At 36.8% G+C, this 72089-nt stretch overlaps 1 protein-coding gene across 1 annotated transcript; it reads left to right on the forward strand.

Moving 5' to 3' along the window:
- The first annotated feature begins 17101 nt into the window (after window positions 1-17101).
- Window positions 17102-41256, forward strand: LOC113775056 (4-alpha-glucanotransferase DPE2). Its single transcript, XM_027319781.1, has 24 exons — window positions 17102-17206; window positions 17422-17489; window positions 18489-18874; window positions 20707-20824; window positions 20918-20985; window positions 21103-21234; window positions 21311-21433; window positions 21527-21723; window positions 22117-22195; window positions 22317-22355; window positions 24620-24739; window positions 24953-25054; window positions 25238-25321; window positions 25403-25645; window positions 25748-25873; window positions 25988-26062; window positions 26153-26224; window positions 28924-29043; window positions 29200-29297; window positions 29512-29671; window positions 29795-29893; window positions 31279-31476; window positions 37295-37388; window positions 40385-41256. The coding sequence occupies exons 3-24, from the start codon at window positions 18515-18517 to the stop codon at window positions 40609-40611; spliced, it is 2934 nt and encodes a 977-aa protein (XP_027175582.1). The 5' UTR covers window positions 17102-17206; window positions 17422-17489; window positions 18489-18514; the 3' UTR covers window positions 40612-41256.
- The last annotated feature ends 30833 nt before the right edge of the window (window positions 41257-72089 follow it).

Below are 72089 nucleotides of genomic sequence, written 5' to 3' on the forward strand. Positions count from 1 at the left end.
TCGGTCTCATTTGAATGAACCATGAATGACTTAATTGAATTGAAATGAATGAATCGTGAATAACTTGATTGAAATGAAATGAATGATTGAATGTATTGAATGATTGAATGAAATGATTAATTATACTATGGATGCATAAGTCGATTGGAGCGGTGTCTCATTGACCACTGAACGGTTGTAAGTACCACACCGATTTGGTGGGAGGTACCCCTCGAGTCGTCTCAGTACCCTAAACCTCTGAATGATAGCAAGTACCACACCGATTCAGGTGGGAGGTACCTCTCGAATCGTCTCAGACCTATAAATTGAGCGATAGTAAGTACCACATCGATTTGGGTGGGAGGTGCCTCTCGAGTCGTCTCAGAAACATAAATGGAATATGTAAAGTGTTATGAATTTAATTATCTACCCGGGTGACGGGATGTTGTCACGAGAAGATATTGAATTGAACTTGGGGCAAAGTAAACAAAGATTTAGCTCCTGAGAGTTCCTACATCCTACTCAAGGGGGTTTATTATAAATTGTGAATTTCTTGAATGTTATAGTTTTCACTATTGTGTAAATGCTATTGCTATTGAATTACTTGTCTTGCACATTTTCTTGGCCTCACGAGCATCCGCTCACCCCGTTAGATTTGTTTTTCCTTAACAGGAGCTGAAATGGGAGGAATTCTGGAGAAACTTACTTGATGCTTCACTTGATTAGAACTGTGAATGTATTTGTTTAAAAATTGATTTTGGAAGCTGTATATTTTGGGAATGTAAAGTAATTGGGCAGATTATGATGTAAGACTTGAACGTTTATTGAGGAATTGACCTTCCTTTATCTTTTCGATTTTTTTTAGTATCGATTGGTTATTATGGAGTGAAAATTGAATTAGTACCGAGTCCTGGCGAGAGTTGCGCAGATGTTCCGCAGATACCCTTGGATTCGCCCTTGGGAGAAGTGGGGGCGTCACACCCTGTACAAGAGTATAACTTGAACTTAAATCCAACCCTTGTATACCATCTCTCATCTCCCAAGAACCCTCTCTCACCACGTCATGTATAAGGCTACATGTTGCCTCTTGTATGCCCTTGTATATCTCTGGTGTAGTATGCCAACTCACCTATTTATAGGGAGTATTATTTAGCCAAAAATCAAATAACAATAAGAAACCAATTCTAATTTCTAGACTTGCATAGAATAGGAAATAATTTCTAATTCTAAACTAAATAGAATATTTCTTGACTACTACTTCAAGTAACTAAAACCAATTAAAAAACTAGTTACTTCCACACAAAGCAAGAATTCTACCTAAAAGAAATTAACCCAATTTCCTAACAAATCTCCACCTTGGCAAAAATTTCTTTTAACAACCATTTGCCTTCAACTATCAAATAATATGGTACCGAATTACACACCCGAATCAATACAGTTCTGACACCAAATTGATTCAATCGACAAATGAACATGTGTAGTTATCCTGAGTCCAACTTCCAGTTGATTCATGAGAATGTGTCTCAATTCATCATCTCCCTTTGCAGGATTTCTTCTCACAACCACTTGCAATCCGAGATCCCCTTCTGTGAGCTCTAACCCTAATCATTGACGTAACTAAGTGGTAAAATCACCATACTTCTTCCTATCCTTAGCACTATCTCGTCACGTGTGATTTTCAAGACTCCACCTAAAATGAAAAACTCGTAATTGTCAGAGTCTTCTAACGCATAGAAATTAAATCTCTTTTTTTTCTTTGGGGCACGTGCTACACTACCAAAGAACATAACCAAAATCTAATATCCACCAGAATGAAGTATCAACCGTTGGAGGTGTGAGAAAGTTTCCACCGATTCACATCCAAAATCAACATTAGATTCCACTTTTTCCTTGACGCTTGAATCACCTGCATAGATTCACCGTCAAGTTTCTTCATGTTTTTTGGTTTCCATCCTTCACCATCAATGCTTTTTGTCAAGCTATTGAAATAAGGATACCACTCATTAAATTGTTCAATGAGTAACAGCCACCAACCCACTTGATCTCAATAGTTAACCAGAATCCCACCATAAATAACCAAGCTCTTGATCCAACTATTCAATTTGTTAGGATCCAAGTGCTTGTGAGTAACCCAGTCTCGCAACCAAGCTCTGATACCACTTGTTAGGATCCAAGTACAGAACAAACAACTATTGAGATATCAAATACACAACAATTTAATGACAAACAAGCCACAAGCATGAAAGATAAATAATACACAATATTTAACGTGGTTCGACTCTACTATTGAGCCTACGTTCATAGAGAGAAAATTCATTCTTTATTATGAGAGGTAAACCCTATACAAAAATATAACTTGAACCTAAATCCAACTCTTATATACCATCTCTCATCTCCCAAAAACCCTCTCTCACCACCCCATGTATAAGGCTACATGTTGCCTCTTGTATGTCCTTGTGTGTCTCTTGTGTAGTATGTCAACTCACCTATTCATAGGGAGCATTATTTAGCCAAAACCCAAATAGCAATAAGAAACCAATTCTAATTTCTAGACTTGCATAGAATAGGAAATAACTTCTAATCCTAAACTAAATAGAATATTCCTTGACTACTACTTCAAGTAATTAAAACCAATTAGAAAACTAGTTATTTTCACACAAAACAAGAATTCTATCTAAAAGAAATTAAACCAATTTCCTAACAGTCACCAATAGGGTGAAGACTCAAGCCACTCTCTTTATTTGTTTCTTTTTTTCTAACTTTCAATTCACAAAGATGAAGGATATCCATGTAGTCAAGAGGCGAATATTAATTCATAAAATTAGTGAACAATAAGCAATTCCCAAAGACAAATCTGCCAAAACCTACACCAGTTTTAATTTTTACTTTTTATTATACCTTTGATAGTAGAGAAGAGACAAAATTTTGTGACTATTAGTTCAAGAATTCATACTTTTGACCGGAAAAAGTTGTTGAAAAAATAGTGCATGTGAAATATAGGTATACATTAATGACTTGAATCCATCAAAAGAGAGGGTGAGAGTTTTTTTTTTTTTTTGAAGGAAGAGACGGTGAGAGTTTGCAGCGATTTTGGGCATGCACATGTAATAAGGAAGGTCATTGGAACTGATCACAACTTATATCAAATACTTGACCACCAAAATCTTAAATAAATTCACAAAACCAAGTTGATTGATTAATTTGAGATTTGAGAACTTTTTTCGAGTATTTTATGAAGTTTAATGTTACGTATTTTGGTTACATTTTTCAATTCTAAATGTATATCTTGTACAAACAGTAAATATGTGATTGCTCAAACCTTTAAATATGGTTGGTAAATTAGACTCAACAATTACGTTTTCAAATGTGAGGATATTTCATCTTAAGATGCATCTTGATTTCTTAAAAATGCTTCTGTATGTATATATGCATAAGAAAATGTTATATGCTTTTTAAATTATTGAAGATATATATCTTAATTGGGAAATGGTGAAAAAAAATTGGAAAATGGCGAGTTTAGGAAAGGGAAAATTGTTCAAAATATCTTTCACATTTTTTCAAATGAATTTTTTTGACTCTCATTTTTTAAAATGTTGACTTTACATTCCTTACAAAATCAAGTCGACCAAATTTGGTCTAACCTAGATTTTAGTTCACTCCTTTATGTGATCCATATTTAGTCATTTTTTTAGACACAAAAAATGCACAATCCTCTTTTTTAAGGGCAAAAATGGATTGGAGAATTTATTTACTAAGTACAAATATGATCTCATCTTTTGGTCCATTAAAAAATTACCATGTGTGGATTGTGCAGTAGATTCATGATAAAAACTAATTGGAAATCTAAATTGGGACTAAATTTAACCAATTTGATTTTGTAGACGACATAAAATTGGCATTTTAAAAGTGAGAGATGAAAACGTTTATTTGGTGAAATATAAGGGACATTTTGAATAATTTCCTCTTCAAGAAATCATACAAAAAATAAAAAATGAAAGTTCCTAACAAGAATCCAAAGCAAATAGAGACGAACAGACTACATCAAATTCGAGAAGGGCTCAACAGGAAGCAGAAAAGAAATAGCTACATCATGAAATTGTCGTCATCTCTATGCAAGATGTACCACAAAATACAATAGAGATGTAATGTTCTTTTTGTGGAAAGATGATGACGGCATGAAGGCAATTGGTAGAAAGGATACAAAAAAGTGTGCCGGAAAGTTGGATATAGGACTAGTGGTTTAATTATAATCCATACAAATATCTAGAATGGTTCCAAAATAGATAAATATCTAGTAAGCTTAAGCATGTTTTTTAATCCATTAATTTGTCCCTCCAAATGAATAGTGTACTAAGAAGTATTATACATTATTCCGTTACTAATTCAAAGTAATGGAGAAATTAATAACTACAAAATTATCGACTCTTGAGAAAAGTTTGACAAAATTTCATTAACTTATTGTTGTCAGCAAAATTAGTCGCAACTGATTAAAATAGATAAAATTATTCCAACTTTTTTTGCGGACCTAAAGAATCATGTGTTACGACCCCACGTCCCCCTAGGGCATACCCCATGATTTAGCGGACCGCCTGCCCAACTCTCGCCAAGACTCACTCACTCACTTCAACTAAAATAGGGTACAACCTCAAGAATAAAGGAAATAACAGTTACCAAGTTTGGCAAGCACAATCACATTCATTGCTGTCTCAAACATCCATACAACCCCAAATACATCAAAAGATTAGAGTTCTAAATACATTCAACCCTAATCGAGCGACTAATGCGAGTACAATTACAAAATTCAAAAAATTAGACTACGCTAGTCTGTATAAGTCTCACGCTTCGAATGGCGTGGAATGAGTTAAAAGCCTAGTGAGATTCCAAATAGCAAGTTGACCATTATTTAAAAGTGAAAGTATCAGAATAGGAAAATAGCGAGTATAACAAGTCAAGAAAATGAGCAATAACACTTCAAATAGCAAATCTCAAAATGAGAGAGTGCAAAATTCTTTTCTAAAAGAAACAATAACACTATGAATAACAATCAAAGTATAAGAATACATGTGGTTTTCAAGACCCATGTTCCCATTGCTTTACCAGAGTTTGATCAAGTAGTAGTTGACACTCCGTCAACTTTCAAGTAAAGTAATCAGTTCAGCAGAACACCACTTAACTACAATCTCCGTCTACCATCCAAACCCCCTATTGGACCCAAAATCCTCAATAAACACTGGCGGTAATATTCGAGCATAGCGATTAGTCGAGGAGGTATCACTCCACTCGACAAAACAAGATACCCCAAGTTCGTTACTTAATCGACCAAACCCTTGCCGACTCGACTCGAATAACTAGCCACAGGGTTTCTGGAATTTCAGACAAGGTATGAATCATATGCATGTATATCGATTCAATTGCAATCACTGAACAAGAATATATCACATTAGGGCAAGTGCGATAAAGTACACTCTTGCCCGATCAAACCAATCATATATCATTTAATCACATTGGTCAAGTATGAAAAACAAGTGTCAAGTTCAATCAGGTATTTGGAAGCATTCACCAAAGATGTAATGCTTCTACGGATCATGTTCAGGTATTACTCCTTGTTGGGAGTCCAAATCTGCGATAAAACATCGTTTAAGAGTTTTGAAAATCAACTGAGGTTCGACACTTAAACGTTTAGTTTAACGAAAATCAAGTAATTGAAACTCATTTGGGGAATATTTGTATTACTTATCATGTCCTAGAAAACTCATGCTCGCCCTTAAAACTTTGAAACTTTGAAACGATTAAACTTTGAAATCCCCATTTGAGTCGAAGAGACGAGGAAAACGTATTTTTATTAGTCGTTACTTTCATTTTTCCAAGGGTACAAGTTTCAGACGAATTCTAACTTATATACCTCTACGAAAGAGGACTCGAATAATCTATGCAATTCAAGTTCAATTCAATCTCAACTCTTTGCTCAAATCACAAGTACACACGCCTAGTTCTCGATTGAAAATTTGGGCGGCATGCCCTTTGTCTATAGCCATTTTCCAGCCATTTATGATTTCATTATTTTCATCGATTCAGCCCCAAAGTCACACACAAGCAATGTTACCACAATAGCCCTTCAACTAGGCTAAATGTCATTCGATTACAAAATAATACTAGTAATGTGACCGGAAACCAAGTTTAAGGACAAACAACAAAATAGCAGGTTTGATGTCTCTTGGCGTTTCGGTCACAATTGAAGCTACGCCTATCGCTTTGGAGTACACTTTATACCGTTTCGAAACTAAGACAGAGAACTACAAGTCTTATGAAGACATTGACAGCCAATTCGTTCATTTTCAAGGTCAAAATGTGCAATCTCAGAGAAAACAGAAAACTGTCCGTGAAACAGTGCATTTTGACAGTCAGGAGTAATTTTGTCATTTTACATGTTACAGTACTCCGATTGAGCTGAAATTTTACAGACAGCTATACAACTTCATTCCCTAAAACTTTCATGTTTTGACCTAGGCCTGATTCGGCCTTTAACATGGACAAATTAAACAGGTCAGAAACAGGACAGGTTTTTCTCTAAAGCTGGAAATTTAATGATTCAATGGAAACCAAGTTTAAGGACAAACAACAAAACAACTGGTTTGACGTCTCTTGACGTTTGGGGTACACTTTATACCGTTTCAAAACTAAAATAGAGAACTACAAGTCTTATGAAGACATCAATAGCCAATTCGCTCATTTTCAAGGTCAAAATGTGTAATCTCAGAGAAAACAGAAAACTGTCCGCAAAACAGTGCATTTTGACAGTTAGGGGTAATTTTGTCATTTCACATGTTACAGTACTCCGATTGAGCTAAAATTTTACAGGCAGCTATATAACTCCATTCCATACAACTTTTATGTTTTGACCTAGGCCTGATTCAGCCTCTAACATGGACGAATTAAACAGGTCAGAAACAGGACAGGTTCCTCTCTAAAGTTGGAAATTTAATGATTCAATGCTTACTAATCACATTTATGTCTTGAATCACTACTCAAGTCCCTATCCAAGCTCCTCCACATCATATACTATGTAAACAACAATAAACACACTGAAAATCTCAAACCCTAGCTCAACAATCCAACATATCATGCCAAACTAATAAGTTAACCATCTCAAGCCAAGAACATAAGATTCTATCCAAACTTAAACAAGATTAAGGAAGAGAAAAAGGAAAGGCAGCCATGACACCTTCCAAAAGTCCCTTGGAAGTGAGAAACAAACCACTTTCTTCCCAAATTTTTAGCACCCCAAGTCTTCCAAACACAAAAGGAAAGGTTAATTGGTTGAGTTCGGTTGCTTGCACTCAAACAAGGATGGATTCAAGGTGAAAATTGCTAGTTTCTCTCTCTTGAAGCTCAGCCAGAATGTGCAGAAATGAAGAGGAAATGAAGTGAATTTGGTGATAAAAATGAAGGAAATTGATTGGTTAAAATTAGGTAGATGGCCACCAAGTGTCGCCGTAGGATTAACTCTCAATTTTTTCCTTTTTTTCCTCTTTTCTTTGGTCAAAGATTGTGGCTGGTTTAAGAGATTTTTTTAGGGTTAATTAGCTGAAATAAAAACAAAGATATTAAGGTAATAAAGTAGTGTTCAAGTGGTGTATTCAATCGGTAGCGAACGGTACAAGTCGATTCATACCGTTTTTCCTTAACTCGCACGTACTAGGGTTTTCACTTATAATTCACTAACTTATTATTATTACTTCTAATCATACACTTTTTCTTATCTAAAACTCACTCTTAACCACCAAATTCTGTACACACTCCGTACTGAGTAATCACACTACCGAAAGACGTAAAAATCCTAGTTTATCCGAACTATAAAACTAAGGGTAAAACTCTTAAATCTCTTATTCATTACAACTATTGAGGGAGTAAATGACTAGTAAAGATGTTATAAAGTGAGTTAATCAAAATAAGAGGAAATTTTAAGAAGATATAAGTAAATTTTCCAGTCGTCACACTCTCTCCACCTTAAAAGAATTTCGACCTCGAAATTCATACATGTAGTCATAAATAACTCTGGGTATTTTCCTTGCATGTCCGTTTCTAGCTCCCAAGTCTCACCATGGCCAAAATTTAGCTAAACAATAGAAAACGCGTATCGTACCTTCTACTACCTCCGATGGTTCAGGTACTGCCTGTTGGTCCAAGGCGTACACTCTAGCTGGCACCCTTGGCTTAGTCCCTTCTACATTTGCTTGTTCAAGGTTTAGGTGTGACCTGCGGGGGCAAGTTACAAGCTGGTGCTCAACACTACCACACCATAAACATTTTTGTGCCTTTCGCCAACAATTATCCTCAGTATGATTGGTCTTCCAACAATATCCACAAGATAAGTGAGGGATTGGGGTTTGATCTACTTGTAAGGCATTTCTCGGAGTAACTTTCTTAAGTGTCTTCGAAATCCGTACACCACCAGCTCCTCAACTCACCTTATAGGGTGGCCTACCTAGATTACCATGTAATTGCTCCTGACCTCCAGCAGGTGCACCCCTCCTTTTTGCATGAAAAACCCTTACTTGTGCCCTAACAATTTCTATCCTCTGGGTTTTCTCAAGAATCTCGGGGAAAGTATTAATTTATGTCACTGCCAAGGCCTCCTGTATTTCCAAATTGAGTCCTTGTACAAACTCCCTAACCCTCCTTTGCTCCGTAGCTATCAATTCGGAAGCAAATTTCGATAGCTTAGTAAACTGAGTCTCGTACTCAGATACACTTAGGGTTCCCTGATGAAACTTAATAAAATCATCTTCCCTTTTCTCCTGGACTATCGATGGGAGATATTTCTCGTTAAACTCTCGCACGAAGTTCATCCAAGTCCATGCAGTTCCCTCTCTCTCCCACTTAACTCTAACTACATTCCACAAGGTTCTGGCCGGTCCCTCAAACTGAAAAATAGCAAAATGCACCTGTCTCTTCTTCGCGTAATTTAAAGCAGGGAATAAATTAATCATGATTTCTAACCATTTCTCAACTATCTCAGGGTCCTGCCCTCCTAGGAACTTAGGAGAGGAAAACTTTTGGAATCTCTCTATGGCTCTATCTTGTCCCATTTCAGGATCCCTAGATTGATTCACAGGGGTTTGACCCTGTTGCTTTACCAAATGAGCAAGGATATTTGTCATCTGTTGAATCGCCGTTGCCACCTGATCTCCCCCTTCCTCTCGGGGTCCAGGTTGCGGTTCCACTGTTTCACCTCTTTCCTCTCTTGGTTCTTACATCGATTCCTGTGCCTGTCTACCCCCACGGCCACGGCTAGAATCGCGCCCTCGAGTTGTTCCACGTCTTTGACTCCATCTACCCTCCATACCTCTTTTGAACAATAGCCTATATAAGTATAAGCAAAATAAAGTAGTTATAAAGTTCGATAAAAGCATTTTTAAATCATAAAATGAAAAATAATAGAACACATTGAAAATAACATACTTTCTTTATATACATATCATAACAATTCACATGTCCTGTGGGACATTAACCCTAGGTATTGCTCAAGCACTACACTTAATCAAAACTAACGTACACGTGAATAATAAGGGTCCCACATCTCACTAATATCTTCAATATATCCCAAGTTCAGATTATTCGTATTCCCCGTGCCTTGGATTTCGCCATCCAGACTTATCCTCATATTACTCGAGATATCGACTTATCATAAAGGTATCACTCTTTGGTACTCGGGTACAGGAATCCGAAAATATGATAATTCACCACTCGAATTAGATAGGCTCAAGAGGAAATCAACCACTTTTGAGATTTCTACCCAATATAAATATCTAAGGTCCCCAACAATAGACATTTGTTCCACCCTTAACAAGCCAATCCCCACAGGCCGAGAACCCTCTCCCGGCACGGGCTCGATAAGAGTTCTGATACCATCTATGATGACCCCACCTCCCCCTAGGGCGTACCCCAGGGTTTAGCGGACCGCCTGCCAACTCTCGCTAGGACTCACTCACTCATTTCAACTAAAATAGGGTACAACCTCAAGAATAAAGGAAATAACAGTGACCAAGTTTGACAAGTACAATTACATTCATTTCTGTCTCAAACATCTATACAACCCCAAATACATCAAAAGATTGGAGTTCTAAATACATTCAACCCTAATCAAGCGACTAGTGCGAGTACAATTATAAAATTCAAAAAAACTAGACTACGCTAGTCTGTACAAGTCTCACGCCACGCTCATATCCCCTGTAAGGAAAACAAATGGCGTGGAATGAGTTAAAAGGCCAGTGAGGTTCCAAATAGCAAGTTGACCATTATTTAAAAGTAAAAGCATCAAAATAGGAAAATAGCGAGCATAATAAGTCAAGAAAATGAGCAATAACACTTCAAGTAGCAAATCTCAAAATGAGCGAGTGCAAAATTCTTTTCTAAAAGAAACAATAACACTACGAATGACAATCAAAGTATAAGGATACAAGTGGCTCTCAAGAACCATGTTCCCATTACTTTACCAGAGTTTGATCAAGTAGTAGTTGACACTCCGTCAACTTTCAAGTAAAGTAATCAGTTCAGTAGAACACCACTTAGCTACAATCTCCGTCCACCATCCAAACCCCCTATTGGGCCCAAAATCCTCAATAAATACTAGTGATAATACTCGAGTATACTGATTAGTCGAGGAGGTATCACTCCACTCGACAAAACAAGAGACCTCAAGTTCGTTACTCAATCGACCAAGCCCTTGCCGGCTCAACTCGAATAACTAGCCACAGGGTTTCTAGAATTCCAGACAAGGTACGAATCATATGCATATATATCGATTCAATTGCAATCACTGAACAAGAATATATCACATTAGAGCAAATGCGATAAAGTACACTCTTACCCGATCAAACCAATCATATATCATTTAATCACATTGGTCAAGTATGAAAAACAAGTGTTAAGTTCAATTAGGTATTTGGAAGCACTCACCAAAGATATAGTGCTTCTACGGATCACGTTCAGGTATTACTCCTTGTTGGGAGTCCAAATCTGCGATAAAACATCGTTTAAGAGCTTTGAAAATCAACTGAGGTTCGACACTTAAACGTTTCGTTTAATGAAAATCAAGTAATTGAAACTCATTTGGAGAATATTGGTATTACTTATCATGTCCTAAAAAACTCATGTTCGCTCTTAAAATTTTGAAACTTTGAAACGATTAAACTTTGAAATCCCCATTTGAGTCGAAGAGACGAGGAAAACGTATTTCTATTAGTCGTTACTTTCATTTTTCCAAGGGTACAAGTTTCAGCCAAATTCTAGCTTATATACCTCTATGAAAGAGGACTCGAATAATCTAGGCAATTCAAGTTCAATTCAACCTCAACTCTTTGCTCGAATCACAAGTACACACGCCTAGTTCTCGATTGAAAATTTGGGCGGCATGCCCTTTGTTTATAGCTATTTTCCAGCCATTTGTGGTTTCATTATTTTCATCGATTCAGCCCCAAAGTCACACACAAGCAATGTTACCACAATAGCCCTTCAATTAGGCTAAATGTCATTCGATTACATAATAATACTAGTAATGTGACCGGAAACCAAGTTTAAGGACAAACAACAAAATAGCAGGTTTGACGTCTCTTGGCGTTTCGGTCACAATTGAAGCTACGCCTATTGGTTTGGGGTACACTTTATACCGTTTCGAAACTAAGATAGAGAACTACAAGTCTTATGAAGACATCTACAGCCAATTCGTTCATTTTCAAGGTCAAAATGTGCAATCTCAGAGAAAACAGAAAACTGTCCGCGAAACAGTGCATTTTGACAGTCAGGAGTAATTTTATCATTTTACATGTTACAGTGCTCCGATTGAGATGAAATTTTACAGACAGCCATACAACTCCATTCCCTACAACTTTTATGTTTTGACCTAGGCCTGATTCAGCCTTTAACATGGACGAATTAAACAGGTCAGAAATAGGACAGGTTTTTCTCTAAAGCTGGAAATTTAATGATTCAATGGAAACCAAGTTTAAGGACAAACAACAAAATAGCAGGTTTGACGTCTCTTGGCGTTTCGGTTACAACTGAAGTTATGCCTATCAGTTTGGGGTACACTTTATACCGTTTCGAAGCTAAGACAGAGAACTACAAGTCTTTTGAAGACATCGACAGCCAATTTATTTATTTTCATGGTGAAAATGTGTAATCTCAGAGAAAACAGAAAACTGTCAGCGAAATAGTGCATTTTGGTAGTCAGGGGTAATTTTATCATTTCATATGCTACAGTACTCCGATTGAGCTGAAATTTTATAGACAGCTATATAACTCCATTCCCTACAACTTTCATGTTTTGACTTAGGCCTGATTCGGCCTCTAACATGGACAGGTTCCTCTCTAAAGCTGGAAATTTAATGATTCAATGCTTACTAATCACATTCATGTCTTGAATCACTACCCAAGTCCCTATCCAAGCTCCTCCACATCATATACTATGTAAACAACAATAAACACACTAAAAATCTCAAACCCTAGCTCAACAATCCAACATATCATGCCAAACTAACAAGTTAACCATCTCAAGCCAAGAATATAAGATTCTATCCAAACTTAAACAAGATTAAGGAAGAGAAAAAGGAAAGGCAGCCATGACACCTTCCAAAAGTCCCTTGGAAGTGAGAAACACATCACTTTCTTCCCAAATTTTTAGCACTCCAAGTCTTCCAAACACAAAAGGAAAGGTTAATCAGTTGAGTTCGGTTGCTTGCACTCAAACAAGGATGGATTCAAGGTGAAAGTTGCTAGTTTCTCTCTTGTGTTTCTCTCTCTTGAAGCTCGGCCAGAATGTACAGAAATGAAGAGGAAATGAAGTGAATTTGGTGATAAAAATGAAGGAAATTGGTTGGTCAAAGTTAGGTAGATGGCCGCCAAGTGTCGCCGTAGGATTAACTCTCAATTTTTTCCTTTTTTTCCTCTTTTCTTTGGTCAAAGATTGTGGCTGGTTTAAGAGATATTTTAGGGTTAATTAGCTGAAATAAAAGCAAGAATATTAAGGTAATAAAGTAGTGTTCAAGTGGTGTATTCAATCGGTAGCGAACGGTACAAGTCGGTTCACACCGTTTTTCCTTAACTCGCACGTACTAGGGTTTTCACTTATAATTCACTAACTTATTATTATTACTTCTAATCATACACTTTTTCTTATCTAAAACTCACTCTTAACCACCAAATTCAGTACACACTCCGTACCGAGTAATCACACTACCGAAAGACGTAAAAACCCTAGTTTACCCGAACTATAAAACTAAGGGTAAAACTCTTAAATTTCTTATTCATTACAACTATTGAGGGAGTAAATGCGTAGTAAAGATGTTATAAAGTAAGTTAATCAAAATAAGAGGGAATTTTAAGAAAATATAAGCGAATTTTCCAGTCGTCACATTGTGGATATCAGCATCATTGACAAGCTTGGATCGGGGTTCACTAATGTTGAAAGTGCAACCGTAGACAATAGTTGATGCTTAGATTCATCATAGGGGTCCAGACTAAAATTCGAGTTGCACGGACGGTCCAAATTTTCTTCGAAAGCTTGTGGCAAATTAGGGAGTCAATTGTAGGTGCAACCGTACAAGACACGAACCAAGCAAATTCGGTACTTAGTTTGAACTTGATTCGAATCAGACTCGTTCAAACTTATTTGTTAGGTGTCAATCGAAACCTGAATATGATTTCAAACTTGAAAATATTATTGAATCAAATACGATTTTCATGTTGTCCAACTCGATATGTTCAAGAACGTATAAGGCACTTCGTAAAAATATACCTATAGTTTTCATTCTTAACTCCACTTCTTTCCTCTTATCGTATATTACTTATCTTCCAAAATAGCACTCATATAATACTCTTGTTTCTTGAATATGCATAATTGATTTTAATTATATTTCTAATTCATTGTAATAGATTTCTTGAATATCAAAGAGCAAAAACTTAAGAAAAAAAAGCAACAATTCGGGTGAAAATTTCTATATAATACATTATAAATTTCAAACCGATCCAAGTTTTGATGGTATGTGCTTGAACTCTATATTTTGACAAACCAAGCCAAGCTCGTGAACATATCATCTGAAATTTCAAACCAAACTCGATCTGTTTCTTTCAAAAAAATTTTAAAAACAAATCAAGTTCAAACATTTCTTTTTATTTTCAAACCAATTCTGAACATATCTTTCTCCGACTCATTGAGACTTGTTTTCAGTTCTACCTGACTGACATATTTTTGCGTACCATGTTCGAGTTTTTGTAACTTATATGTTAATAGGAATTTTTTTTTTGGTTCTTTCTTTTCTAATTTTAACTTCTGTGAAAATAGTAAGACCAAAGAAGATGACTAATTTTAATTGCATTACATAACTTCAGTTTTGTCGAATTTAGTTACGAATATTGAAGCCCAAACTAGTTTCTCTATTTGCAGCAACTTTTTAACAACTAAATAAATACAAACGGATACTGCTTTTGAGTAAAGAATGGGTTGGAATAGTCTACTGATTCATTTAACTAATTGGCCAATTCATTGTGGTATTGGAGTTCCTTATAGGTTTTGGTATTCTGTTGAGTTTATGTCCATAATTGAGAAGACAAATGAGAAAATTTATGTCATAAAAGTTATGCACTAGATTAGATTACTATATGTGTAGGCTTTCTATCATCCGTGATTACATCCATCTGCTTGTAACAAAATAACCCAGAAAAAAGGGAAATTTTGGCAGAAGGGAATAGGAAGATCGAGAATTCTTAAGAAGGATGAAGTAGCTGTCAATCCACTAGTTTCAGCATTTTAAATCCTCCAACTATCAATTTTTGCTATATACTTTAATCATCTAATTTCAGGTCAAGAAAGGGATGAATTCAATGGTCTAGGTGAAGAAAGTGTATAAGTGAAAAGTTTCGAATTCGATACCTCCCATTTATATTTAAAAAAACTTTTATATCAAGCTGATTATAAATTTGAAAGTCAAAGTTGCCCTGCTTATTTATTTGGACTTTGCAATACACCCAAACCAAGGCAGGGCTTCTGGAAGACTCTTCAAACTTCCCGTCCATTACTTTGACGAGCACTATGAATAGAGAAGAAACTCATCTCTTCCATTTCTTAATTTTTGAACTTATAGAGATGATAACATTAATGTTTCACTTATAATACCACTTTTTTTTTTTTAAAGATAACATGGGTTAAGAGTGAAACTGAATGCATCATAGAGTTCATTTGTATAGCATCTCGAGGCATTGCAAGAATTCTTGAAAGGATCTCAGCTGTTTTAAACAAAGCTTGTGAAGTAATGTACCATTTTAAACTCAACAGATCTTGGGTTGAAAACAAGCTTCATCAAACAGAGGTATCTTCATGATTGGTTTGAAGATTAAATGAAATGTTTGAACTTGGTTTGTGTTTGATTGGGTTTGGTTTGAAATTTTAGATGTATGTTTACGAAAAGTTTGGTTTGACTCGTCAAAGTATCGAATTCAAACACATACAATCAAAACTTGACTTAATTTGAAATTTCATATTGTATTGTATAGAGATATTCACCCTAATATGTTGTTTTTTCCCTTAATTTTTGTTTTATGATATTCAAGAAATCTATTACGGTGAAACCAGTTATGCTTTTTCAAGAGACGAGAGTAGTATATGCTTGCTATCTCTTAAAATAAGTAATATATGGAAAGGAAAGAAGTGAAGTTAAGTAGGGAAACTATATGTATATTTTTATCGAATTTACTTGTCTTATATGTTTCTGAACATATCAAGTCGGACAACAAAAAAATTATGATTGGTTCATTAATATTTTCGAGTTTGAAATCATGTTTGGGTTTGGATTGATACCTAAACAAACAAACTTGAACGAGTTTAGTTCGAATCTAGTTCAAGTTGAGTACCAAATTGTTTTGTTTGATTTACAACCCTAAACAGATCCAAAACATTACATTGTGATTTTAATGTTTTAAGCAATTTGGAGTAAAGTTTCTTTATTCAAAGATAAAACGTACACATCAAATTAGGGGTAGGCGTGGGTTGAGTACCTGCCCCGTCCACTATTTGGCTGACTTGACATGTAACTTGCGGGTCAGCCATTTTTTAATCCTTATCTACCCTGCATATCAGCGGGTACTTGGTTATAGAGTACCTGCTGAGATAGGGTCAGGTCATATAAAACATAAGATCATGATCTCTACAGATGAATCTTGTAAATAAACTATAGTCTCTCATATTTATAGAAATTACTTATTTAGTTCTAAAAAATATTATTTTATAGTATGCATATAAAAATAAAAAATATATATATATGTGGGGTGGGTCGGATACTCGCGGATTTTTAATTATGTAACCCTAACCTGCCCCGCATTTTAGCCGGTACCCAACCCTCTTTTGACTCGATTAAATAATATAGATCGAGTATCTTAATTTTCAGATCTGATTGGATCAGATATGGTGGATTTTCGGGTTAGCGGATAATTTTGTCCACTCCTACATCAAATGGCAAACATTTTGTTGGAATATTGCAAAGATAATAGTTCTTTAAAAAACATTCACTTTTGATGAATTTATAACATTATCATCACTTGGAGTAAACATTAATATAGTCTAAATGACTGCTTCAAAATCATAGAAATTATTTATATTACTTTTTGAAACATAATTAATCCTCTAGGGGTTTAATTAACCGTTCTACCTTAATGATTATATCAAATTAATATGTACTTAAAACTTAATATTTCATTTAGAAATAATTTTTCCCTTCTTGATATTTCATTTAGAAAGTTAATTTTTTTTCCTTCCTAACAAATTTAGTTTTTATGTCTTCATCCCCTTCCTTTCGGCTTTGGATCATCACCATTCCCTCCAAACAAATCACAATATCCAAAAAAAAAAGGTAAAAAAAGGATATAAAGTTTCTTGCAGTGATTGATCCAAAAAAAAAAATTTAAAGAAAAGGGTACAAAGTTTCCGAAATTTTTGTTTGGGGTACAAAGTCCAAGATAACAAAAGTTATAGGGGTGCAAAGTGGATTACTCCCAACTGCATTATTTCACTGACTACGAGGAGCCTAAAACTCTGTCTCCCAACTGTCACACGCTCGTGATTGCAGAGCTAAGCAATCAATGCAATTTCCCGTTTCCTATTTGCAATTCTCTGCTGCTTCCTTTCTTCCCACTAAAAGACGCCTTTCACCACTTGAAAAAATATCTCATAGAGAAGGTATCTCACAGCTTCCTCTTCTGATTTCTCACTTTTTCTCGCATAATAAAAATCTACTGATTCTTGAATGTGACACGCGCACAAACATGTAGCATGACATAAACCAAACTTGTTTCTTTCTCCCTTTTTTGGCATGTATTTAGAAGGAAAGAACAAGCACAGCCCACGTTCTATATTCTACTTGGCACTTATATGTGTTCTTCTCCTCTTTGCAGAACAACATTATCGGTCATTTTCTTTGAAGGTTTGAAGCTCATTGAACCGGACTTCAATTGACACGAAGGTCTGCCAATTTGATTGTATAGTGAAATGGGTTTTGATTGTTTTTCACTGATGGTTGATGTATTGATAGATTCTGGTCAGTTCTTGAGTTCATAGTCTTGGAATTCCATCTTTTGTTGCGCCAAAAATCCAGTCTTTTTCCGTACTTTCCGTACTTTGTGGGCTTATTGGAGATTACTTATGTTTATTAGTCTAGTTTTGTGTAAAAAGATCAATTTTTGAGTACCTTGTGAATCAATTCTATGAATATTTTAAATTTGATTGTCTACTTGTTGCAGTTTTATTATAAAATGGTCAATCTATTATGATTACTGCAGGGTTGTGCATTTCCACTGTATGATGTGTTAACTTGATGCTTCACTGAACTGGGTTCGGATTGATTTTCGGTAATGTTGATGTATTAAGGGAGTGTAATCAGTGCTTAAATCAATCCTCATAGAAATGGAATCTTGGATGTGCTATAAAATGGTCAATCTATTATGATTACTGCAGGGTTGTGCATTTCCACTGTATGATGTGTTAACTTGATGCTTCACTGAACTGGGTTCGGATTGGTTTTCGGTAATGTTGATGTATTAAGGGAGTGTAATCAGTGCTTAAATCAATCCTCATAGAAATGGAATCTTGGATGTGCTAAAAATCGCTCTTACCTTTTTCCCGCTGTTCTTGCAGTTTTTTTTTTCTGAGATTTTGTATTAGAAAGGTTAACTTTTTGATACTTTGTGCATCAAATGAACGAAATTTCTATGGTGGGTTTATTTTGGTTCGGTGTAAAATTATCTATCTTTGAGTAATTTAGTGTAATACATTTCGGAGCTGCGGCATTGGGAAAAAAAATCCATCTGTCATTATTAGTTTGTAAGCTAAACTACGTGAATTAGAAGTCATCAAGTGAGGGTCATGATTTAGAGGGTTCCACAAATTATATTGATTCTCTTTTAATCTGAAGGGTTGAGAATTGTAAGATTGGTTTTATTAGTTTCTTGATAAATTTGACCAGGGTGCAACTGAAGTTCTAGAGAAACTATGGTGAATTTGAATTTGGGTTTGCTTACCCAGACCAAGAATCTGAAGTCTGTCACAGTGAGCTTCAGAATACCTTACTATACTAAGTGGGGACAGCATCTTTTGGTGTGTGGTTCTGAGCCAATTCTTGGTGCATGGAATGTGAAGAAAGGTCTGTTATTGAGTCCATATAACCAAGATGGGGAACTCATATGGTCTGGGGGTATACCTGTTCCTGCTGACTTCAGATGTGAGTACAACTATTATGTGGTGGATGATGAGAGAAATGTCTTGAGATGGGAGGTTGGGAACAAAAGGAAGCTTTTGCTACCTGAAGGTGTTCAAAGTGGACATTTGGTTGAGCTTCATGATCTATGGCAGGTCTGTATATGTGAAAACTGGGAAATTTATTCCTTTTGTTATTTTTGGATATGTTTCCCATTACATTAATTGGATATGTCCCTCTTAAAAGTAGACTATATCTTATGGTGTATGTGCAACAAAATGATATTTACTTATTAAATTCTAAACATTCTTCCCATTTGTAATGGGAGTAAATTTCTCTGGTATCAAAAGTGAACAACATATATGCTGAACATGGACCTTACTGGTAACATGTTGCAGGGAGACTTTTGTAAACTCTTTTGCAAGTCATTGTGTATGATGCCAATTCGTTCAAAGTCTGAGCCGTCTAAATGTCATTTGACAACTCCTGTGCCATACAAGTGTTCCAATGTGGAGTGTATTACTGCCAGTTCAGTTTCACTGTTATAGAGAATATTTATTTGAGGTGGAAGTTACAATGTGTACAGGGATTATATTCTTTGATTTGTCAATAAAATGACAGAGATTACACCATTTTCTCCCAACTCTTTATATATATGAATAGATCCTTCTCTTTTCATTCTAAATATGTTTCAAAGGGCCTCTACATATTTATGAATGATGTATAAGACTATACAAATATTCAAGTAAAATTAATTTGGTTTAGCAAAAGAATTACTAGTAAATGCTTGAATTGCTGATATGTTTACTTGTTGATAGAAACCTAAGCCGTAATATGTGGTGGCGTTATAGATTAACTGTTAACATCATGGGACATCTCTGGTTTTGCATGGTCATATGAAAATAATAGACAGGTCTATATCAGAAATAATTGCTAAAATGACAGATAAATAGGCAACCTTCTGTTTATTATGAGAAATAGCTTGTTAAAGATATGAGGACAGACAGGAGGGAATTAATTTTACAACTTTATGTCTTTACCTTTGAAAATCATTATATAGTTTCTGGTGCTTGGGATTTCAGCTTTGTTAACACTTTTCTGGACTTTCTGTTAAAGTTACCACGTTTTCATTCCTATTTTCCTTATCATCTTTCTTGTTGAGCTGACTTAATTCAGAGTGAAACACTTTGTTCAACTTTAAAAGTCATCAAACAGGCATTCATGAGAAAAATTAAGAGCCTGCCTACCTTCCTTGCACATAGAATAATACCACCAAGATTTGGCTTTCTATAGAAGCTAATGCTATTGGATTAGTATTTCGCTTCTATCCAGTAACTCCTTTTATTTAATTATTTATTTATTTGTAAAATACAAATCCAGTTACTCCTTGTTTTCCACTTGAAAAGAATGTTGTTTTGGAAGTCAGTCCTGAATACTCTTATAGTCACTCAAACTGACTTTTGGAGATTAGACCAATGAAGAACAACATAAAATACCTTTCTAAGTTTGTTAAATTCTTTCTCATATTAAGTCTGCAAAACTTTGTGAGCAAGTAAATAGAGATCTTGCACCACTAATCGGTTACCAAAAGTTTTTTGTTAGATGCTAATGTTCGTTTGACATGGTATCAGCTTTGTGTTTCCTCCATCTGCATGTGACTTTGTATCTGCCACACATTGAACTTGGTTTTTGATTTGTTTCTTCAGTGCTTCGTTCCTCGGGCCTTTTTAGCATGTATCTGAAGGAGGCTTAACTGACTTATCCTAAGAAATCTTGTTACTCCTGGGTCATGTGTCTCGGGAGTCATAATAGATTGTGGCACATTTGTTCCCCTAAAGTTCTTGAATGAGTTAATAAAGACTGGGTTCCTGCACTTTTTGCTAACTAATTTTCCGTTGGGATTCTTCTTATTGAAAAGTAATATTTGTTGAAATAAATTTGGTTTTCTAAGTCTTGAAATCTTGACATGGTAACATCCATTATGCAGACCGGGTCTGATGCTCTACCTTTCAGCAGTGCATTTAAGAATGTTATTTTTCAACGAAGCTGGAGTTTGGACATTGAGAGACCTCTTGGAGTAAATCAGAGAGAGTTGGATGAGGAAGGTATCCTGAGTTTGACATAGCTTTGTCCTTCAGATATCAAAATTCATTTTGAAACTTCTGTGGTATCTTTAACACCATTTTTATGTGGATCAGCTTTCTCAGCAGATTCAGTTATTGTGCAGTTCAGAATCTGCTGTCCCAACATAGAAGAAGGAACATCGGTATGTTTTTTGATTTTTGACATGTGATTTTTTTAATACTAAGAACGCGTTTCCTCCCAAATTGTCAATTGTTTTGTTCTGAGTGTTTCTTATATGAATTCAAAATTTCTCCCGCAGATTTATGTACTTGGTAGTCCTTTGAAGCTGGGACAGTGGAAGGCTCAGGGAGGACTTAAGCTTAATTATGCTGGAGAATCAGTTTGGCAAGGGGATTGTGTAATGCAAAAGGATGACTTCCCTCTAAAATATCCTTTTAAATGACTTTATTCTACATATTACTCTCTCTCTCTCTCTCCCCTTTAAGCCTTAACTTCCGTTCACATACAGATACGTTAAACATGGCAAGACAGGGAAATTATCTGTAGAAATTGGATCAAATCGAGAGATTACTGTTGATTTCTCACGTGGTCAACCAAAGTACATTGTTTGTTCGGATGGCTTGATGCGAGTAAGCGATTGCAAGAAACTAACTCTTTCTACACTTTTCCTGATTATGAAGCAACAACAAATGATCAGACAACTAATTCTTTTGTTGTCTTAGGAAATGCCTTGGCGTGGAGCTGGTGTTGCAATTCCTATGTTCTCTGTCCGATCTGAGGAAGATTTAGGAGTGGGCGAGTTCCTGGATCTCAAGTTACTAGTAGATTGGGCAGTTGAGTCTGGGTTCCATTTGGTGCAGCTTTTGCCAATTAATGATACATCAGTGCATGGAATGTGGTGGGATTCATATCCATACAGGTGAGATCAATTGTATTTCTTGCCATATGATGTGGTTTAGAGCTGATATAGTGGCATATCTTCAGTCTTCTGTTCTGACACATTTTCTCTGTATCTTTTTCAAATCTTTAACTTTTGAAGATATAATTTCTTGGTGAATCTACAAAATTTGAACATTACATGTTTAGCTGGGGCAACAATATGCTAATGACCTTAGGTCAAGATGAAAAGTAATCACGATGCAATTGTCCTTTCATTTTTTATGTTTGATTTTTTCCTGGCCTTGGAGATGTAAGAAAAGATTGCTTGTTTGGGTGACCTGTACTAATTACATGACTTAGTGTAAATGAAAAGTTTGTTATGGATCAAACTGTTAGTCACATAATCTCTTTCCTTGTTACTTTGGTTATGCAGCTCTCTCTCAGTATTTGCGCTGCATCCGTTGTACTTAAGAGTGCAGGCACTTTCTGATAAAATTCCAGAGGAAATCAAGGTGCTGATAGTAATGATTCTTCTTATTGGATATACCACTAAATTTTGTGCATAGTAATTGCTGGCCCTATGGATGTAGCTCTTTAACTTGATTTTTTATATTCTTTTATTGAATTTCACAGCAAGAGATAGAGAAGGCAAGATCGCAGCTTGATCTAAAGGTTTTTGTCTCATCTTTTGTTCTTTTCTCCATATTATTATTTAGAATTCTTTCAAGATCTTGCATCAAAATTGGCAGCATAAGAATCATTTCCAGTCAATCCAAGTTAGCAAAAGCCTAATTTCGTGGACTCCAATTACTAAATAAATCACATAAACTTTTTCCTTTCTCTTTGCACTATTTAGTGCTAAAGTTTTATTTACCTGATTCATAAAATTATGTTTGTTTGAACTTCAGCGCATTTGTTAGCTAAGCCCTAGAACTCATCATTTACTATGTAAACACTTGAATCACAAATCACATTTGACATATAAGCTTTGTGCTGCTCTATAAGTGGCTTTTTGATGACTGTTTGTGGTTTCAACTTGTCGGTGAAAAGTAAAACAGATTGTATTAGTGCATGATTTATGTTATTTCTTTACAACAAAGTTAAATGAATCAGATAAGCAATAAATTTTGTTTAACAAAATTATATTTGTATCATTATCTTTATCTTTCTTTATTTTTATTTCTTCCCATTTTGATTCTTTCACATCTCAGTTGCTTTCACCTTCCTTTTGTGACAACTCTGCCAGCAGGCAGCAGATCTCTTCTCTCTCTCTCTCTCTCTCTCTCTCTCTCGCTTCCTCCTGTGCATAGCCACCACAGACTTCTCATGGCAGCAGGGAGAGATGCACACTACTCTAGCACAAACACAACCAAGCACGCATCAACCAAACTGTTGTCAAGAATGTAAACACCATCACCACCTGGAGCTAATGAATCTGTGAGTAGATTGCTCCCGGAGCAAAGTTCTCAATGATTTTGTCCAAAAGTGAGCTGAATGTAAATTGATTTCGTCCAGGAGGTGGTCGGCTATAGGGTGTAAAGGTTGACCTGGGTCTTGAAAAGTCAGTGGACTACGGTGAGGAGAGAAAGAGCGGGAGGGGGCTGTTTGAAGACCAAGAGGTAGAGGGGGAGTCAAGTGGGAGGAGGAGGGTGTGTTGGGAGAGAGGGGGAGTGGGCTTTACATGGGCTCTTGGGTTGGGGAAGGGTGACATAGGGAGGGGTAGCAGTGAGTCTCAATGAGAGTGGAAAGATCATTTCATGCATATAGCACTAACCTGCTCCTAATGAGTTTTCAGCACCAGAGTGCATTAAACTACAGTGACTCGTTCCTTTTGTGATGTCTTAGGTTGATGCAGAACATTCATAAAATATGTTTATTTTTGTGTTCATGATTTTGAAACAACAAACAAAAGGTGAAGACAATAACGTTTGTCAAATTGCTCATCAGCATCTCTTGGCCAGTATAGTAACTATCATATATGACATGATCCCTACAAATCCATAGTGCTTAGGCTAGTTTTGCCCTGACAAGGTAGTGAACTTAGCTATAAATTGATCAAAACAAGTTTGGTTGGATGACTTGACTGTTTTGGATCTTAATACTTTCAGACGAGACTCTAAGATCGTTTACATTGTTTGGTAATGGTACTTGCATGGTTGAAAATCCATTTCTAATTGAATCTGATGTTGCATTGTTCCATTAACTTTGAAAGGAGAAAAACTTTATAACTAATAAACTTGTTTTCAGGAAGGAAAGCATAAGTTCACGCAGCACCAAAGCTAATGTGTTCATTATGCTCATGTTCTTGTGTCTTTCCTTGTGGTAAAAGTGTTTTTTACAGATGTCAGACCTACTAACTTTCAGATCTCTTATTTATGGCTGGCATCTTATTGCCATGTTCTGTATATTGTCAATGATGATAAAATATAAAAAGGTAATTAGAAAAAGATATATTGTCAGTGATATATAATGTTGCAAGAATCCCTTCAGTTTCTTTTTAGGGAGTTTGGCTGTCAAAATGTAAATATTTACGGCTAAGGGCTATCCTGGTTTCATATTTAATTTGCATGGAGCAAGGCTCTTAGAGTGCGGATGGAATATTGTGCTTAGAATAACAACTCAATCAATTAGGTCCAACTGAAAATGAATACACCATAAAATGCTTAAGCATTCAGGTTTATTAGCCTAGGGATAATTTGCTAACTTTGGTTCCTCACAAACACAAAAAGTATTAAGCAAAGAAAATTTAATCTTAGTATTTAACAGATCCTGACTTGGTAGGATCTGATACTAAAAATGTCATGATCTGGAGATTCACATTGTGGATTTGGGGATCATGTAAAGGTTTTACCCAGAGAAATTTAGGCCATGCCGAGGTAATCTATACACTTATAAGATGAATCTGTAATCTCTTCTTTTGCTCTCTGTCATTACAGGATGTAGATTATGAAGCTACCATGGCTGCAAAGCTATCTATTGCTAAGAAAGTTTTTTCTCTGGAGAAGGATATGATTCTTAATTCAAGTTCTTTCCAGAATTTTTTTGCTGAAAATAAGGTGATCATCTGATTACATTTTTAATCTGCAGTTTTACTAGTTGCATAAATATAAGAGAATTGTTTAAAAGCACCCCTGTTCTCGTATCAAGAATGGACAAGTGCTAGCTCCATTCTCATATATAATTTAAGCTTGTTCGGAGGGATTACCTGTTTGACACAATTGCAATTCTTCAACCTGACTCTCCTTTCTCTTTTACTTGATTGGCACCAGGATTGGTTAAAACCCTACGCAGCTTTCTGTTTTCTGCGTGACTTCTTTGAGACATCAGAGCGCAGCCAATGGGGATGCTATGCTCAGTTTTCGGAGGCCAAGGTGCTTTTTTACGCTTCTGGTTCTTGTTCTTCTTCCTCCAATTAAGCCTATAAAATCCTCCACGTGTACTTTTACACAAAAGCATAAATTGAGCTACATATAGCAATTGATATCTGCTATATAGCAAAAGCTTCTGTTTCTTTTCATGTTTGCCTCGTAACAGTTGAATTCTTGTTTCTTCAGCTTGAGAAGCTTGTTTCCAAAGACAGCTTGCACTATGAAATAATCTGCTTCCACTACTATATCCAATTCCATTTACACATACAAGTGAGTAGATTTGGTTTTGGATATTGATTTTACCATTTAAAATCCATCTTGTATATGACCATGTATTTTTGATAATTACAGTTGTCAGAAGCTGCAGAATATGCCAGAACGAAAGGAGTCATTCTTAAAGGCGACCTCCCAATTGGTGTTGACAGGAATAGTGTGGATACATGGGTGTATCCAAATTTGTTTCGCATGAACACCTCTACTGGGGCTCCTCCAGATTATTTTGATAAAAATGGGCAAAATTGGGGATTTCCGACTTATAACTGGGAAGAAATGTCTAAAGACAACTATGCTTGGTGGCGTGCTCGTCTGATGCAGGTTCTCCTCGAGCACATTTGTTTCAGGCATTCAGCCCTCCTTTGCAAACTAGTATTCTTTTGTCATGGCTAATTTCCTCAAATACTTTGTTGAAATATGCAGATGGCAAAATACTTCACAGCTTACAGGATTGATCATATTTTGGGTTTCTTTAGAATATGGGAACTGCCAGATCATGCTATGACTGGTCTCTGTGGAAAATTCCGACCATCTATTCCTTTAAGCCAGGTAGCTGGGGTTTTGAAATAGCAAATTTGTTTTGTTTTATGGCTGAAGGGCAGCAGTCAGGCCATGGAGATAATTGTTTATCCTGTCTTTTATATGTTAATTAATTTTTCTCAGGAAGAGCTTGAAAAGGAAGGAATATGGGACTTTGATCGCTTGACCCGTCCTTGTATTAGGCGAGAGTTATTAGAGGTATACATCAATTCATAATTCTTAATAACAAAGTAAACTACATAATTTTCCTAATCAATTTGTACTTTTTTTCTGCTTATGCTCTTTCAGAACAAATTTGGAGCTTCTTGGGCCTTTGTAGCTTCTATCTTTATGAAGGAATCTCAGAAAGATGTTTATGAGGTTACAATCCATATTAAGCACTAATATCTGTTTTACATTTTCAACTAGCATTGTTCACAACTGGCTTTTAATTGACTTGTAGCTTCTTTAATCCCAATGATAGTGCCTGATAAAGATCTTAGAATTAATCATGGCTAACAAGTTTATAGGAGCGACTCTTAAACTGGAGTTCTATTATATAATACTGCTCTTAAAACAGTTTGTTCCTATTTGATTTCATCTTTGTTTGATCCAAATTGTAACAAGGAACATAGAAATATGTAGATATAGATTTCAAACAAACAAGTTCACTCTCTTTCCTATCGAAAGCTTCTTATCAATCTACTCACTGGAGAAATTACAATAGTCTTTCTTTGGTCTTTTGAGCACTCCTATGGTGTTTACCCGCAGAAAGAAGAGCAATAGAACCCCTCAAATTTGGATGGATTTTTGATGAATTATACATGGAATGATTGGAAGACCTTTCCCATTTCACCTTTGTGGTCCTTTTTCTGGGGGTTTACAGGAATTTAATCTTAAGATAGCATTGAATGCTGCCACAGAATGTCTTCAAACCTGAGTTTTATGTGGAATAGATTCCATGCCTGAAAAGTTTTTAAATGCAAATATTGTTGTGGCCCTTTCTCCTATGTAATGATGATTTTGTCTTCTTGAAGAACTCTATTAAAGATGAATATTGTTTTAAAATTATAGTTTGTTTGATCCTGTCACCCAGGTGACTTTAGGACCTAAAAAATGCTTGGACTTAATAATCTTTGCGGGCCATGTGATCGTATGAATAATTATTCTTGAGCAACCACATCGGGCTATGTTAACCCAATGACATATGACAGTAGCATGCTTAAATTCCATTCATATACTTTCATTAGATTGCTAGTAAATACTAGTATATTCTCTTGGAAGTTACTGTGGTTGTCAATTGTGTTACTTGACCTTAGTCTAGAGATTTAATGCTACTTATTATATAGATATCAGCATGAAGTATTAGTCCCTTATGTTAATCTGACTCAGGTGTGAGAGTCAGATATGGGTATTTGTCAAAGTGTGTAGTTTGTCAATCATCTAAAAGTAGGATACGGGACAATTCTAAAGAGACGGATACTGGTATGTAGGTACTATGCAGATACTAGCAAATATACAAATTATGTACATCGAACAGGGATTTTTTCCTTGGGAGTTTTAGAGATTTCATATATATAAGGGAAATTTAGAATTTTAGACTGGCCTCCTTTCATTCTCATATGCAATTCCTAAAGTTTTCTACTTCGCTTCCCGCCTCTCTTCCTTCTTCATTATCAACGTCCACTAGACAAAATGGTCAAAGTACCCAAAAAATTTCCAAAGCATCCCAAATGATTCTCGTACCAGTACCAATGTCATTTCATGTCAACACGGGTACGTTGGGGTAAAACAAAGAGTTGGAGTAACATAATAGTCCCATTCCCTATTGGTATCAAATTTTTGATTTTCTGCTCTTTTCTCTTCTTGTTTCATCTGTTTTAGTTTTTATTCTTTTCGTTGAAAAGAACCAAATTGCAAAGTGTTTGATATGCAGTTGCTACAGCAAAAATGAGAAGATTGACCAAATCTAATTGCTGTTTTATTTTGCCTCTTATCTAAGTTTCATTAATTTTTACTCTTAGCTTTTCACTGCATTACAAACTATATGTCTGTTGCTTCAGTTAGTCTACTGAGTGGTCAGGCCTCTATGGACCACAAATGATAACTGATGAAGACATGCAATTAACTTTCACTGAAATCTTTCTCTGTTCCTGCAACCCCACTACCGTCTCTAAGCATTAGCCTGACCTTCCTCCACTGCCTGCACCTGTCTTTTTTCTCAAGAAACACCAGGAAAATTAAGGGCCTCAAAGGATGTTCTGAAACAACAATAACTAGGCATATCAATTTAGAAAAGGTCAAAGCAAGCCAAAATGGAAGGTGCTTCTTGGAATAGAAGCTGGAGGTTGCATTCAAGGGGGCTTTGTGAACTAATGTATGGTTGCCTTTGGAAACTCAGATCATGGGTGTGGTCATGTGTTCTGCCTTCCACTTGAGCTAATTGATCCATGGATAGATTTTTAGGGTTTTATATGTTGTTTCTTGGACACTTATTGCATATAAGTGGGTAGGCTTAGCTTGATTGCAAATAGAGGAAGTTTTTTACTAAGCATGTGAGAAATGGTTAGTTTGCTCGAGATGGTGGTGCTTCTATTATAGGTGACCAAATATTTGATGAAGTATTTCGATCATACTATATAGTTTCAAGTGCAAAATGTTTGAAAAATAGTTTAGTTGTAAAACCAAACTAAGGCTATGATTTATGGGGCACTGGTGCAAAGTACAAGTTTAATATTGTTAAGCATTTGTAACTATTTAGTCTGCTAATGGTGAGATTGTCAATGTGCTTCTTTCTCCCACTTTATGGTGCCCTAATACTTGCCTTGATATTCAAACTTAAAAGATCTCCAGTGAGGATAACTGGTGTTGCACATGTAAATTTTTCAAGAACCAAAACAACTCAACAAAAAGAGAGAGGAATTCAGTGCTCTTTTGATTTTATGTTACATGATTTCTCATGTGATCGCAATGGTTATTATCTTCTCCATGTTGAAACAAATCGTATCCTTGCAAACCCTTAGACAACCTTACAAATGGGTATGTTACTGTTTTATGTACTTTTCATTTTGTTAAAATAGTTCAAAGAAGACTGCAATACGGAGAAAAAGATTGCATCCAAGTTGAAGTCATGCTTGGAGAAGTCCACGATGTTAGAGAGTGAAGAGAAACTTCGACTCCAGCTATTTGATCTTCTGAGGGTAAGCATAATGTTTGGAAGTATATCAGAAGTTTCATTTTGAGTTATTCAATCCTGATTTCATACTTATATGTAATAATGGCCATGATGTCTTGTCGTTGTTGTTCCTTTAGAGATCCTTGTCCCTTGAATTTAATTCTATCAATATATCCGGCAGGATATAGTGCTCATTAGAGATCCAGAAGATCCAAAAAAATTCTATCCTCGTTTCAGTATGGAGGATACATCAAACTTCCATGAATTAGATGAGCATAGGTACCTAATATTTGATACTTTTTGGTATATTTGATTTATTGCTGTCTGACCTTGAAAAGGTATGAAATTGGTTTCGTAAATTTAGTATTGGCATTCAACTTATTATTTCACTTTTGTTTCTAGTCCTTGAGAGAAAATTAAGATGAGATTTTTCAGTTCTCTTATATACAAATATTCTAACACTATAGTATCTCTTTGGGCATTGTTGCTACAGCAAAAATACTCTTAGAAGGCTGTATAATGATTACTACTTCCATCGGCAAGAAAGTCTTTGGCGTCAAAACGCGATGAAGACTCTGCCTGTACTGTTGAACTCATCAGATATGCTGGCTTGTGGGGAGGATCTTGGTCTAATTCCTTCTTGTGTCCATCCTGTACAAAGCGTCCCTGCCTGAACTATATACCTTTATTCCTCAATCTCTTAAGCCTATATCAAGCTTCTTTCAGAACCATGACTAATACTTTCTTGTTATTTTTGGTGAATCTTATTGATGCAGGTCATGCAGGAGCTAGGTTTAATAGGATTGCGCATTCAACGCATGCCTAGTGAACCGGGTCTTGAATTTGGTATTCCGTCACAATATCCCTATATGACGGTAAGGTCTGCTAGAGTCTTCACTCTTTGAAGCTTACTTGGTCTATATTAATGCCAACCCTCCGTAGATCACTTTGTCATTTTCAAACAATTTCTGCAAACTATTGTTTGGTAAAGCCCCCCCTCCCCCCTCTCTCTCTCTTTTACTTAAACTATGAACAAGAGCAAAAAGTTTGCTTCTCTTTTTGTAACCTCTTACCTAAATGACCTCTAAACTATTTGAATGGTCAACTTTTGGCCACTAAAGTTGTTTTCTTTTGAATTCATCGACTTACCTTTTAAGTGGCACACTTTTTGGATATTCTATCCGATTTGGGATTAACTGAAGTAGAATCGTCAAACTATGTGAGAACAAAATTGGCGCTTTTATGTATGAGTTGACCTTGGAATCAGAGGGAAAGGAGAAACAGTAACCACTTTAAATCCTGAGTGGATGATTTGAACACCAAATAGTAGAATGGAAGAGAATTAACTGTAAACATAGTTTAGTTGCAACTTAATTGTTTTGCACCAAACTCTATATAAATAACTGTCTTGCAAAGAAAATGTACTTGCAATTCGTTTATATTCAAACTTAACTGCATGTTAGTTAGATGCTGTACTTACCATTGTCATTTAGATAAAAGAAAGATATTTCAAGTCTTATATGGAACTTTTTTGGATTGTCCTTTTTTTGGCCTTTGCTCCTCTATATTGGCTAATATGGTAATACTGTAAAAAATGTGCAGGGTGGAATCTTATTTGAAATTTCTGTTGTATGTATTGAATTTTGACTCATTGGAGATGCCTATTTTTTTTATGTCCTGTCTTCCTTTGCCCTATTATTGCATTTGTTTGATTGGGAGCCCAAAGGGTAAGCTTTCTCCTGAGTTTACCCTGAACCTGGAGGTTGTAGTTGGTGGTCAGGGTAGTTTTGCTATCTGGAATATCTTTTTGGTTTGTGTTCTGTATCATTGTGCCTTTGGAGGCTTGGATGGGTGATATTCTCTACCAGAAAGAAATGATTCTATAGGGCACTCACTCTTGGTCTTAATATTGGCCATGTGGTCCTTCTAATGAATGCATCAAGCTTTTAATAGTAGTGTTAGTATGGAATAAGTGCATATTCTTCCAGACAAAATTTTTCTTGTTCGATAGAAAAATGCCACGTATTTTTGTATTATAGTGTAGGCAATGACTCTGATGCTTCTGAACTGGATTTTGTATATACCTGATTCTTTTTGTTCTTGGAGGGAAGTCCATTAAGTTCTTTTCCCTGTTAGCATTCTCAGAAGTTGTGGAATTTGACAATGCTCATAAGTAGAATAATTCCTTTCCCAAACATATAGTACAGTTTCCTTCTGCTGGAAGTTTAGATAACAAGTTTTTTGGAATACTTGACCATAGGTGTGTGCTCCATCATGCCATGATTGTTCCACCCTGCGTGCTTGGTGGGAAGAAGACGAAGGAAGAAGACGACGTTTTTTCCAGACTTTTTTGGGATCCAATAATTCACCACCTGATCAATGCATTCCTGAAATTGCATACTTTATTATACAGCAGCATGTTGAAGCTCCTTCAATGTGGTCAATTTTTCCTGTCCAGGTATGCTTTCCTCTGTGTATTCCATACAGGTCATATTTTAAACAATTGTCTTACATTGCTTATGCCAACGACTTGAAACAAACTGCAAAAATCTCCATAAAGTGTATAATGACATTTGGACTATCTATATTCATGTCAGATCCATTCTGGATGTAAATTTTTCTTTTGGTGAGTTAATAACAGGAGTGGGAGAAATCTTTTTGCTATTCTGCTGAGAAGTATGACACAAATGTTTCAAGCTTATTCATTTCGTAAAAGGGCTTGAAAACATTCAAAATCTTGTGTAGGTAGAAATATGAGTACACACATATCATAGAGCCATGAAGGTGCAGGATCTGCTTTAGAATTCTGCTGTTGATAAAGAAATTTTGCAAAGCATGTTGTGCCAAGTCTAAGAAACAAGCACTTAGAATACTAGCTGAACGATGTTTAGGAATTATATTTGGTTATGGTTCTGTATTCATGCAACTCCAAGTGCGTTGTTTGGTTGAGTTTGACAGCAGAACCAACTGGATTTCCAAATGTAATGCCAATCCACATGCACTGCTATTTGAAGTCTGTAAACTAAGAAAAAAAGGGAGAGAAAATACTCTTCTTCATCTCTTTGGACTACACAATATGCAAATATATATACACAAGTATAACCTAATTTAGATCCTAAAATCATGCTAATCTAAATCAATCTACTACCTAATTAATATATGATACTATAATCATATGATACTATAATCAAATCTTTCCTAATATTTACAATAGCAAATATTTCCATAATATCAGATCACATATCTTCAACACTCCCCCTCAAGATGGAGCATAGATGTTAATCATGCCCATCTTGCCACAAATGTAATCAATTCTCGGACCATTTAGAGGCTTAGTGAAAATATCAGCTAACTGTTCTCCAGTTCTCACATGACTGGTTTTTTTTTTTTTTCAACAAACGTTATCATGTTATAAATATTAACACTTGACCTTACAAGGATTAGTTACAAAAAGGGGATACTACCCTTAACTCTGTCCTAGCTAAATCAGTCAACCATATTGGGAAATCAGTTTCCCATTCAATATCATGTACAAGCTTCACAGCATATTGTGCTAATTGATGGCTGATGTGATTTTCAGTTCTAGGTATAAACACAAAGGAACATTTTTCAAAAGCTAGACTAAGTTCCTGCACATCTTCTAAGATAGTTGCAGTCGTGTAGTCATACTCCTTGCGTTTAGTAATCTGCTCTACCAGTGATTTGCAGTCTGTATGGACTATAATTTGTGTCCAACCTGCTTGGGTAGCCATCAGCAGAGCATTTCTCACAGCCCGAGCTTCCACTTCACTTGCCGATCCCTTTCCCTGTGTCACAATGCCTTTTGCTTTCAAAAGCTGTCCTTTCCAATTTCTTGCTATAATCCCTTGTCCCGTCCTGACTCGCTTAGCTGATATCGCTGCATCGGTATACAGCCTTATCTCTTCCTTCCTTGGCCGCACTGTCCTGGTAGGTAAGGCATCATTCCGCTTCCCTGCGCTCTCCTTCTGGTCTGTATTCCCTACCTGTTCAAACTCAAGCCATTCATCTTGTGCTTTCCTTACTATTTTTACTGGATCCTGGTTAGCTTGTTCAAAAAAATTTTTGTTCCTGGCTTTCCAAATTTGCCAAAGGATATTGATAGTAAGACTAACTCTCTCTTGACCTTGGTTCAGTGCCAGCGATTGTGTAACTTGTTCCCACCATAGCCAAAAGTTATATTGCATACCCAGTAATCCATCCCACCTGACCGGTGCTAGCTTCCACGTTTCCACAGCCTTTTCACAGAAGAAAAACAAATGCTCAATAGTTTCCACATCTTCACCACAGCAACCACATCTGCCTTCCCCTCTATGTATCCTTTTCGACAGCTGTTCATTGACTGGCAGACAGTTTTGTAAGCACTTCCACATGAAGTGTTTTAGTTTGGCCTTCACCTTCAAATGCCATAGCTGCTTCCACACATTTCGTTTTCGTATCTCCCAACTTGTTTCTGCATCTTGTCCTGTCCTTCTACCTGCTTTTCCTTCCCGTTGCCTTGCTAAAGCATAACCAGATTTCACACTATAAATTCCAGCTTTGGAGTGCCCCCATACCAACCTATCCTTTCTTCTTCCTATACTAGTTGGAATTCCCTTTATGTGCTCTGCATCTTTTGCACTAAACCACTTGAGAAGCAAATCATTTTTCCATTTCCCTTCCTCTATCAGCTCACTTACCCATTCCAACTTGCATCCCACAGGTTGTGTGGTTGATGCAAAGCCGGTATCTGAACCAACTATCCATCTGTCCCGCCACATGTTGACTGACCTGCCATCTCCAATTCTTTTCCACAGACCATCATACAGAAAGGAGGCTGCACTATGAATACTCTTCCAACACCATGATGCTGAAGAGACTGGCTTCTTGTCCATCCATTTTTCCTCACTCATATACTTCGCCTTCATTACCTTACTTACTAACAAATTTGGAGCCATTAAGAATCTCCAAATTTGTTTTGCCAGTAATGCAGTGTTGAAGGCCTCCAAATCTCTAAAGCCTAAACCTCCTCTTCCCTTAACTTCTGAGAGCTTCTTCCAGCTCGCCCAATGTACACAGGTACCCTTTTCTCCCTTCCCCCACCAGAACCTCGCTATTTTACCTGTGATTTGTCTACACAACACCCTTGGAAGTCTAAAGCAAGCCATCACATATGTTGGCATAGCCATAATCACTGATTTAACCAGAATTTCTTTCCCTCCTTGGCTCAAAAGTTTTTGTTTCCAACCTTGCAACTTGTTACTAATTTTGTTCTGGACAAATGCAAAGACCTGTGTCTTTGATCTTCCAATAGCCATTGGGAGTCCCAAGTAGGTTCCATTCCTTGCCTCTTTAATGTTATCTAATACCTCCCTCACTCCATTCTTCCTTTGATCAGTGGTATTTTTGCTATAGAAGATAGCTGACTTTTCAAAATTCACCACCTGTCCGGATGCTTGACCATATCTTTCCAATATGCTTTTGACCTTCGTCGCCTCCTGCTTGGTTGCTTGGCAGCATAGTAGAGAATCATCTGCAAAAAATAGGTGAGAAACCATCGGACTGTCCTTGCATATTTTGATCCCTGTTATTTCCTTGTTCATCATAGCTTTATGGATCAAACATGAAAGACCTTCCGCGCATATAATAAACAAGTACGGGGATAGGGGGTCTCCTTGTCTAAGCCCTCTACTCGGTTGAACACAGCCTACCTTTTGCCCATTTAAGTTGAAGGAGTAAGTCACAGTAGATAGGCAAGACATGATCCATCTAACAAAAATAGGACAAAACCCCATTTTCATCATAACTCTCCCCACATATTTCCATTCGACTCTATCGTAAGCTTTGGACATGTCCAGCTTAAGAGCCATAAATCCTACCCTTCCCTTTCTCCTATTTTTCAAAAAATGCAGGATTTCATGTGCAACTACTACATTATCAAGAATTTGGCGGCCTGGGATAAAAGCGGATTGAGAGGGACTAATACAATGATGCAAGACTCCTTTCAATCTATTAGCTATGATTTTAGAAATGATTTTATACAGGACATTGCACAAGCTAATAGGTCTAAAATGCACCACAGATTCAGGAGTATCAACTTTAGGAATCAACGAAATAATAGTATCATTCACAGCTTTGAGCAAATGCCCAGTATGAAAGAAACTCTTAATAGCTGCTACCACATCAACCTTGATAATATCCCAATAGTGTTGAAAAAATAGAGGAGACATACCATCCGTTCCTGGTGCTTTATTAGGGTGCATCGAAAACAAAGCTTTCCTGATCTCACTTTCCTCCACTTGTCGTATCAGTTGTCCATTCATATGGCTCGAAATAGTGCTTGGAATTTCCGCTAGAATGTCCTCAAAGCAGTCCGGGTTAGTTGTGGTAAATAGGTCTTTATAGTACTCACACAGTTCCTCCTCAATCTCATGTTCCTCTTTGCACCATGTCCCATCTTTTTTCTGCAATGTAGTAATCTTATTTCTCCTCCTCTTTGCCATGACCGAAGAATGGAAAAAGGCTGTATTTTTGTCCCCTTCCTTGAGCCACTTGTTCCTGGATTTTTGACTCCAAAACATCTCTTCCTCTGCATAAGCTTTATTCAATTGTGCTTTTAGTTCAGCCACTTGTACTCTTTGCCCTTCATCCTTTCTTGTTTTCACTTCAGCCAAAATCTCCTTTAACACTTTAATTCTAACTTTTGAGTTTCCCTGCGCCTTTTTCCTCCAATCCAGAATAGCCATGCGACATTCCTTTATTTTTGTAGCCACTCTAAACATCCTGGACCCTGACTTCACCTTTGTCCATGCTCCTTGAATCACCCTTTTTGTTTCTGGATTTAGCGTCCATCGTTGATCAAAGTAAAATCTCCGTTTTCTCCTTGTGTTTTCCGGGTTTGTATCCACAAGAAGCATTAGATGATCAGAGGCTTCAGTATCTAAATGAGTACACTGTGCCTTTTCAAATCTTTGCAGCCATTCGGTGCTGCATAAACATCTATCCAACCTCTCTTTCACTTCCCCATCCCCCTCCCAACTATTGCACCAAGTCCACGGGACCCCTTGATAACCTAAGTCAACCAGGTTATTGTCTTTGATAAACCTGTTGAACTCCCTAAAACATCTTTCTGCTCTATCCCTTCCCCCCCACTTCTCATCACTAGACCTCAAATCATTAAAATCTCCTACAATGATCCAGTCATCCCCCCAGTCCCTCATCCTGTCCTCTAAGTTGAGATCAAGTTTTGCTGGATTTTTTTCACGAACAAAGTGGCAATCAATTTCGATATGCTTTGTTCTCTCCACTTGAAAAATAGTTTTGCATCTTCCCTTAGCCAAACCTTCTTTTCTTCCCTATCAACGGGTGGGTCATCAGTGAGATGATCATCTCTATCGATGCTGCGTGGATATATCCGAATAGTTTTACTCCAATCCAAAAAAATTTTTCCACTCAATTTGTGTTCAGTAATTTTTTATGTTGTAGGAATAACATCAGAAATTACTGTTTTCATCTCTCTACTACTACCTTTCATATCTGCCATTATAATTCACACAAGAAAGACCTAAAAGTGACTCAATAGGGTCACGTCAAAAGACAAACTGATAACAGAGCCTGAAGCTCTGATACCATGTAAACTAAGAAACAAAGGGAGAGAAAATACTCTTCTTCATCTCTTTGGACTACACAATATACAAATATATATACACAAGTGTAACCTAATTTAGATCCTAAAATCATGCTAATCTAAATCAATTTACTACCTAATTAATATATGATACTATAATCATATGATACCTAATTAATATATGATACTATAATCATATGATACAATAATCAAATCTTTCCTAATATTTACAATAGCAAATATTTCCATAATATCAGATCACATATCTTCAACAAAGTCCATTGTCAAAATTCAGTTTTGTTTCAGTAAAAATGTTTGCACAGATAACATTAACGGATTCTTTTTGATTTATTTGTTCTGATCAGTTCTAGTAAATTAAAATCAATTAGAACATATATGACTTCTACGGTTACATAATGGGCATCATTCACTTTGTCCTCTATATCTATTATGCAAGGAACATATCTTTTCTGGTATTATTATGCTAACCCTAATATGACATTTAACCTGGGAAGCATTTCAAGAAAGATACAACTTAGAAATAAGTTTCCCTTAAAGTTTCATATTTCATGGTGGAATAAATGGAATGAAAACATAGTGTTTTATGCGCCTGATAATGTTGTATGCTCTATTCATGGTTCTTCCTTTACAGGATTTGTTAGCCCTGAAAGAAGAATACACAACTCGCCTTGCTGTAGAGGAGACAATCAATGATCCAACAAACCCAAAGCACTATTGGCGCTATCGTAAGTGCATTCTCCTTGGCATCTTTTTGTAGCTTGTCGTCGTCATTCTTTTTTATGGTACAGAAGCAATTACCCAATTTAAAATATTTGTATTTCCTGTATATTTTATGGCATCAGAGTAGTTTGCCTTGCTAAATTTAGTTCTAGGACTTCTGTGGTTATATTGCATAAAAGGACCATCCTCCAGAGAATTTAAGAAACAAATTAGTGTAACATGCATTTTCCAACTAGAGGAATTGAAAAAAAGGAATGAAGAGAATTTAGATAATGTGTGATTATCAAGTCCACTGTGTATTTGAGGGGATATGCATAGTTATTCATTTTTTCAGTTCCAATCCATTTATAAACATCTTCTTACCACTCACTGACTCCGTTAAACTGATATTGATCAATCATGGGGAAATAATAATAAATGCATGTGAAATCCCTTGGCTGAATAATACTGAACACCATGCTAAATTTCCAATTCATACTATTGTCAGATTGACCTGTGCCTGCATGCTTGTAAAAGAAATATCTTTTTTAAGTTAATATGGTAGTCTTCACAGTTACATAACTGTAAGCTTGGAGATAGTCAAGATAAGGCAAACAAGACCTTGTGACCATTAAACTATTACTTAATCTAAATTTTTGGCTCCTCAAATATTTCAGATTCCAAAGACCCTGCTAAACTCCTGAACGGTCTAATTTTTGACATTCTGGGAATGTCACTTAAATTTGGCAGTTCCATGAGATAAATCTTTGAAGGACATTTATGACCATACATAAATTTCTTCAGAAGACATTTTGTTCTTTTTTCTTTCTTCTGTTTCGGTTAACGGTCATTGCATTCTCTGGTGGCCAAAGTACTACAGTTGACTGGGCACTGCTAAAACCTACTGGTGATCTCTCTCTGTACCAAATGCATGTGTTGGTTCCTTTATGCTCTAGATTACACATTTGCCCTAAGAGAACATTAGAATTTTGTATTTGTGGGAAGATTTGCAGAGCAAAGGAGAGGGAAAAAATTGAGAACATTTTCTCGTGCTTGGGTATTTTTAGCAGAGAGAAAATACATATATAAATGGAGTGAAATAGGAGGATGAAGAGCTATAAAAGTCTATATTAGGCTAGTTTGTTAGTTTTAGGGAGGACAAGAAAAGAAGGGAAAACATTAATGAAGAGAGAGAAGAAGAGAAGAGTTCTCTGTAAAAATTCTGAGAGTTCTGGGGGGAATATATTTTGCCTTTTCCTAAAGTGCCCTTCTTTTTAATCTTTTTGAATTGTGTTTGAAGCATGATTTTTTTATTTTCAAATTAACTGTGAGGTTATATCATTTTTTTTCCCTATATCATACTACTTATGGGAGGAAAAGATTGTGGTTGTTTGACGGGTATAAAATTCTTACCCATAATTTCCTCTCTCCCTGAAAAACTCCCAGAGACATGATTGGGATATCTATTCTCCTGATTTTCTTTCCATCCAAATGCATTAAAGTGGAGAAATCTGAGGCTTGTAAAGTTTTTATGCCAACTTAGACCAAGAAACATAGAGGGTAAAATAGTTAAACACAGTTAGTCCTGAACAGTTTTTTCTAAAATCAGGACTAAATGGCTGTCATCCAAGGCAGCTCATTGTTTTCTTTTGCATAAACCAATGAAAAAGTTAATCTCCTATAACATCACTGGTTCTGCTTCAGTTTCCATGAAACAGGCACAATTCATGAATTGCAGATTAAATTTCCAGCTAAGTACCAAGCCGAAGTGCCTAATTATTCCTGCTAAACTCCAAATCAACACCTCAGCCTATCATTTATATGTGCTAAGGTTGCAGTAAATTGGAGTGCTGGTTGGATCTTATAATGAACCTGAATTCTTCTTGTCAGTTCACCTCTTTTGCCTTCTTTTCCTGTATATTAAAAACAGAAAGATCTTTTACTGGTCATGTGCACTATATGCATACCAGTAGTCACACGAAACTTAATCTCTCCTGTGAGTAAAATTAAAAACTTAAATTTATCCAAGTAATAGTTTATTCCAAACTCAACTGTTAGAAAAGTAATAAAGAAGCTTAAAATCTCTTAACAGTCAACTCCTGTTCATTGCCCACTTCAGCCGATGTGTGGGGACGCGAATTGGCTAAGATCTATGTGACCAAATTTTTCTGTTAGAAATCTCCTAGATTGAAATATCAACAATTGAAAAATCAAAGGCAAATTCCTTGATCACCCGATAAGAATGTGGAGAAGAACAAAAATAGGATGTGGGGCAGCATAAATAACATGTTATTGCTCCATCTCTTCATCTCATATATAGCTGTCGGAGTGAAGCAACATCAATACATCAGTCAGTTTATGTGGTTAAGATCAATTTCACTGTCATTGGCAACCATGCAAGCAGCAAATGGTTGCCAGTCAATCTTAAATGTTTTGAAAGAAGCCTTCAAAGGTACAAGGAATGATATGTTCGAGCTGTAGTTAAGAGCAATTTTCATCTTTCTTAGCCTTCTTTTAGCTTCTGAAGTTTTCATCTACTCTGTAGATGTTAATGAGACCAAACTTCTGATGATGTATCTATTGCTTAAGTTTGCTTTCTTTGTCCCACTGTTCTAGTGAATATTTTTCTTTCATCAATTGAATTAAATGTAACAGGAAAGAACTGATTAAAAGAACAGCAAAAAAAAAAAAAACTGACTACGAAATAAACACATCACAGCATAATTTGTTCTCTGAGTACTCCATATGGTTGCTGAAAGTGACTAATAATCAGTCATGACCAAAAGAACAAAGATTGTTGCAATGGATTTGATGCATGTCAGCCTTTCTGAGGTAATAAAAAATCCAAGATTAAGCTTGAGTGTGAAGGTATATTTGGCTCGTTTTCCTTCTATGTCAAAGATCATTATTTGAGGGATTCTTCTTTTCTCAATGACAGTGTCAGCATCTCACTTGCCCTCAATGAAAGATTATATGAAATTTTCATGTCGCTATAATTAGTTCCCTTATTGGCTCTTCGTAGGTGTACATGTAACATTGGAGTCCTTGCTGAAGGATAAAGATCTTATAACAGTTATAAAAGATCTCGTGCGTGGCAGTGGTAGATCCTACCCATTACAGGAGCCTGAAGTGTCTGAAGGGAAAGGTACAGTTCCAGAAAAGCAGCAGGCTGCCAATGGGCTGGAAAAGGTTCCCCAGACAACCCAGACAAATGGGATTTCAAAGAAGGAAACTGTAGCAGTCTTGTGAACGTTTTCCTGCCTATATTACATTCTTGAACTTTTGCACGACCAACATCGTCTTTGCACAGTTGGTAAGAGCCTATGTTACTGTATCTGTCATGTTCGCTGCTTTTCATCAAATAATAATTATAGTATATAAATAAGTTGTTTACATTGAAAGAATAAAACAGAATAGATGAATTATATTACTTTGCAGAAACTTCTACTATGCACCAATCCTGCAGAAGCTAAGTACGGTTTTAGCATATGCATATGCTTTCGTTGCCTTCTGTTGAAAAACTTAAATGTTACCTCGTGGAAGATAAGCTTGTGCATTTCTAGGCCTGAGCTTCTGGATGAACAAAGACAGTATGAAACTATTCAGAAATAAGTAAACTTAAAAGACCAGGCTTTTTTTGTCGCTTCACCAGGTCCAGAAGCCGAATTAAGAAGGTAGGAAACCGATGCTGCTTAAGGATTTGTCTCCCAATTGGATGTTGTTATTCTAAGTTGTCTATATGGATTAAACATAAATGAGGTAGTTGTATAAGCTAGAACAATACAATATGGTGACGGTTATTCAAGTGACGAAGTCACTTTGGTCTTGTTAGTAGAATATCCCACATTGATATTTCAAAGATTTCCAGCCATATATAAAAAGTTGTTGGGCAAATTTCACTCATTGTTAATTGATTTTGAGATGGAAGTTTAAGTTATTTATCATGGTATGAAAGTTGGGCCTTAGGTTTGTTTGTTACCTCGTTTATAGTTTTTCTCGTGACTTAGTTCTTTTTTTACTAAATTAAGCTCATTTGTCAAAGTTACATTTGCGAGGGGGTTTTAGTAGAATATCCCACATTAATATTTCAAAAATTTTCAGCCATATATAAAAGTTTATGAACTGGAGTTACAGTTCTCACCATCGCCACATTGCAGTATTTTATTCCCTCTTCCCTTAGAATAGGAATATGATAGACTTGATAGTACTAGAAACAATGATACAATAACGATAACAACATCAATTCTGAAAGGTTCTAATTGAAAATAACCATCCGCGGTACCGCTACATCCACAACATTGTGAATTACAGATCTAGCTATTTTCCCCAACTTAGAGAGCCTCTATATTGGCAACTTTCAAGGTGGAACAACATGTTAAACAATGTCACAATTTTCTAATCATCTTCAAGCCCTTATTCCATTCATGAAAGACGAGTATCCGTCGACCCAGTGTACAAGAACCTTTTGCAATGAGCTTTCCAGCACCGTTTTAGAACCAAAGGTGAACTGAAACATATTTGCCTCCAATTTTGAAAGGGATTGAAGCCCAAGATATGATACAGGCATCGACGTTTCGTCAATCATAAGAATTGGAAGAAGAGAAATCATTCTGCATAATGTAAGCAAATATGATCTCAAGTAATCTCGAAGCTGAATCTAATTTTTTTGCCATTAAGACGTGATCTTCTGATGAATCAAGAGGGTTTGACTATCCTGATCAAGAATGATCAGGAAACCTAGAAAAGAAGAGGACAAAAGAGCTTCAGTAAAATTTTAGCAAAGCAAGGAAATCTCGAGCACGCTAGAGAACCATATTTTATTAATAGAACTAGAATATTGCTCTACTTTCTGCACAACTTTCATCTCTTGTTCGCCGCAAATGGAGGTGGAGGAAAATCTTGCTTTTGCCCATTTGCCGTAGAGTAAAATATTCTACCACAGGACATTATCGATTTTGACACTTTAAAATGTTGGAGAAATTTTCGAAATTTCAGATTTGAAAAGTTGCATCTCTTGTGTAGGTTACAAATAACCATTTCAGATGAAATAAGATCAAATTGGCCTGATTTACTGCAGAAAATCAGCTTTCATCCACTTTGAACATTTTTTGAGACAATACCGCTAGTGTTCAATGGGGATAGTAGCAATAAATATCATATTGTAAACAAGCGAGGATTATATTGAAATGTGGTACAGTTGTTTGTAACAACATTGTGGTAAAGTGAAAATTAACGCTCGGGTTGGTGATGAATAAATAGTTTGTACTGGAACGTGATGATATTTAATTGTTAGTAATATAAAATAGATTAATTTTACATGAACAGTGTATACGTATTCAAAATTGGATGCATAATACATAATCTAAATTTGAATTTGAAATTCAAATTTTGTATATATGTTATGCATTCAACTATAATAATATATAGTGTATATACTATCAATATATATAAGATTAATTCACATATAAAATAGTATATAGTAGAGGAAAGGACAAACCATGGGCCTTGCAAAAGGTGTAGGTCATAATTATCCTTTTGAAAGCACATTGATGGCCTAAATTATAAGAGGAGAAGACGTTAAATCCACTGCAAATTGTCAAGAACCGAAGACGGAAAAGGTCTATCAATGATCCGGGGAATGGATTGGAGGGATTTTGCCCCAAAAGAAATGCACTATTTGTTTGATATTGAGTAATATAATTTCTTTTTAATCCTTTTTCTAATAAAAGTTAATTTATGACATTATTTATGATAATTTAATTCTTTTTTCTAGGACCAACTGTCAGAAAGAAGAGGTTACTAACTAGAAGAAAATAATATAGTTTACGAGTGACATGTTATGTTTAATGAATTTATTAAAGAAATAGAACTTGAATAAGTCATAAAATAGATGCGTGCAGATGCACCTAAAATCTATACGTAATGAATAGACTCTTATAACCGTGACATATTTGCTTCTTGAATAAGTCATAAAATGATTAATAGAAAAATAGATTCGTGCAGATGTAGATATGTTATGAAAGAAGAATTTATTAATGAGAAGAAATGTGGGACTTTTTTTTATACAATCTCCGAAAAAAAAAGGGCTGTGCTTATTGTACTAATGGAATATTGCATTTTTTTGTATCCATATTTGAATAGAAAAGGAACAAATGAATGAACGAAGCCAAAAAACCCAACCAGGTTTTGATTATACATGAAGAAAATTCCGTCTGTTTAAGGTAATCACATCAATTTTTGTTCTATCCCTATAAACGGTATCATTTGAAATTTAATCAAAAGGTTTATTTATTAAAAGACTGACAAACTAGTAAAATTAACAGTAGGGAAAGATTAAATTCATACCCCTACAATTTAAATGAATAATATTATTGCTTGTAGTTTAATTGAGCAGATTTAATGTATGTTAGTTTGCAATTGATTTACTATAAATTCTAGTCGTGGCTAAAGTTGAGATCTCAAGAATTAAAAATTCTGGGTTCAAATTTTGTTTCTTCCTTTCCATTTCTTAAATCTCATCCTTCCCCATACTAGAAAAATTTTGAAAAAATAATTTACTACAAATTTAAAAAATTATAAACTTGTAAAAACAAGCCTTAAAACATGACAAATTCAAACAAAATAAATGGAAGAGTGTAAAAGTAGTCTAAACAAGTAACCATTGAACGCCAAGGATGCATTCTTTGTTGAAGTAGTTGCTTTTAAATTGGATCCAATTTTGCCAAATACCTTAATTTATCATTAAGATTTACTCATTGACCAATTTATAGACACGTAATTTAAAATGTGATCATGTGGGTCAGGAATGTTATGAGTGACTAATCACGAATAAATAAAATACAATATATTCATATGCAACGTCTCTTTCTCCTTTGCGTGACAAGAAAATTAGACAACAGTTCTCTCCATTTAACAGGGATAAACAATTTTATTGGGTCAGTCGAAAATGATTTTCCTTATTCTTCTGGAAATTTTATGTCAACACTTTTTTAACATTCAATACATTTGGTCATGAATACATATGACCAATGTTAAAGTATCTTTCATATATCCAGGATACTAATGTTTGAAATAGTTAGAAGAAATTTTTTCTTTCTTTCCTCCTATCCATATCTTTTCTTTTAAATACTACAATTTTTTCATAGTACGTAAGAAAAAAAAAAAAGAAAATTGTGGAGTTTTGTGAAATACCGAATCAGCCCCATGTCTTAGAGTTTAAGAGAATGTGTTATAATGGGGACAATAAATCTAATGTAATTTAATCTGCTTTGAGTCTACATTTAATTCAAATTCAACCTGTAGACAGTGGAATTTTGATTACATAAACAAATTTTCAGGGCATATTTTCATCCAATTAAATACTACGACATATCCTACAAATTTGGAAGGTTGATTGTTTGATAGTCAATTATATTGATAGTGTGAATTTTTAAATTATACTCAAAATTTCACTATTGCAAGTGCACAGGTTGTACACGAGTATAGAAAATATTTGAGTAAGGCTCCCACGGGGAAGAGTAATCAATTATAGGTGTTATTCGAATTCCTTTATTATTTAGACCACTAGAATTGAGCAAGTAATTCTATACTGCAAATATGAAATAAAAGTAACAAAAATAAGAATAAACACATTCCTAGGGTCATGGATTTCTTGACTATTCTTACAAGTGATTTTACTGATTAAATGAAGTTGATTAATTTGGTTAAATTATGTCAATTTCCTATTGTACGTGATATTCGTTTTCATAGGTATACCTACCATACTTATAACTACAGCACACCTACAATAGCGATGATGAAACTAGCTATAAGTTCACTATATTCTATGAAATAACTTGGCTAAAATCACAAATGTGCATCCCTATGTAAGTGAGTTAACTCTCTAGATTTAACACTTTCATGAACTAGCGTTGGATTCCAAGTTTCATTGATAATTAACACCTTTAAATAATCACAATTTATGACCAATTAATGATAATTGTATTAGCAAAAGTGTTAAATAACTTGCAAAAGATATAAACATTTAATAACCAAGAAAATATCATATACAATCATAGATAGCTCATCCACTTCCTAGGTGTAAAAGCTAGCAAAACATAAAAGCAAACTTTGAGACTGTATTATAACTAAACATAAGAATCAAATACAAGAAATAAAGAATTAGGAGAGATGGAAACCCTTGTCACATGTGAGCAACATCTTCTCCATCTTCTAGCTTCAATCTTCACCAATGTTTGGCTCGATGCAAGATGGATAAAACTGTACTAAGCTATACTACACTAATGAACTAGAAAGTTCTAGTGAAAACTACAAATTTTGGTGTAGTTTCTAGGCTTCCAAGGTTTCCAAAAATGTGTCTTCAAGATCCCTATTTCAGAGGTGGATGAAGCTCTAGCTACTTGATCAAATGATACAAAATGTCAAATTGTATAGTTATAATCTACTATTGTTGCACCTTGGAATTCTGGAAGTTACTTCTCCAAATTTTCAAGATTCCTTTTGTAGATATCAGCCGATATTCATCTGAAAAAAGAGCTAAAGAGTTGTGAGAACAAGTTGCAAGTTGCAAAGTAACCTGTAGATCTAGTTCGTGTCTCTCCTATATTTTCTTTATCTTTTCTGGATTTGTGAAGTGATATGTGGACTTCTTCATGGATCTGGTTCTTGAATCTAGTTCAGAATCTTAATTTTTCTCACTTTTGCATAACCAAATTGTCTTCAAATCATCTCTAATATCTTGCTTCAATCTCATTTGATCATTATCCAAGTGTTAAAACGTATAAAACAATACATTTCACAATTAATCTACTCAAATGTGAGTTTTGATTAAAAATAAAAACTTGTAGAAATAGTTGATAAACGGAACAATTTTTATCCTTAAACCCTAGAAAACACACAAAAAACTAAGTAATAAAACATACTAAAAACATACAAAATAAAAACTTATCATATATCGTCTCCACAAGTCGATATGAGATGATTGGCCAATTAAACATGTTCAAGTGCATCCTCTAATCAAATTGTGCCAAATCACATGTAACCTATTACTTGGTCAAATAAGGGTGTATAAATATACATACATACATACATATATATATATATATTTTAATCACTTTATTTAAGGAACAATATTTAAAGTAGTTTTTTCAAGTAAAAGCAACTTTTTATTGAATAAATCAAGGAATGGTTCTCTGCAAAAGTAATCTGCTCATCACATCACATGTATTCTCGCTATACATTCAGTATTTAACAACTAAAACATTTACTATAAAAACTATACAATACCTATTGTAGCTATAGGATCTATGAAGATTAACAATTTGTTGGCTAAAGTTCCATTCGATACTAAATTCCAAGTTCTTTCATGATATTTATTTAAGGTAGTTTGCTTTTCTTATACTTCCACGTCTATTATATTAAACATATTAAAGTAGCCCATTCAATCAAATTGCACCATGTAACATGTCTTTATAATTTTGCAAATTAAGTCAAATCTCAAATCCTTCTCTTTCTCCTTGGATCAAGTGCCACACGGACGGAAGTCAAGACTTTCTGCAAAAGAAAAAAATAAAGAAAAGGAAGTCAAGAAACAGTAAGAGCAAGACATATTTCAAATATTATGTATAGTAATTTTACTTTTAATCTCCTTTTCCCTTTTCTTTATCCCGTATAGCTTGCGACACCAATCTCCAATGTGTATCAACATTTCTATAGTTGCTGCAGCTAAAGAAGCATGATAGGAGCCAATTACTCTAGTTCTAGCACTAAATGTAGCTTCTGAAGCTACAGTAGTTATAGGAATGGCTAAAATATCAGTAGCTATTCTATGCCAAGTCTTGTATTTTGTTGTATTTTTCCACCACTTCAAGGTATCCAAGTTCACAATATCCATTTTTGAATCCTCTATGGCTGTGACAAGACCATCTTTAAAGTAGGTATCTAGCTCATTCTTCGAGGATTGAACACTTTTCATAGTAGCAATATGAGTAAGAAATTCACTCATACCCAAAGATGTATCATTGATGAAGATGAACTACCGCTACTCTTATTTGGTGGATCATTGCCAATAGCTAAGGAGATGAAGATGAACCACTTAAATTTGAAATATGCATCTCCACATATTCGTCATATAGATCATACAATGCTTGTCGAATCTTGCTTATATTGACTTCCACTTCATGTGGAGGGTATATAAATGGAAAGCAATAGTTTATGACTCTCATTTTGCACCTCAGGTCCAAGATTGCTGCTATAGCCATCAGCAAATTACACTCACCCCAATACTTATCAAATTTCTACTTCATCCTTTGAACCATTGACCGAACAAAGTCATAATCATCATCTACCTTATTGTCTAGTTGTACTTTTATTTGACAAAGTTCATTTAGATACAAATTAACTGTCAGATAATCAATACCAGATATGATATGAGTGGTTGTCTAGAAAACTTGTAAAATGTTGCAAACTTTTTCCACTTTTTCCCAATCTTCTGTGGCTGGGTAGAAATCAAAGTCCAGCTCTCTATCACTGAATCTTGGGAAACATCTTGAAACTTTAGAGCACAAGCTAGCATCTCATGGGTAGAATTCCACCTTATTTTGCAATCATAAAGGAGTAGTTTCATGAGCAATTGAAGCTTCTATACAATTTCAGTAAAGAAAAGGCATCTCCTATCTAATTTTTTTTTTTATATAAACTCCACACTCTCCCTTACTCTAGCAACTATATCTTTGATTTCGACAAGGTCATGTTTAGTATATGAGCATAGCATCTCACATGAAATGACCTCCCCTTGGCTAATAGACATCTGTTCCTTGAGAAAGTGTTCTTCAAACATCTTAAAGCAGTGTCATTATTTGAAGCATTATTCACTAAAATTGTATAAATTTTGCTTTCAATGCCCTATTTTTTTAAGCGCTTGAAAATAGCATCTACAACTTGGATGCCCCAAGATGCACAAAATTTAGGACCCACTTCTGAAATCTCCAATGGCTGTCAATCCAATGTCCAATAATAACCATGTACTTGATATTTTGATTCTTGGACTTCCAAAAATCTGTAGTCAAGCTGATTTTCTTGACTTCAATAAATTCTTCAACTTGGTGTTCTCTCTTATACACATGAAAGTGCAACTAGTCTTGTTACTGGTCCTACTAATTCTTTACCATTTGGGCATCCCTCTTTTCATCATGAAATTGAAGTCCTCTTTCTTCACAGTTGAAATGGGATGTTCATGCATAAGCTCCCATTTAGCTGCTGTTTCTCTCATAATAGCCATATCAAACTTCCCCGTATGAAGATAGGGCTAAGAAAGTGAGCTAGAATTTACAGTTAGGAAATTAATCTTTTGTTGTTGTACATTTGCCTTTTTGAGTTTTTGTAGGCGAACAGCACATATTTGATGTGTCAAAGCAAACTTGACGTTGTATTGGTTTTGATCTTCTTGAATTTAGCATAGCAATGTATACACTCTGACATGAGAGTTTTTTTAGGTCCAACTTCTACATCTTTGAAATAATTCCCATACTTTGGATTTTTTGGCTTTTTTCTTTTTGCTAAAAGCATCTAAGTCATCATCTACAGCATCCTCTTGATTTGTAGCTAGGATGGTTGTATGTGCGTCACCTTCTAACCTCTCTTCTTGGCTCCCTATTTCTTCATTTCCAAGAGAGTATTTGAGCTCTTCTTGATTCTCAGTCCCAGTCTCTCTATTCAAAATATTCATGAGACTAGCAGAATCACCGGTTGATCTAATAATTTGTGAAGATTGCTCTTGGAGAGACGTATCTATCTTATGCTTCAATTTCCTTTAACTACTATACACAAAGGAAAAGAGAAAAACATGAGCAACATGTTGTCAAAAAAAAAGCTAAGATGTGAATCCGATAAAAGTTTAAAGAAGACAAACAAAGTCATGCTTAAAAATAAGTTTAATTCTACCAAGTTATAGCAACAAAAATCATATGAGCCAAAAATGTATTTCTGTCTCAAATCCAACAAAGCTTAATTCAAAAGGTAGAAAAGGACTATGGCAGGAAAAAACTTCAAGAAAGTAAGGAGCAATATATAGGATTGACTTACCTTGTCTAAAATAAATGGAGAGAAATAACCATAGCATGAATTTCTCAACACTCAAAGTGCATGATTTAACCAATATGTCAAAATGCATCACAAAAAAAAAGTGTAATAAATATCTTCCAACAAAAGCACAAAGCGCAAAGCACTGAAATTGACAAAACTAGATCGCCAAATCTCTAGCATAAAGCAGTAACAACCTATGCATATTACTTTCTATTAGCCTTGCAAAATAATTCCTCTTCCTTTCTATTGACATGTTTGTTAGAACTAAATATGCAATCTGACAATCTAAAGAAATAGATATGGTAATTTAAAAGAGTCTAACTTTCCATGGTGCTTCCAACTTTTTTCATACTACCACAGCCTAATAATAATGAATGAGAAAGGTAACATCAAAATAATAACATTTTATGTCAACAACCTTTTAAAAATCCCTATGGCGAATTGGTGTAGAAACCATAGACATCAATGCATCTTTCCCTTCTATTTCCATGTTCATCAAAAGTACATATCATAATCAGCCACTCCAAACATAACAAAATAGCAATACACTGCACTCTAGCTACAAATTTTGTCATGTATTATTACTAACAACTACTAACAAATGAGAAAAGTAACCAACAAAACAATAACACATTAGACCAATTAATTTTTGGAAACCCCTCGGTTGAATTTGAATAATAATTACATTTAAATGATCATTCGTGCGAAAAGATATACATTTCAAATCAACCTGCAACAAAATCTATTTATGAATTTGGAAAATATTAGAGCCACCAAGTCAGTTTACACATGCATATCATGTGCCTAAACTAATCATGTGAAGAAAAACCTTCAATCCTCTTTAGGAATTAGAGAAATTCATGCTATGGTTATTTCTCTCCATAAGCAAAAATAAAGTCCAGTGAGTTATTTGACTTTTAAAAAAAATTGAAACACAACAGAAGAGAATGTATAGCTAAGAAGCAATATATAGGATAACCTTACCTCATCTAAGGATGATGTGAGGTAGTCAACAACCTCTCGAATCACAAGAATATAAGCCTCTTTCTCTCCCTAAATATTAGAAAAACAAAGAACAAAATAAAGTTCAAAATGTAATAACTGTGAAATCAAGCTAGAAATTGATGACACGGAAGTAAAAAGAAATTATGCAAACAGAGTAAAAGTCCCAAATAGAGTAAAACAAGTACCTGTTGTTGCGATTATTCTACTATTACCGATTGTTCGTAGCTCCTCATGGTCTTTGATTGAATCCTTGAAGATTGGTGATTGATTAGATGAATGGTGATGGACTGGTGGCGCATGTGGTAATGGTGATTGGTAAGGTGAATGGTAGTGGATCAACAGCGGTTGTGGTGGGCTAGTGGTAAGCTGGTGGTGACCGTGACCTAGGGCTTGGGTTGTTCAATTGGATCTTGATGTGAGGTTGAGGGATTGGGAAATGTAGACACCAAAATTTTAACTTTTTTTTATTTTATTTTATGCATTTATTTATCTTATTAAGTTGATTTGGTTTTAGTTTTTTGCTCATCTTATTTTTATTTCTATTAAGAAAATTGTTTTATTATTATTAATTAATTCAAAAAAAAGAAAAAGAAAATCATCCATCAAACACAAAAATTTTAGCTTTTATTCCTATTCGATCTTTCTTAAAATGTTATTTTTGTTTATGTCATTTTCATTTTTATTAAAAAAAAAGAAAAAAAAACGCGCAAGTCTGTACAGAAGCAAAAATTGTAGCTGGCTTTTTCTTCCCATTTCATTCGTTCCTCCAAAGGATTCTCAGTACAAGTCCAACTCACTCCATTCACGAACGGGATCAAAGGGGCAAGAGCAGGCCACATAAACCCATTTTGGGGGTTTGAGATCTCAGCCTTCCATCGTAGGTTTAGGTTTGGGGTTCCTTTAAATGCTTGAAAACACAGCTAGCAAAAGGGGGGATTCGGATGACGGCTGAAAGACAGAGAGTGATAGAGAGGTGACGGCTGAAACAATCCAGAGGGAGAGAACTGGAGTGACGGAAGGAAAAAATAGAGGAACAACTAAGAGAGAGCGAGAAGGAGCTGAGGTTGAGAGGTATGAGAAGAAGAAACTGAGGAAAAGAAAAGGGCAACGGATAGAGAGCTGGGAGTAGCGGCTGAGGGCTGAAGAGAAGCTACGGGCAAGAACCGAGGGTTTCAGAAACGGGAGGAAGAAGATGAGAGCTTCAAGAACGAAGGAGGAAGAAAACGTTTTTGGGTAAGAGCGAAGCAAGCCAGGGAAATCTCCGGCAGTGAGGAAAACAAGAGGAGAACAAGGGTTTCGCAGGGATCCGTTTTGCAAGAATCTGGATTTGGGTTTAACTCCTAAAAGGCCTAAGGTAATCCTTCCATCCTTTATGTTCATGAGTTATGGGGTTTTCATCATAAGCTTCAAAATCTCTGCTGCTATGGCTGTCGCCGTTCGTTTTCTTTCCTTCCTTGTACTTGCTATTTGTGTATCTGGAAAAGGGGGGGAGAAAATTCTTGGGAATGCACAGAATGAGGTTGGGGTTGATGACCGTGTTTGAACAATGGGGGATTGTATCATGGGTCGTTGTTTGAAGTTATGGTTAGTACTTGTATGATAAACAAACAAAACCCAGAAAGATAACATGAAGTTCCGGCAAAATCTATTTTCTATGGTCTCCCCAATCACTGTCGCCTCCTTTTGGTTGTCGTTTGTGTAGTTTGATGTTTGATTTTCAGCAGTAAAAGGTTAAGTTGTGCATTTGGCTAGCTTGGGATCTGATTTGCATGGTTATATGTTTGACAAAGAATCCAGAAAATCGCAGAAACCTTGTCGGAAGTTTTGCATACTTAGGAGGATTGAATTTCTGTGTTTTCCTCGCTTGCCATCTTTTTGTGATGGCCTAGTTCTGTACCTCATGCCTTAAGGTCCTCGCTTGTAGCATAAAATGGTCACTTCTATGTTTGCTGGAACCATTTCTTGTTCAAAAGCTATTCAGCTTGCAGTTTATGAAGTCCGTAGCTTATGAAGTTGTCGCACAGCAACCTACCCGATCCGCGCGTAATTTGTGCTTGTTAAACATTCATTTGGATTGTGACTGTGTCTTCATATTAGTGTCCCCTTTCCCTGTTTCATCACGTTAATGTCCATTTCCTCAAAACAAATGAAGAAAGGCTGCATTCGTTCCTACCTATTTGCTGTTTTCTTTTCTTCTCGCGATAGCCCAGAGAGTGGATTTCGTCACTCTGTTGCATATTCAAACTTGTGGCAATGATGATTGTAGGAGAATTGATGAAGCGTGAGCTTTGTTTAAAATCTTGCCATCTTGCTGGGTTGCTAAAAATTTGCAGAAGAATAATTTCAGCCTGCCGAAAGCTTTATTGCAGAAGCTTGTTTGATTGTTCCGCAGCTGTTGCATGAAGTTTTTGCATGAAAAATGTTCCAATAATTGCATTTCAACCTCTTGGTTTTTGGTTAATGCTACAAAGGCCCAATTATACTTCAATTTCTTGCAATTAGGTCCTAGAGTAATTTCAATTGAATCATTACTTGACCTTTTCATTACTTATGGACCTTTGAAGTTCTCAAAATATTTTAATTGGACTTGAATGATTGGTTAATGTTTGCTATTGGGTCCTTAGTAGTTTTTATTTTAGAATTTTGATTGATAATTTACCTTCTTTGTAACTATGCACTATTTGATTACATTTAAGTCGCAAATTGGAGGGATTTGATGATTTTGTTATATTGTACTATTTAATTGGTGCCTTGACCTTCTTGTTGTTTTGAAGCTAATTCTTCCTTCATTTGATTACCATTGCAAGAGAGGTATACTCTATCCCTTATTCTTAACTTTATTTGACCCTACGTGTCCTATGTGACTTTACGTGTTTAATTGCATGCCTCTTGAATGTTTATTTATTTATTTCATTTATTTATTTATTTGCTTTATTGGCTTTAGTTTTGTATATTCGTCTTAGTTCAATTTTGATCGTTTGAAAGGCACTTGAATGCCAAATTTGTAATAGTTAGGTATTTATTTTAATTATTTATTTCATTTCCCCCTCTTAGATTGTAGTAGGCCCCCCTCAAATGTAATAGTTAGGGCGTCTTTGTTTTATTTGCCTTGCGTGATTTGCATGCTTACTTGCAATGTGTTACCGCTTTCCTAGGATTTAGCATCTAGATATGCATGCTTCTGTGTTATGTGAATTACATGCTCACATGCCTACTTGCTTTAGCTATGCCCATTTACTTGTGTATATATGGTGAATGCAAATGTACGATATAACCGTGGCTAGTCCAATACTAGTCATGGTTACTTATTCCCGATCGCTCACAAGTCCAATGCTTGTGAGAGAGCGTTAGTAAAGGGCTAGTCCAATGCTAGACCCAATAGGGCCGTCTCTCATTAGTACATACTCGCATGCCTTCACTACATTTTCATGCATTTTTCTTAGTATTTTTTTACGTTTTTGCATGATCCTTTACCCTTTTCCAACATTCCAAGTATGATCTTTAGGATTTTGCATTTCACTCTAGTCATTAGGGTCATTTGCCTGATTAGGTTAGGGAGTTACTCTTTTGGTAAGGGGGATGGACGAGTTTGGCTACACATAGCCTTAGCACGCTCATTCTTTTTCTAACCAAAAGGAAAAGCAAAAGTCACGATTTAGGGTCTCCCCGTACCCGTCTTACTTGCATTCCTCTAGGGTTCATGCATTTCATTTACTCACTATCACTTTGCACTCTCACTTCATATACTATTACTTTTTCCACATGTTCACTTCACATGACTCTTATCTTACACATTTTCACTCTACCACTAGCACTTTACATACTACCACTGAGCACACATGCACTTCACACTATCACTTTACATACCTCACCTTGCACCCCCATTTGCACACTCCCACTTACACACTATTATTTTATTATTACTTTTATCACTTCACACAAGCTCATGTTTTCACATTGCATACATTCATTCCATTCATTTTTTCGTCATTAGCATTACTCGTGACCTCTTGGAGGGTTTATCCTTGGCTATCACAACTCATGTGATTTAGTCCGATCGAGCCTCTAAGAGATATCTGTCCCTTTCGATTCCTCATTAGGTTTAGGATTGCATTCATATTAGTTACATCCAAATGCGATACATCTTTTGGTTAGAAATTAGGAAAATCATGACTAAATCATGCAACTAGCTTAGGCTAGGTTGAGAGGGTGCCTTAGACATTGTCTTTGCTTTCCCTCTCTTCAACTGTGACCCCCGGACCATTTTTCTCTGGTTTATCGTAGATTTTGGAATCAATCTAAAAAGGTTTTACATTTAAATCCACAATTTTTGGGTGACTTGGTACACCCTAACTCAATACCAAGTGGCGACTCCTACATGTTACCAAAACCTTTTTAGATTACTATTTTTGGCCAAAACGTCGTATTTCAAAGTCCCATGCACCACCAAGGCATGAATCGTATTCCATGAATATGATATCTATCTAGTGTGATGTATGGAATATATGACAAAGGTGGGGTATTTCTATTGATCGGTCATGTCATATAGGCCCGAGTTGGACATCCAATTGCTTCGATTTGAATTATCCGGAGAATTCCTTAGATATATCAAAAAGATGGACAATTAAACCTATTTCTCGATTCAATAGAAGCTCAAAGAGGTGAATGGGGTCCCAACAAATAAGGAGAGGTGTGTCAAAAGCAGGTCTTTCTCTTCATTTTCACACACATCACCATTTTTCAAACCATACTTCACTCACTTATTATACTTTTATTACTAAAAAATGGGGCGCGACAGGAAATTCAAATTTGGGATTTGGGATTTGGGAATTAGAGTGTTATACAATTGTATTTTGTAATTTTTGTAATGTTTAAGGGTATGATTGTCATTTTACACTTAGTCGAGTAGCTTGACGAGCTATTGATAAGGTGCATTTTATTGGGATGTTTTGGGCATTATTGCATAATTGTTTGACGAAATATTTCATTAATTGGGTGGATTCTACTCAGATATGGTTTTGGTGCTAATTGCAGGAACTGATACTGAAAAGTGCTTAAAAATCAAAATTTAGAAGATTCGCTGTACGTGGGGCACTTCAAGCAGTGGGGTCCGCTTGAGAAGCTGAAGAAATTAAATTGTAATAAATTTTATTTTATTTTATTTAAGGAGTTTTGTTTCTCTGGATACCAGTTTCGGATAAGAGGAAATCGTTCTCTTGAATTTCGGGCTACCAAAACAAAAGGGAGGAATTAGTCTCCTAGGAGGTTGGCTTGGCTTTTTACTTTTCATTTTTGCTTGGCTATGTGGGGACCATCAGAAATAGCCACAGGGGGCAGACTTTTGTGATTTGCTTTTGGCTAATTTGGGGGGTTGACCGAAATTGTAGGGAGGTAAAAGAAGAAAAACCTTTTTCTCTCATAGGCTTGGAGGAGGAGCTGCCGTTGTTGACTTATCTTGGCTCTTGCTTTTACTTTTGTTGGACAGAATTGAAGTGAACAATCCGACTCTTGTACGTTTGGGCTTTTGGAGACAATTGAGAGAAATCAAAATTCCTTGTTCTTGTCTTTTGTTCTTGACCGAAAGTAAAAGGTCCGATTCGGCGACTTTTCCCAATTCTCTACGCGCAGTTGGTCCTCCATTAATGGAGGGCTAATTCTCTAATTCTAGTCAATGGGGCAACTGACAAATTGGTTCAGCAGCTACTGTGAGATCTAAACCGTTTTTAATTATTTTCTTCATTTATTAGTATTTATATGTTTCATGCTTTTAATTGTTATAGTCCTTGTGTATGATTGATTAGTGCGCAATAATTAATTATCTATATAGACTATTTTGCTAAATAGGGGTAATTGAATCCGTAATTGTTCGTTATCCCTATCTCAGTAGCGACTGGCGTAATTGAGTTTATGTCAGGGAAGCGTATGATCTAGTTTAAACAAACCCTCGTAGCGTTTGTTAGTTAGGATTGGGTCTTTTTAATTACTAATGCAACCTAGAAATTAAATCCTACGGTCGTACTTAGGGTTGTTTTTGGGTTAGAAAAATAGTTAACGGTCGTACCTTAGCTATCGATAAATTAAGGAATGGTTGGTTGTTTATCGCGTGCATGACAACTATAACCAATCTATTAATAAGTGCTGGAATTATCTATGAATCGATGATCAGTGCATGAACCATTTCTGAAGTGTACCCTTGGCTAGAGTTCTCTTAATTATTTCTCTTAGTTAATTATTTTCTACAGTTAAATTATTCAGTTAGCTTTTAACTCTAAAACCTCTCCTATTAATCTTGACTTGAAAAGAAACGAATTTCTCGCTAGTCCCTGAGAAGACGACCCTGCTTGCCACTGTCTGTTGGTTAGTGAATTCAGTTAAATAATTAATTCAAGTATATCAGATTAAGCAAACTCTTCGGGAATAGGGTGAATCAAGTAATCCATTGCACACCTAGAGTCCCTGCTCCAGTACTAGAATTAATTATTGACTGTTTCAGGTGGTAGTTAGGTTTTATTTAATTATTATTGTACAGGTTCGACACCTGTCAATTTTTGACGCCGTTGTCGGGGACTGGCGTTTGAAATATTTATTTCTTTTTTAGTCCAATTTTTTTTCTTGGTATTTTTGTTAGTTTATGCCCCGTTCTTCTCGCACAGGTGAATTGATATACGATTCTGAGATTGAGAAGGCAGCGCGTAGGCGAAGGCAAGAGACCAGGAGATGAAAAGAAGGGCAAACATCTACTGCAAACGAGTCAGTAGATGATGAATATAGCATGGCAAACATCCAAACACTAAGGGAGTTAGCTGCCCCGAAGTTGACTCACCAACCCTTGTGCATCATATTCCCCACTTTGGCTGAGAATACCGCCTTCAAGCTGAAGTCGGAGTTGATTCACCTCCTACCCTCGTTCTATGGTCTCTCTGGTGAAGAACCCTACAAACACGTCAAGGAATTCGAAGTGGTTTGCTCGAGCATGAAACCTCCTGGGGTCACTGAAGAGCAAATTAGATTAAGAGCCTTCCCTTTCTCTTTCAAGGATGCAGCTAAAGATTGGCTATACTACCTACCCACAGGTAGTAGTACCACATGGACACAATTGAAAAAGAAGTTTTTAGAAAAATTCTTCCCTGCATCCCGGGCTGCGCGTTTTAGGAAGGAGATATGCAGCATTAAACAGTATCCCGGAGAATCCTTGTATGACTATTGGGAAAGGTTCAATAAGTTGTGCACTAGATGCCTGCAGCATCAAATTAGTGAACAACTGTTGATCCAGTACTTCTATGAAGGGCTCCAGTCAACTGATAGGAGTATTATTGACGCTGCAAGTGGAGGGGCACTGGCAAATAAGACGCCAAAGGAAGCATGAGAGTTTATTGAGTCAATGGCAGAAAATTCGCAGTAGTTTGGCTTCCGTGAAAGCAACCCCACCCGTAGGGTCAACGAGGTAGAGACGTTATCAATTCAGCAGCAACTGTCGGAGTTGACATCTGTTGTTAGACAATTAGCCGTGGGGAACGTGCAGCGAGCGAAGGTCTGTGGAATCTGCACAAGTATGAACTACTGTACGGACACATGTCCCCTTTTGCAAGAGGATGTGGCTGAACAGGTGAACATGGCCGGAGGCGTACCCGCGCCCCGAAAGCAGTACGACCCATACTCCAACACGTACAATCCGGGTTGGAGAGACCATCCCAATTTCAGTTATGGGAATAGGCCACAAAATACATTTCCAAATCGTCTACCAGGATTTCAGCAACCATGGCAAACAAAACCTCAACCCTCGCCCTCCAATTCAGGAAGCTCTCTGGAGGATATTGTCAAGGGCCTGGCCACGACTACTGCGCAGCTTCAACAGGAAATCAGAGCCTTAACCACGAGCACTACCCAATTCCAGCAGGACACCAAAGCGGGCATGAAAGATATGGATGCTCGAATGAGCCAAATGGCAACTGCCATCAACCGCTTGGAGTCACACGTTTATGGGAAATTACCATCGCAACCCGAGGCAAATCCCAGAAATGTAAGTGCCATGACACTGAGGAGTGGCAAGGAAGTAGAGGGACCTAAAGTGGAAAATCCGAAAAGCAAAAATGAGGAGGAGATAGAAAAAGAGATTGAAGAGAAAGGGCGTATTCGCGAAAATCCAAAGGTAACATTCACTACTTCACCTTCTATTAAATCTAACTTACCTCATTTTCCTTGCAGGTTGGAGAAAACAAAGAAGGCAGAGAAGGAAAAAGAGCTTCTGGATGTGTTCAGGAAAGTGGAGATCAACATCCCATTGTTGGATGCAATCAAGCAGATACCAAAGTATGCCAAATTTTTTAAAGATCTGTGCACCCACAAAAGGAAGCTAAGAGAAGATGAACGAGTGGTGGTGGGAGAAAATGTATCGGTAATACTTCAAAGGAAACTCCCTCCCAAGTGTGGGGACCCAGGTATGTTCACCATACCTTGTAAAATAGGAGATACCCCAATTAGGAAAGTGATGTTAGATTTTTTAGGGGCGTCAATTAATGTTATGCCTAAGACTATTTATGCCTCTTTAAATCTTGAGCCATTAAAAAACACAAGTATTATAATCCAACTAGCAAACCGTACCAACGCTTACCCGGAGGGGTTAGTTGAAGATGTTTTGGTACAGGTCAATGAGTTAGTCTTTCCTGCAAATTTCTATGTCCTAGACATGGGGGATGAAAGGTCACTAAATCCGTCACCTATTCTGTTAGGTAGGTCATTTTTAAGCACTGCTAGGACAAAAATAAATGTAAATGAGAGTACTTTGTCAATGGAGTTTGATGGAGAAATGGTGAATTTTAATATTTTTGATGTGATGAAGTACCCGGATGAGGCTAACTCTGGTTTTGCTTTAAGTGTTATTAAGCCCCTTGTATAGGAAACGTTCGAATTGGGTGGAGAAGATGCACTGGCAGTAGCTTTGGCCAAACATCTTGAGTTGGGGACAGCTCTTGATGTAAAAATAAATAATGAGTTATGCCGTACGGTTGAAGCTTTGTATTCGCTCCCACCAATTTCTCCGAGGTATGAGCTTGCTTCCCTCTTTGTACCAGAAACTCAGACAAAATTGTTGCCTTCTGTTGTGCAGGCACTCGAGTTGGAGCTGAAACCTCTCCCAAAGCATTTGAAGTATGCTTTTCTCGAGGACAAGAAGACACTGCCAGTCATCAAGGCAAGAAGACAACCTGATTCGTCTTTTTCGAGATCATAAGGAGGCGATTGGGTGGAGTATCGCAGACATCAAAGGAATTAGCCCATCCTTATGCATGCACCGGATATGGCTTGAGGATGATGCAAAGTCGGTAAAACAGGAGCAACGAAGATTGAACCCACTAATGATGGAGATAGTTAAAAAGGATATACTAAATCTCTTGGAAGTGGGGATCATCTTCGCTATCTCAGACAGTCCCTGGGTGAACCCAGTTCAAGTAGTCCCGAAAAAGACAGGAGTTACGGTAGAAGAAAATCAGGAAGGAGAGATGGTCCCAGTAAGGAAACCCACAGGATGGCGCCAGTGCATTGACTACCGGCGACTGAATGCCGTGACGAAGAAGAACCACTTCTCTCTCCCTTTTATTGATAAGATGATAGATAGGTTAGCTAGTCGTGTCTATTACTGTTTTCTTGATGATTTTTTAGGGTATTTCCAAATCGCGATAGCATCGGAGGACCAGGAGAAAATTACATTCACTTACTCCTTTGGTACGTTTGCCTACCGGAGGATGCCTTTCGGCCTCTATAATGCCCATCGACTTTTCAAATGTGCATGGTGAGTATCTTTTTAGAATATGTAGAAAAGATTATTAAGGTGTTTATGGATGATTTTAGCCTGTATAAGGATAGTTTTGATGAATGCCTTGATAACTTAGCTTTGATTTTGAAAAGATGCATAGAAACAAATCTAGTCCTTAATTGAGAGAAATGCCATTTTATCGTGGAACATGGTATTGTTCTAGGACATGTAGTGTCGGTTAGGGGCATAGAGGTAGATAAAGCAAAAATCGATATTATTTCTGCTTTACCTTACCCCGTAAGTGTACGGGAAGTGCGTTCCTTTTTGGGTCATGCAGGGTTCTACAGGAGATTCATCAAAGATTTCTCCAAAATTGGAGCGCCCCTGTTCAAGCAATTGCAAAAGGATGTAGCATTTGACTTCACCGAGGAGTACAAGATGGTATTTGACAAATTGAAGGAATCGTTAATCTCAGCACCCGTCATTCAACCTCCAGACTGGAGCCTCCCATTCGAAATAATGTGTGACGCGAGTGACTACGCAGTGAGAGCGGTGTTGGGGTAAATAATTGGCAGGGCGGCACATGCAATCTACTATGCATCGAAGGCGTTGAACGGAGCTCAACTCAACTACTCTACAACGGAGAAATAATTACTCGCTGTGGTTTGTATTAGAAAAATTTAGACCTTATTTGTTAGGTGCAAAAGTAACAGTTTTTTCTGATCATGCAGTCTTAAGGTACTTGATGACGAAGAAAGATGCAAAACCAAAGCTCATCAGATGGATCCTGCTCCTGCAAGAGTTCAACTTGGAGATAAAAGATAAAAGTGGGGCAGAGAATTTGGTTGCTGATCACTTGAGCCGCTTGCTGATACATAAGAAAGAGCAACCATTGAGAGACACATTTCCAGAGGAGCAACTCCTTGCCATTGATTCATCTGCACCCTGGTATGCTGACATTGTAAATTTCTTAGTGACTAATCAACTGCCTGCAGGGTGGCCAAAGGTTAGGAGAGACAAGTTGAAAAGTGATGCCAAATATTATATTTAGGACTACCCCTACCTTTGGAGACAATGTTTGGATCAAATGCTAAGAAGGTGTGTAAGTGCAAGTGAACTCCATTCTATTTTAAATTTCTGTCATTCATTTGCATGTGGAGGGCATTTTGGGCCTAAAAGAACGCTCGTAAGGTGTTGGAGAGTGGCTTTTATTGGCCCACCCTTTTTATAGATGCGTACTTGTTTTGTAAATCCTGTGATAAGTGTCAAAGGGTGGGAAATATTTTTTGTAGGGACCAAATGCTCCAAACCCCCATGTTGTTTGTTGAAATTTTTGATGTTTGGGGGATAGATTTTATGGGGCCTTTTCTCTTGTCTTTTGGTTTCATATATATCTTACTTGTGGTTGATTATGTCTCTAAGTGGGTGTAAGCAAAAGCCACCCGTACTAATGATTCTAGAGTGGTTGCAGAGTTTCTAAAGTCTAACATATTTGTCCGCTTTGGGATGCCAAGAGTTGTGGTAAGTGATAGGGGCACGCACTTCTGTAATAAGACTATTGCTGTCCTGTTCCGAAAATATGGCGTGTTCCACAAGGTATTTGCACCTTATCACCCGCAGACAAATGGTCAAGCTAAAATGTCAAACAGGGAGATTAAATCAATCTTGGAGAAGATGGTACGCCGGGACAGGAAGGATTGGAACTTGAAATTAGAAGATGCACTGTGGGCGTACCGCACCGCATATAAGACCCTGATTGGGATGTCCCCGTACAGACTTGTCTTCGGGAAGGCTTGTCATTTTCCCGTGGAGTTCGAACACAAGGCGTTTTGGGCAGTGAAGCAGTGCAACATGAACCTGGAAGAGGCAGGGGTCCAAAAGAATTGCAGTTATAAGAATTGGAAGAGATTAGGAATGAGGCCTACGAGAATGCCACGATCTACAAAGAAAAGAGTAAAATCTTTCATGATTAGCAAGTCTCAAGGAAATCTTTTGTAGTGGGGCAAAAAATTCTCTTGTATCACGCGAAACTAAAACTTTTTCCCGATAAGTTGCGTTCTCATTGGATTGACCCCTTTGTCGTTTCTAATGTGTTTCATTATGATGCAGTGAAGATCCAAAGTTTAAAGACGGAGAAGAAGTTCGTGGTGAATGGCCATCATCTCAAACCTTATTATGAAGGATTCTCCGTTGAAGAAGTAGAAGTTGTACACCTCAAGAATCCAATTTATCTTGTTTGAGGGTTCCGGCCATGTCTAGCCAAAGACATTAAAGAAAAGCGCTACTTGGGAGGCAACCCAAGGCTATTTGGTGTAGTTGTTGCATGTTTTTGAAGTTTTTGTTAGGTGTTAGTGTTATTGAGTGGTTTGTTGTTTTGTGGTAGGAAACTGGTAGTTAGGCGTGCCCGCACTAAGTGGTCACGTCTAAGGAAAAGAGTTGGAAGGCGACGGTCAGAAGACTCTACAGTAGTTAGGCGTGCCCACGTCAGGTGATCACGCCTAAGGAACTCAATTTCCGAAGATTGGTCAGAAGACTCTGTAGCAGTTAGGCGTGCCCACGCCAGGTGGTCACGCTTAAGGATCAAAAATTTTCGACGGATGGTCAGAAGACTAGGGGGCAATTAGGCATGCCCACGCCTAAGACAGGGGTTCTGTGACAGCCCCACCTTCCCCTAAGGCGAAGCCTTTACCTTCCCCTAAGGCGAACCAAAGGGTTCGGCGGACTGCCTGTCCAACTCTCCCCAGGATTCGATCACTCTATTCAGATAAAATAAGACAAAACCTTGAGAAAAAGTAAAACAAAACCAATTCCCAAACTTGAAACGCTTACTTACATTCATTTCTATCTCAAAAGTAATACAATCCCAAATGTACAAAAGCTTTAGGTTCCCAATACTTTCAACCCTAACCAAGCACTAGAGTGAGTACAATTGCAAAAGATAACTTCAAAAGGACTAGGCTATGCTATTCTATACAAGTCTCTCGCCCTTGCTCGCATCCCCCGTAAGGAAAACAAAACTAACGGAATGAGCTAAAAGCCCAGTGAGGTTCCAGACACATAAACAAACAATGAGTTCAATACATTAACTATAGATAGCAAGTAATTCCAGAAACATGACAATATAAAGCAATAATAACATTCATTAAAAGGATACGTGCTCACATGGAGCCATTCATTCATTCATTCATTCTCCTTTCATTTCCTTATTCCTCCATTCGTTTGAAAATGCATTTTGATAAGTAAAACCCTTCATTTACATTGACATTCGTTCATTCATTTCATTTCACCCCCTCCTGGACGTTGGGCAGGCTCCACCAGACTACAAGGTAATACTCGAGTATACCAAACGTTCACCCAGGGTCACTAAATCGCCCGACCGAATCCGCTTCTGGCTCGAGTCGATCAGTAACGAAGGGCAGGGCCTAGTTCAGCCAAAAGGCTTACATTCATGCACAACTAACATTTAATCACTTAAATATTGAAAATTTCACATTTCATGTAGGTCGAGTGCGATAAAGTACACATTTGCCTAGCAAAATTCATTTGTAACAAACATTTATCATTTAATCAAATATCCACAACAAATCATATAGTTCATGAAAATATAACAAACAAAGAACACTCACCTATTTACGCAAAATAACGTCCAAAGTATCCTTTCGGATAACATCCCCAATCACCAAGGAACCCTAATATAATCAAAAGAATACATTATGCTTCAACCATCAAAGATTTAAGTGATTCAAAGAAAATTCGAATACGTACTAGTACAAAGTATAAATATGATTTTGGTACTGAAAAGAGGACATAAATAAAATATTTATAAAACTTATGCTCACTCGTAAAACTTTAAAATCTCCATTTGAGTCGAAGTGACCAAGAAAACGTATTTCTATTAGTCAAAAATTTCATTTTTCAAAGGATACCAGTTTCAGCCGAATTCTAACTTATATACCTCGATAAAAGAAGACGCAAATGCCCTAGATGGTTCACGTGGTATTCGCTCTCAAGCCTCACTCAAGTCACAAGTATATCTACCTAGTTCTTGAGCGTAAATTTGGGCAGCACGCCCTTTGTATTTACCTATTTTTCAGCCATTTATGACTTCATTCTTTTCCGCAATTCATACACAAAATCATCTCATTTCAATAGCCGTTCAATAGGCTCAAAGTCATACAAGTACAAAATCAAACTAGGAAAATGTCCGGAAATGAAGTTTAAGTTATAAAACAAAAGACAGATTTGCTGTCGCTTAGCGTAACGGGCACAACCAAAGCTACGCTTATCGGATTGGGGTAAAATTTATACCGTTTCGAAGTGCTAAGACAAAGGCCTACAACTTTAATGAAGATGACTCAATCCAGTTTGTAGTGTATCTAAGTCAAAATTTCAATTTACAGAACCAGACTCTCACATTCGGGTTAGTTAACCGCACTATACGTAACCGACAATAACTCAGGCTACCAAAGTCCGATTAAGGCGTTTTCAGGGCCGTTGGAAAGTTAAGACATAACACTACAACTTTTATGTTTTGGCTAAATACTAGTTCAGTACGTATCAAGGTGAAAAGACACGATCAAATTGGTGAAATATTCAAAACTAATCACTGGATTCACCTAAGGTAGTCAGGGTATTTCGGTCTTTTCACAGGTTACGTTGCTCCGATTGAGCTGAAATTTTATAGGCAACTATAAAAATATCATTCTCTACAACTTTTATGTTTTGTACTAAGCCTAATTAGGCCTCTAATCTAGTCAAACAAAACCGGTCAGAGCAGGGGAGGTGAAAAACCCTAAGACTGAAATTTCCATAATACTACTTCCAACTATGAAATATGCTCATAAACTACCAAAACTACAACTTTAAACCACTAATTAGCAATTAATTGAAGTAAAGAGGAGGTTCTTGGCAAAATACATTGGAAACTCAAAAAAAATGGTAGCTTAGTACCTTTCCTCCCACAATCACTCCACCAATTCCTTCAACCTTCCTTAATAAGCACTTGTATGGTGTAGTTTCAATTTTGGTTGGCTACAACTCAAGATTTGAGCAAGTTTGGAAGCAAGAAATTGAGGAGCTCTCTCTTGTTTCTCCCCTCAAGAAAGTCGGCCAAGAAGCAAGAAAAATGAAGAAATGTTTGGTCAAAATTTGGTTTTTAGTAAAGGTGAAAATTAGGTCAAAGTCCAACCTCCAATGAGTTTGCAACACTTGGCCCTTCTAGTGTTTTCTCTAATCCTTTGGCTTCCAATTGTTACATCATATACAAACCTCTAATTATCCTCTAGCACCTTGTATAATAATAACACTTAGCACAAAAATCACTTAGTCACCAAAATTATATCGCACTAGCGGGTCCAACGTCTATAACGCACTTCAAATTAACGTACACTAACTCATACTAGGAAAAATGATTTTAAAACTGTACTTGTTTGTAAAAAAGTATAGAAATTTTAATATTTCCAAGAAAAGTATAAAATATAGGCAACGAAATAAAATAATGCTGAGAAAATGTGAAAATTTTTGGGTTCTCACAGGTTCCTTGTTTCAAAAAAAAAAAAAGTGTAAAAAGATGAAAATGCCCTTGGTAAAAAAAAAAAAAGAGTGGGAGTACCCACGATTGACCTACTTCTTCTTTCTTCTTCCTGCTTCCTTTTCTTTCTTTCTCTTCTTCTTCTTTCTTCTTCCTTGTCCGCCGCCGCAACTCGTCTTGTCCCTCGCCACAACTCGCGTAGTCGCCACCTCGCTGCCTGCCGCTCGCGCCCCTTGAGCCCACTAGCGCGAGGTCCAGCCGAGCTCTCCCCTCGGGCACACCAGGCGCCCAGCTCGCACAGCCCAGCGAACCAAGAGCCCCCTGCTATCTGCGCGCGAGCTTTTCTCGCGCTTCCTCACCAAGCAGCCCTCTCGCGCGGCCAGCACCAGAGCGCCTCCTTCAGCCCAGGCACACTCCAACTCGCGCAACTCCAGCACGAGGCCCAGCAGCTCGTGCGCTCTCCAGCTTCTGTGTGTGCACCAACGCGCATCCTCGCAGTCAGTTGCGCTCAGGCGCAGTCCGCGCGCCTCAGACCTCCAGCCCAGGCGAGCTCCGCAGCCCACCAGCGCAAGCCTGCGCTTCTTCCGCACCCCCAGGCGCGGTCTTCTGCGCCTCGGCCCACGCGGGTGGCTCTCACGCGTGTCGCGTTCCTCCACTCCTTTGGCCGCCCCTGCTCTCTACTTTCGCCCAGTGTCTCTTCAAAACTCCGATGATTTCTTTTTAAATTTCTGTCACTTTAGCTGAGGCTAGATTACTAGTTTTTAAAATTAGCTGAAGACAGAATTTTAATTTCTTAGCTGAGGCCAGATTTTTGATTTGCTAGCCGAGGATAGAAATTTTGTGCTTGATTTGGGTGCTGTGATATATCTGTGGCTGTGTTGACTATTTGTTAAATTTTGGGGTTAAACCAGTGGTATTTAAGGGAATTTTGCTGCTTTCATCTGTTTAATTAGTTTTTAGGAGTTTGTTGCTTATTTTCCTGATTGTTGGTATTTGGGAGCTGTAATTGATAAACCCTATCTTGTTGGCTGCCTGTTCACATATTTCTAGCACATTTCCCCTATCCAGTAGACCAAATGATCAAACCAAAGAATAAAGGTAAGAATAAACCTTCCACCTCCACCCCACAGCCTATGGTCCCCTTGGGTGGACTCACCTCAGCGACTGGTCCGGGAGGGCTCCGGACCCGCCTTGGGCGGAATACGGAGGTTCATATCTCCTCTCCGGCCCACTTTGGCGGTCATTTAACCTTTACTCGTGCTGTCGATAGGGAAAGGTACGCCGCTGCCTGCACAAGAAAAATAATTCCTTGTAAATATATCCACGGCCTTACACTTGATATATTGAATCTTAGGGATGGGGTCACGAAACATTTAATCGACATAGGTTGGACCCGTTATGCTGCTATCATTTTACCTGCTTTTATTGAGTTAACTTGGAAATTTTATGCCACTTTTGAATTTAATATCCCTGACGAATTCTCTGTTACTACTCCGGGGGTAGTGTGGTTTAGATTAATAGGTAGAGAGTTCACCCAATCTATCAATGAATTTAATTTGGCCCTTGGGTTCATTGACATTCCCTACTCTCAGTGTGAGGAATATATGCACAGTCCGGTGGAATACACGGAGCCATTTTTCTCTCATAACATTGGTTATTAGAGAGAATTGTCGGTTGACCGACAAAACTATGACCCCAACCAGTCTAAGGCATCTTTTCTTAAGAGCCCCGCCTACCGTTACTTACATAGATTTATGGCTTACAGTTTCTCTGGTAGAAAGGATAGTTCGGGTACTTTGACCAAATCTGAATTCTTTTTCATTTGGTGCATGGTTGCTCGGATTAAGGTCAATTTGGGTTGCTGGTTTGCCCTCCACCTCCGAACTGTCTTAAGTAAGAAAAATAAGCCATTAATCTTGGGCTCATTTATCACTCAATTGGCTGTATATCTTGGGATTTTGGACTTGAATAATCATAATTTGCATCGTGCTTGTATTATGGAACCCCTCGATTTAGTTTGTTTGGAAAAATGGGTCTAGTGCAACAGGTAGATAGCGTTTTCCAATTCACTTCCCCCGGACCGATCGCGGTTCCTCCGAAGCGCAAAGCTTCCAAATCCGCCACCTCGGAGGCCGATGGTCCTACTATGGACGCCCTCGGACCTTCATCTTCAGCACCTCCGCCACCGCCCTCTACTGATAGCCAGTATTCAGCTCTTCATTTCCAACTGCACCACATGGATACTCGAATGGAGCGGATGGAGCGTCAAATGGCAGGAATGGCGCAGAACTTAGCTCAGTACCTCCATCACGTGGGTTTCTGCCCACCCTTTCCTCCACTGCTTTAGTTCATTTCTGCCCTCCTCCGTTTTAAGGGAAGTGTCGTTGCCCCAATACCTCTGTTTTGATCTTTATGTGCTTACATTGTGGGCAATGTAAGGTTTAGGTGTGGGGGAGGGTTAACTATGCTTTTAGTGGAGTTTTTAGTTGTTTGGTTTGCATTTTTCTTGCCTTAGTAGTTAAACGGTGATGAATGCGATTGAGATACGAGTATAAGTAGTAAATTCATGCCATGGGGTGTTCTGCTATTTCTCGATAATGAATTGATTGATGAATATGTTGAACTTGACATTAATTTGATCACTTGTGCAATTTTTGAGCCTAATTTTTCGTTTGTTGAGTGATTAGTGCACATGGTTTGTCATTCTAGAACTTGCTCGGTTTATACGTGTCAAGACCACATCTAAATGAGTTTAATGCATTAAAATGATAGGGCGCCTAGGATTAAACCATTTTTAACTCTCTTAAAAACTAGCCTTTAGTTTATTTACCCTTAGTGAGCCAAGTTGAGCCTTAACTCTTATTTTTCGCTTGATACCCCAATTTTTAGTCGTAAAACCTCTCTTTAGACTTTCTTTTTGAACCTCGTGTAAAGAAGTGCTTTGATTTCATTGCATAGCAATTTGGAGTATTGTTTGAGAGGCATGTATATATGAAAAGAAAAGAGAAAAAGAAGAAGAAAACGAGAAAGAAAAAAAAGAGAAGAAAAGTGCAAGTAATCAACAAGTAAAGTTGATTCTTATGGTGTTGGTTGGGAGTTATTCAAAAACAAAAAAAAAAGGAAAAAAAGAGAGAGGGGAAGTAGATGAGAAAAAAAACAAAGAGGAGAAGGAAAAGAAGCTGAAAGTTGTGACGAGTGCCAACTTTTACTTCACTGGTTGGACTGTTGAGGTGCCTTGAACTTCCAAATATGCAAGAATCTGTGTAATGAATTTTTGAGCAATTTTCTTTACATTTTACACCCTTTGACTCCTTTTTATCCTACCTTCTCACCCCAACCCCATTACAACCTTGCAAAGTCCCTTGATTGTTGCATTTAAACTCATAAGTAAATGGTGGCGATATGATATATGAGCAAACTTATGGTAGTGTCATTCTATTGTGTTGACACTTGAGAGCCATCTTATATACATATCCTATACATTTTGGAGTGAATGAGTGCACCTTAAACTGCGAGAATTGTTGATTTGGTATATTCTGATTTCGACGAGGTTATTGGGGAATTTGGAATGCCATTTTTGGTACGAACTGCTGTACATTGCTTAGTATCTTGATTGTACTTCTGAGTTAATTAAGCTTCAGGGCAAGCATAGTTTAGGTGTGGGGGAGATTGATAGGGTACATTTTATTGGGATGTTTTGGGCATTATTGCATAATTGTTTGACGAAATATTTCATTAATTGGATGGATTCTACTCAGATATGGTTTTGGTGCTAATTGCAGGAACTGATGCTGAAAAGTGCTTAAAAATCAAAATTTAGAGGATTCGCCGTACGTGGGGCACTTCAAGCAGTGGGGTCCGCTTGAGAAGCTGAAGAAATTAAATTGTAATAAATTTTATTTTTTTTTATTTAGGGAGTTTTGTTTCTCTGGATACCAGTTTCGGATAAGAGGAAATCTTTCTCTTGAATTTCGGGCTACCAAAACAAAAGGGAGGAATTAGTCTCCTAGGAGGTCGACTTGGCTTTTTACTTTTCATTTTTGCTTGGCTATGTGGGGACCATAAAAAATAGCCACGGGGGGCAGACTTTTGTGATTTTTTTTTGGCTAATTTGGGGGGTTGACCGAAATTGTAGGGAGGTAAAAGAAGAAAAACCTTTTTCTCTCGTAGGCTTGAAGGAGGAGCCGTCGTTGTTGACTTATCTTGGCTCTTGCTTTTACTTTTGTTGGACAGAATTGAAGTGAACAATCTGACTCTTGTACATTTGGCCTTTTGGAGACAATTGAGAGAAATCAAAATTCCTTGTTCTTGTCTTCTGTTCTTGACTGAAAGTAAAAGGTCCGATTCGGCGACTTTTCCCAATTCTCCATGTGCAGTTGGTCCTCCATTAATGGAGGGCTAATTCTCTAATTCTAGTCAAGGGGGCAACTGACGAATTGGTTCAGCAGCTACTGTGAGATCTAAACCTTTTTAATTATTTTCTTCATTTATTGGTATTTATATGTTTCCTGCTTTTAATTGTTATAGTCCTTGTGTATGATTGATTAGTGCGCAATAATTAATTATCCATATAGACTATTTTGTTAAATAGGGGTAATTGAATCCGTAATTGTTCGTTATCCCTATCTCAGTAGCGACTGGCGTAATTGGGTTTATGTCAGGGAAGCGTACGATCTAGCTTAAACAAACCCTCGTAGTGCGTTTGTCAGTTAGGATTGGGCCTTTCTAATTATAATGCAACCTAGAAATTAAATCTTACGGTCGTACCTAAGGTTTTTTTGGGTTAGAGAAATAGTTAATGGTCGTACCTTAGCTATCGATAAATTAAAGAAGGATTGGTTGTTTATCACGTGCATGACAACTATAACCAATCTATTAATGAATGCTGGAATTATCTGTGAATCGATAATCAGTGCATGAACCATTTCTGAAGTGTACCCTTGGCTAGAGTTCTCTTAATTATTTCTCTTAGTTAATTATTTTCTACAATTAAATTATTTAGTTAGCTTTTAACTCTGAAACCTCCCCCATTAATCTTGACTTGAAAAGAAACGAATTTTTCGCTAGTCCCTGAGAAGACGATCCTGCTTGCCACTGTTTGCTGGTTAGTGAATTCAGTTAAATAATTAATTCAGGTATATCGGATTAAGCAAACTCTTCGGGAACAGGGTGAATCAAGTAACCCATTACACACCTAGAGTCCCTGTTCCAGTATTAGAATTAATTATTGACTGTTTCATGTGGTAGTTAGGTTTTATTTAATTATTATTGCACAGGTTCGGCACCTGTCAGCTATCGAGCCTGAGAGCAAATAACTCAAATTTGAATTTCTTATTTACACGAGTTGCTCGAGTTCGACTTGAGGTTGAGTCGATCTCTGACTCGAAATATCCCACATCAGGAAGGAGGAAGGGGAGGGAATAAAATATAATGTCTGGCCCATCGGGTTACTAATAACTTTAGATTAACCATTTTGAACCCATGGTTTCATCTCAAAAAGGAGTCCGGCAAGCATGGGACATTACAACTGGTGTCAGAGTCAACCTCACATGGTTTTTCCTTAGGGTGAGGTTGGGATCAAGTGGTGTTATGGTTTTGGCTATTCAAGAAAGTGGAAGAAACAAAGTGCTATATGGAGTTAAGTGCCATGTTCGACAGGAGCTATCTCTAGAAGCGATAGGACTAAAGCCATACCAAACCGGAGCCACTTGAATTATAATGGATTTTGTGAGGACACAAAGTTCTAAATGTGGGAAGAGTAAAATGACCCACATTAGGAAGGAAAAAGGAGAGGAATGAAATATAATGTCCTACAAATTGGGTTACTAACAACTTTGGATTAACGATTTTGAACCCATGATTTCAACTCAAAAAGGTATTAGGCTAGTCTGATGGGTGCAGGGCATTACAAGCAACTCGAATTGTGAGCAGCCATAAGTTCAATACTCAATAAGTTCAATACTTCATTTGTTGATTTGGTCAATCGATACATTGTTTTGGTAAATGAGAAGCCCTCGCTCCTCAACTGGGCTTTCAAGGTTGAGGCTCGAGCTATTGAAATGAGAAATGAAGGCTACCTAGTCTCAGTTGTAAGAGGAAAAGATTCAAGCTAACTTCCTTGATATCGTGTGTCACGAGTCTCAGCAAAGAATCAAGGAATTGGAGCAAAACATGACACAACTCGTATTTCACAGCTTTGACTGCCATGAATAGCTATATCCAAGATTTACTATCTGGTGGACCTCGTGGACATATGTAGGTAGAACTTCAATTCAACTATGGTCGATGAAGAAGATTTGAGAACTAGATCCTAAACTGATCGAAAAGTTAAACCAGATGAGGACAATAACTATGTTTTGA

The sequence above is a fragment of the Coffea eugenioides genome, chromosome 6 (genome assembly GCF_003713205.1).
Source record: "Coffea eugenioides isolate CCC68of chromosome 6, Ceug_1.0, whole genome shotgun sequence".
NCBI lineage: Eukaryota > Viridiplantae > Streptophyta > Magnoliopsida > Gentianales > Rubiaceae > Coffea > Coffea eugenioides.

Bases quoted from the DNA above. Each gene is read 5' to 3' on its own strand.
- LOC113775056 (XM_027319781.1), top strand. From the start codon at position 18,515: ATGGTGAATTTGAATTTGGGTTTGCTTACCCAGACCAAGAATCTGAAG. The intron at 18,875-20,706 runs GTCTGTATATGT...TCCATTATGCAG, and splicing joins AGCTTCATGATCTATGGCAG to ACCGGGTCTGATGCTCTACC. The intron at 20,986-21,102 runs GTATGTTTTTTG...TTTCTCCCGCAG, and splicing joins ACATAGAAGAAGGAACATCG to ATTTATGTACTTGGTAGTCC.